Source organism: Opisthocomus hoazin, chromosome 7, assembly GCF_030867145.1.
Source record: "Opisthocomus hoazin isolate bOpiHoa1 chromosome 7, bOpiHoa1.hap1, whole genome shotgun sequence".
NCBI classification, from domain to species: Eukaryota; Metazoa; Chordata; class Aves; order Opisthocomiformes; family Opisthocomidae; genus Opisthocomus; species Opisthocomus hoazin.
Genome location: NC_134420.1, coordinates 7,275,938 through 7,346,868, shown reverse-complemented (window position 1 = coordinate 7,346,868; position 70,931 = coordinate 7,275,938). Strand labels below are relative to the sequence as shown.

Genomic DNA, 70,931 nt, shown 5'->3' with positions numbered 1-70,931 from the left:
TCCCCTTGGGCCCTGTGACATGATGTAGAGCGTAGATTGATCTGCGGACTGCCCTTTTTCATACTGGCTACTGGATGAGTGCCTGAAAGCAGGCAAGATTGGGAATTACACTTGAAATCCAAAATTTGGGTCTTTAGGAGATGCTGTTGTCTGTTTTTTGTAAGCTTTGTTTCATAATTCACATCCCTCCAACTTGAGTGAGGTGAGAACACGGATCTGGGTAATCCATTTTCCAGGATTTTTCTTAAGTGGTCAGAACTGAAGTCATACTCTCCAGAAAGCATCAATACTCTGTAGTGGCTGTTTTGGAGAGGATGTCTTGAGAACTTCTTTCATGTTATTGCTCCTTCATCAATGCTTCTCATTATTCTACCATTCAGATTAAAATACCACTCACCTAATCTATCTTCTGTCTTCTTTAAATGCTGTTGTGTTTCATCCTGGAATTAATGCACAGTGCCACTAAAACTCTCTTAAGATATGTTGTGTTTGACAAATCGACTGTGATATTTGAAAGAAAACGTTCTTGCCATGATGTCAAGCTCTGTAAATAGTTTATAGCAATCACAAATGCAGCGAGATTTAGGAGACTAGATTAAACCTGAGAAGCTGCAGCTGAAACTCATGGAAGTAAAGAGGAGGGTTTCTGGTGACCTGTTAATCTCTGCATCTGCCCCAGCCTACGTGGAAGTTTGGAGTTTGCAGCACGGTGAGTGGCCTGTGTCAGGAATGAATAGCATGTCGTCTTTACGTTGTATTTAGCCTCCTCCACACACAGGAATAAGAGCACAAGTAGCTTGTCCCTTATCTTATGTGTTTGTCCCTTACTTGTCACTGTGTCAGTTGTCAGCACTGCTAGTCTGGCTCATGTTTTAGATGGCCTCTTGACCTTCGACTGTTTAGTTGACATATCTGCAAATATGATGCTTTTGGTAGGGAGTTTCACATACTCAGGATCTGAAACAAAAGAAAAACTTGGGGACTGAATGCAAGGTATTGAAATTACTTTCATTTTTTTCCTTATTCAAAAGTTCTTTTTATATTATATGAAAATTAATGAAAAAATATATTTAACCTTTAGCTCTTTGGAAAACCTGCCCAAGAATCCTGTAATAAAGATTTCATGTGAATAAGCTGATGAACTTGTGTTCTTTTGATCTTTCTTTAGCACCAAACTAATTTCTGGATTTTTATTTGTCTGGGTGGGGATTGGTAATTCCCTTGATTTAGAGGTCAGTGTGTAAGCCTTCAGAGGTCAGTGCATAAGCTTTTTAAGTGTAACCAAATTGTACCTCTGAGGGAGCATGTTCTCATCCAGGTCATAAGGAATGAATTGTTCAGCAGCTGCCGGTTCTTCGTTTACGAACTGGTGCATCTTAGACAAAGATTTTCAATATTTTGTTGTGGATTGCTCAGCCAGATTCTTGTATTTGGTCAAGTTCCTGTAGTTAAGTGAATTCTGTTCTATTTAGCATGACAGTTTCTGGGAGAGCATTTGAAAATAAATACTTTAAATATATTTCTGTTTTGAGGCATGCAACATCCAGGTCTGTTTGGGGTATTGGAGCATTGGCAGTTGTCATTCCAGGGCTATAAAACATATGAAATGTTTTTATGTGGTACTATGTACAGTAACTACTGTGCATTTAGAAGGAAGGATCTCTTTTAATCAAAATTAGATATTATATTCACATGTCCCCAGGTCTCATTGTCACATCTAACTCTTTTGAAATGAAGGAGCATTAATGCCATTGCATGGTGAGGTGGAAAATAGTCGTGTTTTGGAATGATACAGGCCAGATGGGAGACCAGCAACATATATCTGATTTTAAAGAATGATTTAAAAAACAATTTCTTAATGATACCCCTAGGGGATATCTTCCTCCTGGGCATGGTATAATCAAATGTGCCAAAGTTTTTCTGCTGCTTTTCTTGTGTGAAAATTAAAAAGCATAGTATGGATGAACCTCTCTACTGTGTCATGAAACATGGCAAGGATATTTATAACTAAGTTCAATTGCCTGAAAATGCATTTAATTTAAAAAAAATCCCAACATTTTAAGATGAAGTGAAAGAAAATAGCGCAATACATTTCATAAATCTGCATGCTAACTGCAGTTAAAACTTCTGAGGACCTCCTCTGTCACCGTTCCTCACCTCTCCAAATACTAAGACGTAGCAGTTCACGCTATCATTGTGCCAAACATGTGAAAAGTAACAGCTCTGCCAGAAAAGAACTTCAATATATGTGATCTTCTTTTGAAAGCAAAGACTCAATGAAATATGGGGTTTGTTTGTTTGTTTGTTTTTGTTATTCCAGGGTTCTCACCTGTTAGAATTAGCAATTTAGAGAAGGAAAAAAAACACTCAGAAAATACAACGTAAACCGAATCTTTAAATGAGCCAATTTCACTGTTGAGAGGGAGACTCTTGAAATACTTATTCTTGAAAACTGAAAAGGTAAAACCTCACATCCTTGAATCTAGAGACCATTTAAAAAAAAATTTAAGCTAAAGCACTTCTTTCCCCCAAATACTCAGTCCAAAAATACCTCACGGGAGAGCCAGTTAATTGTTACTGCTTCAGGGAACTTTAAGTGAAAACACTGAGGCTGTTCTAATGATATTACTGCTGAAAATATATGGCTGTATTGTCTATATTTTGCATACTAAGTCCCAAGAAAGTTTTGATGGATTTTGAAGAACAAGGTTATTACAACTAACTTCATTGGAATTCTGCTTTTTAACAAGGGTTGTTTGAAATTGTGTTTAGCCAACCAGGAACCATCATAAATTTTAATGAAATTTAATTAAACTCAATTATGTTTGTTGCTTCTTGGTGTATGCAATTTTCCAACAGATAAGATATCTAGATAAATATGTGTATGTATTCTGTATCTATATAGAGATATGCAGATATAGCTGCACATATAATTTAAATTTATGGGAGAGTTCTAGTAAGTGATTAACACATGAAAGTTGCAATATATAATTATTACCGCCCAGGTGAAAACATAATAAATGTCACTGAAAGGTGTTGGATGGGTCTTTCTACGCTGTAGCAACCTCCCCGGTACAGTTTTGCACTGTGATGACAACTCGGTATCGTAGATGTGATACGTACCTGTGCAGTGCATATCTGTGCCCATGCTGCTGACTGCTGTCTCCTTTCCTGAGGACAAAGTTACCTAAAGGCTGAAGTGGTTGCAGAGATCCAAATGGCACCTCAGGTTTCAGCTCCGAGTCGTGTTTCTGGGTGGGCAATCTAGCTGCAAGTCTGTGATGGGAACCAACCAAAGAGTATAGCTGTGTCTTCCTTCTTATACTTTCTGCCTACAAACAAGATAATACGAACTGAAGAAAACCTTTCTCGTAAATAAATAATGTGATGAACTTGCATGCAATTCACAGGCAATTTGCGAAGCGATCAGAGATGGGGAGTGGGATGTAGAAGTAGGACAGAGCACAAACCGCTCTCTCTTTCTGCTGGCTGTTGTGCTGCTTGCCTTCCAGGTTAGGCCAGTGTTTTGCAAGCGGCAGTCCTTAGCTTTTCTGGAGACTAGAACTGGACTAATGTAACGTTTGGAGTTCTGCGTTCCCGAGCCTCCTCCTGTACACCCCAAACCTGGGGATAACACCGATTGTTTGTTCTCTCCCAGCCTGACTATTGATTAAAGGCCATCTTCTACCCTTCCATGTGTTAATCTGCAGTGAAGGGAAAAACAATTTGCACTTGAGTCCAAGTACAGTTTTTTGAATTTATTCATCAGTTGAAAGAATGAATGATTGTACTTTGTGAACCTATTTAAGCCTTGACTTTTTTTTTTTTTAAAAATGCATTATGAAATGTGTCAAGCAGAAAAGTCCATCTAAAGAAAACACAATAAGGAACAACCCTCCCAGGGGGATGAAGACAGTTATCGAGGGCTGTCTTTTGATGCCAACATGATTTTCCAGTGATCATCCACATCAAGCAATAGACCATCTCAACAAGTGCTCGCAAAATACGTTTTTTCCTCCCCTGCCAAGGTGAAAGCTCATGCTATTCACACACCCGGTGGGCTATTACTTGAGAAGATATTTTGCTCCCTTGCGTAATCCCCATCAGTGCGTGTTTCCGTAGCCGAGGCCGTTGTGGGCAGGATGCAGCAAGGCTGAGAGTAAGCGAGTTGCTTGAAGCTTCCCGGCCGCTTCGGGTGGGCAGAGCGATGGCAGGACGACGCACAGCAGCGTAACGAGAGGGACAGGCTGCTAATAAACACACGAAACCCAGTGCAGTGATGTGAAGCTGTAGCAGTCGTTTCACATGTCCTCGCCCTCACACCTAGCTGCAGAAACACCAGGCCTGCCCGAGGTGCCAACACACCAGGTTTATATCTTCAACTGATACCCAAGTGTCTTCCTGCTATATATACACTGGGTGAAACCAGCTAGATTTATTTATAGTTGGTTTCCTTCCTCCCCCCCCCCCCCCCCCCAATTTTTTCTCCTTACTGAAGTTTTACCCTTTCAAGCCTTTCGTGAATCTTGGGTGCAAACAAAAAAATGGCTTAAGAAAGCAAAAGCTTTGCCCTGGAACTCGTGGTGTTACTGGTAAGCATGCTTTGGTGCTGGTGAGATCCTCGGAGCAGGGACAGTCTCGATTTTTGGCAATGCCAATAGTGCTTCTATCATGCTAAACGTAAACCTGGTATGCTAAAGGATCAGCTGCTCTGCTTGGAGCCTAAAGAAATGTTCTTATAATAAATAACTCCTTAGAGAGGTGACAGTGGCCTAAGAAACTCAGAGAGAAATCCAGTTTCTGCTGCTCCATGAAATGTGGGAGCGCTGGCGCTTGCCCACCTCGGTGATGTGAGCTGTACAGAGGCTTATCTGAACTTTCCCCAGTGGAAAAAATGCAGTTCTTTGCTCCTGCTTAATAAAATGTACGATGTGAGATGTTCAACAGCACTATTGCCTTCGCTAAGGAAATAGCGGCACATTCAACTGGTTGGGTTGTGCAGCTGCTGGGCCTGAGCTTCAGAAACGCCAGTGCCCAAGGACTGACCCCATCTCCTCCCGGGACAGGGGCTGCTCCCCAGCCACGCTCGGCACCGTGCCTCCACAGCCGACCTCTAGTTTTAAGCTGTTGACTTCAGCGCGGTGGTTGCGCGCACGCGGATGAAATGCGAGCTCAAATACCTCCATGCAGAAGAGTCCTGGTTTCTTTGGGAGCTCCCAGGGGCACAGTGCTGGAGAGCAGATGCGTGTGTGTGAGTTAGCGTCGCATGGGGCGAGACAGACCAGCACAGACCTGCCCTGTGCCTGTCTGCAGCAGCTCTGCTGCCTGCAAACTGCACCAGGGAAGTTTTATCAGGGCAATGAATGCCCTCCAGTGGCAGAAAATAGCGAAATAGATCAGTTCAGCTGGTTTTCTGTAACTGCTATGGAATTGGTGTATATAGTTCAATTCCAATTTGTAGATGTGTCCACATACAGTGTAGCAGTGCAGTATTAGTGGGCGTCCTTGTCTCTGCTGCACGCTGTTCTAAAAGGCAAGAGCAAAGCTCTAAACCTCGTGTGGTGGGTTGACCCTGGCTGGACATCAGCTGCCCACCGAAGTGGCTCTCTCGCTCCCTCTTCTCAACTGGACAGTGGAGAAAAAAATATCAGTCCCCTGCGGGGTCACAAGCACTGGCAGCAAACCTGCTCCAGCACGGGCTCCTGTCTCCAAGGGTGCACAGGTCCTGCCAGGAGCCTGCTCCAGCGCAGGATTCCCAGGAGGTCACAGCCTCCTCCGGGCATCCCCCTGCTCTGGCGTGGGGCCCTCCCCGGGCTGCAGGTGGGTCTCTGCTCCCCGCCCATGGGCCTCCATGGGCTGCAGGGGCACAGCCTGCCTCACCACGGGCTGCTCCAGGGGCTGCAGGGGAACCTCTGCTCCGGTGCCTGGAGCACCTCCTGTCCCTCCTTCTGCACTGACCGTGGGGTCTGCAGAGCTGCTGCTCTCACACAGTCTCACTCCTCTATCCTACTGCAATATTTTTCCCCCTCCTTCTTAACAATGTTATCCTGGAGGCGCTACCACCGTCACTGATGGGCTCAGCCTTGGCCAGTGGTGGATCCATCTTGGAGCTGGCTGGCACTGGCTCCGTTGGAGGCTTCTGGCAGCTTCTCACAGAAGCCAACCCTGTAGCCCCACCACTGCCAAAGCATTGCCATGCAAACCCAATACACCTCAGCTGAAATCTTTGGCAGTGGTTTCTTTTATACAAGACAACGGACCCCAGGATACTCTTACTAACAAACTCATGTTGGTGAAGGTCACGTAATCGGACTGTCCAGCTTCATGAGCTGCCTGTTGATACAGTTGTGTTTGCTGGAGCATGTAGCAGAAGGGGGGGCATCCAGCACGCTGCAGCCACCAGGTAGAGACGGGGAGAATGGGAAACAGGGGGTCTGAACATGTGAATCTCTTGCGCAGTGAGGTTTTATGCAAGTGGTGGGTTTTCTTCTGTTGTTCTTGTTTGCGTTTTTGCTTTTTAAACAGTGCTGTCACAATGTGTCCAGGCATATTTGTGGGTCAGAGAGATGAAGGTATTTCTTGCTGGTTTACAATGTGAAAGCGTCCTTTAGAGGCTATCAAATGTGCTGCAGCCTATTTCCATATTTGTCATGGAATAATCCTCTCGTAATAGAGATGATGTGGAATGCAAATGTGTTTGATCACTCTACTTTCCAAATTCAGAACAGGTTTATAAACAAACAAGAAACTTTTATAACCATAAACCAAAACCCAAAGAAGGTCTGGAATAGCACCCCAGTCCTGACCCTGCCATGCCTGTTTGCTGAAGTGACTTCCCCAGCCTGCAGATACCTTCTGCTGTCCGCAGGCATGTGCAGCAGGGCCAAACAGTCATGGTTATGTCAAGAAGTCCATAATACTTCAGTGTTTTCTTAGGACAAACAATTATCTGTGGGTTCATTAGAGAAAGCAAACCTATAAGCTATTAGCTCCGTTGTTTCTGTGCCCTGGGTTTATGTGTGGGACCGCATCAATCTGATGACACTGTTGGTGGGGACCTTTTCTTGTTCCACGTTTTAGCTTGTTGTGATAGCCAGGCATCTAGTGCGCAGCCCACTGCTGGTGTGGGCCAATAGCCTGGGAGTGGAAAGCTGGCCTCAAGGACCGAGTCCTGCCCAGCATATTTTCTCTCTGAGTTGCCCCAGAGTTTATCCATCTGGAAATCACATTACCATCAGAATCTTTAAAAACAAAATTAAGTGGTGCTTTTTCTTTTTTTTCCTTGCCATGTGAAGCACAACCCTTACAAATACTCTGGAAATACTGACCTCAGAAAGGGCTGATGCTAATGTGTCTTTTCTCTCTGGTTGCCCTCTGCCGTGCCCGGTCTGGCCCCGTGCTTGATTGCTCTGTGGTGGGAAGGCAGTGGTCTTGATCAAGGCCTTTTCAGTTGTCTTCGATAACTTTACCTTGTTATGTGCAATGCTTACAGTAAGTCTTCACTCAAAACAAAAAGATGATACCCTGAGCTCGAAAGTAATCTTTTTGGGTGATAGAGAGGGTGCCCTTTTGGAAAAGAGATGAAGTTGTGTTGCGTGTGCTATGTGAACAGCGGCACAGGTAGAAGAAGTAATTTGTGCTCTAAACGACCCTGGGTGTTGTCTCTGGAAGTACTGCTTTTCCAGAAAGAATTTTCTGGGTTCATCATCATTTGGTGATGGCCCAGGAAAGAGTGAGATCAGAAACTGATGCAAGCGTTAGTGCAAGGTGCATGACTGTTGTAAACTGAGGCAGGTTTGCCATATAAACTTAGTACGTGTTATTTAGCATTTCACACATCTCCTTAGGTGCCTCTACCAACTACATAGGAGTTTACTATTTAACCATACATCACTCATGAGGATTGCACTTAAAATGTCGTTAGGAAACAGAATAATAGTGTTCATATTATTTACGTTAGTTCTGAAGTGCAGGAAGAGGTCTGCTTTCCTTCCTGACTTTGGCAGAGTATTGATTTTACACTTCTTCAAATATTTTGCTCAGTTCAGCAGGCAAATATAAAAAGATATTTTTTATTTTATTCTAGGAAATGCAATAATCTATTGGATTAAATAAAAGAATTACCAGAGATGTTAATTTAAAAGAACTGGTTATCTTTCTTTTTATTTAAATGACTTAGCAAAGTTGGTAAAGATACTAAAACAAAAGAGTTTTTTTAAGAATTATTTATTATTACTTTTTCTTTTTTTTTCTTTGAGGCTAGTATTATGAACACTTAAAACACATACATAAATGTGTATGAACATACATAGTATTACTATCAATTCAAGAGTAGAAGAGATCCTCTGTTAAAGAAAAACATATTTTTCTGCTTTCTTCAGATTGGTTTCCAAAGGTAATTTTCACCTTGATCCGAATGATATTTGTCTGCTGTTGAAGGCTTTCATGTGAGAAGTCCAAAGATGTTTTTTACAGGATGCTCTGGCGGAGCTGATTTCATGCTTATGCGTTACAGCTGAATGTTAAGTTTTCAGTTTTCAAACGCAAGTTATAACAGCATGTTCATTCTGCACAACTCAAATAATAGAAGTGTCTGAAATGTAATTCCTGTTGACTTTCCTGTTGAAAACTCATGTTCTCAAACTTCATCAGTCAATATTGCCTTGTGTGCATTTGTGCCTATCGACAGCGTGTCGGGCTAAGAGGAAAACGAGCTCATGTTGACACAGTGTTAGTTGGAGGAAAAGGTACATATCTGCTGGGAGAGTCATGTTTAACAAGAGAAGTGGTGTTCAACAGCACCACTGGTTTGAAATCAAGCACCGCAGTTAATTTGTTCAAACAGCAGATCCACAGCCTCGTGTGAAGTCTTGCTGCGCCATCAGCCCTGGGCTGGGTGAAGTAGTAAACGCAGTGAAACCAGGAATCTTTGCCTTGTTTTGTCCCAATAACCCTGTCCAGGGCCTGGCTCCAGTGGAGACATGGTGCAAAGCTTTCAGGTGGTGTCTTCTCCGAGGGTCCCTTTGTTTTTCCTAGGGAGTGCTACCCTGCGGCCTCTGCTCCGTGTGGCCCAAGAGGGAGGATGCAGGCTCTGAGCGTCGGCTGGACCGAGAGCCGAGCACCCTTTGGCTTTAACCCTGCTGAGCCCCAGCTCCCGGAGCTAAGGGCTCCTCCTCTGGCATTGGCCTCCTGGTTGTCCAGGGTTGTCCTCTCATGGATACACCTATTTCTCAGACAGCAATACCAAGTTGCTGCAGCTGCCCCGTCTTCAAACACACCATACGCTTGTGCTCCCTGCAGCCATGATCACTGGGATTAGTCAAGTCTAAGCAAGTTTTAGTGAGCACTTATCTGTATGTCTAGCTAGCTTCAGGGTCGTGCTGGTACGCTGATGCCAAAGGTTGTGTTGACCCAGAAAAGGAACTGGAGTACATCCAAACTCCTCTGCACTCAGCTCACGGGTGTATTCAAATTAATAGGGCAGCTGCAGCAACGCTGAGTTTTGGACATCGGATTTTTCATTTCCAGTTTAATGCCTGTTCTTAACACTGTGATAGCCATCCTTTGCACAATTTTGTGATTTATGATGTTTCCCTTGCCCTTTTCTGAGAGTGGTGTGGCCCTTGGGTCAACATCTGTATGCAAGAGCATGCAGAGGACCTGGAGTGGCGAGAGGAGGACTTGCTGTTTCAGATCTTTTTTTTTGTCCTTAATTTCTTTTTTTTCTTATATTCTGAAACATGGCCTGTGAAGGAAAGGAATACATGAACTCATGCCACTTCTGTGTTCAACTAGCTTTTTTGAGCAGGCACTTCCCCCCCCCCCCCCCCCCCCCAGAAGAAGCAGTGAGGGATATGTTGATGAGCGAGGATGGTTGTACATGGCAGCAGAAAATCTTGGCTCATCCCATTTCTCCTTTCCTAAACAAGAACCTAAAAATACTGCCAAAATCGCTCTCTGCAAAACATAGAATACGGCTCCTTGGCCACGTAAAAGCTGACTGGAGCTATGCCGCTGTTCAAAATACTTTCAGATTTATAGGCCGTGTGCGCTAAATGAAAATACTTGGAAAGAAAAAGGAGGCTTTCAGGGATTATTGATTCTTCACCTTATTCTGGACAAATAAACCGACGGGTAAAAAGAGAATAAAAATGTGTTTACTGAAATCAGACATTCGATCTGATAGGGAGAGGCAGCTGCAGACCCAGACTCGCCCTACGTGCTGTTGAATCTCCAGGAGATCTGGACTGCAGATCAGACCCATTAGTCAGTCCCTAACCCGGGCGAAGCCAGCAGCAGAAGGTGAAAAACATTGGAGAAGACTGTGGCAACGCTTACTAATCCTTAGCCTGCGCTGTGGTGATTTTTTCAAGTTGGGCTCATGTCCCGATCCAATATCGGGGAGGTTTCGATGCCATCCCAGGAGACCAGATTAAGATGCAAACGCAGCCATATGCCATGCAACCTTGTAAACTTTATTTTCGGTGAACTGGGAATTGGAGGTCTGGTGGGGACGGCAGTGGGGGGGGAAGACGAGACAGAAAAAAAAAAAGAGTAAAGTTGGAAAAACCCCAGCGGGCAAGGAAAAGAAGTGCGGGGGGGGGAGATCAGTTACCACCACCACGGATTCGACGATGTCCAGCGATGTCCAGTCGGCTCAGTCTCTGTGCAGGCGTGGAGGCCCCGGCGAGGGCAGAGCCCAGCAGCGAGGCGGCGAGGAGGAGAGCAAGAGGGCGGCGAGGAGGAGAGCAAGAGGGTGGCGAGGAGCATGTGCTGCCCTTTTATAGGGGCATTTGCGCATGCGCAGAGCATGTCTGCATACGTGCAGTTCCTGCCATGCGTGCTGCCCGCTTAGACAAGTCCGTTCTTGCCCATACACGCGCTTCTCTGTGCGCAAGCGCTTTCCTGCAGGTCGTTGTGGCGGTTTCTTTCCAGAGGCCAGCAAGAGATGACAATGGCAATGTTGAGACAAAACCAGATTGTAGCGGTCTTCTACACTCTGCCTGTGCCCCCCGGGGCTGCTCGCAGTGAGCTCGCTCCTCGGCTCCTGCCCGCCGAGCCTGGGACCCCGTGCTGGCAGAGCCACTGTGTTTGTCATGGAAAATGGTCAAGGCTTGGGAAAAGCTGCTTCGATTCCCGGGGGCCACGCAGCGTTCCCTCGCTGAGCCGTGGGTGGGCTCGTGTCTGCGTGCGCTGCGGGTGAGTCTGCGTGCGTAACAACGCTGCTGGTCAGACCTTGTCGGAACAAACAGTGTCCCCAGCTAACAGGGAGGAGGAGGAAAAGGGAGCTTTATTTGTAGAAACAGATGACAGAGAATTTTCAAGCATCACCTGAATTTGATTTAGAACTTCATGCTACCTCTAAAGAAATCAGATCTGAAATAGACTGGAGGGTGACAGGGTGTGGTACTCCGCACGCCGAGTTTAGACAGGCAGCTGCCCGCATCCTGGGGTCCCCGTTTTTTGCCTTGGCTGTTTTCCCAGAGCCTTTGGGCAGGAGAAGCTGGAAGTCATCGGGAAGCGCTGTCAGCAGCTGGGCCAAAGATTTGGTCACTCTACGCCTCCGTCCGAACAAGTTTCTGCAACAGAAGGCGAGAGCAGTGCAGGCAGCACGCCGCGATGCCCAGCCGCAGGGAGCAGCCCAGCTTGGCCGTGCCCCCCGCGCCGTGCCGGGAGCCGGGGGCTCTGGCAGAGCCTCCCTGAGGACGAAGCCTTGGTCTCTCGCCCGCGGGCGCTCGCCGGGTCGGAACACATCGTCAGCCCCCGTGCGAACGCTAACAAGGAGCCAGTGCCGTACGCCGGAGCCAGCCTGCCCTACTGCAAGGTGGGCGGTGGGGCGGCGCAGGGCATTTTGGGGGTCACAGGGGTGGTCGGGTAGGCAGGGGGAAGCTTGGGGGGTTGCACAGGGCAGGTGAGGGCTTCAACAGGGCAGACTGGGGGGTCGTGGGCAATTTGGAGGTTGCACGAGACGGTTTGGGCATCGCTGGGGCGGTTCGGAGTTTGCATGGGTGGGTTTGGGAGTTTTCAGGGTCCCAGGGTGGTATTTTTGGGGCGTAACCCCCCATTTTTGGTTGCAGGGGGAGTTCTGTGTGGAGGCAGTGAGCGAAGGGCTGGTGGTGGCCTTCGTGCGCTGGCTCTGCCGCACTGCCCAGGGCTTCGCCGACGGCCCGGCTGAGCAGGGGGCCCCCGCGGCACCCCCAGCCCTGCTGCTGCTCCTGGCCTGCCTCTGTCTTGACTATGAGGCCACCACCATCACCTACATCCTCACTCTCACTGACGAGCAGTTTCCTCCCCAGCTGAGCCCCTAAAACTGCCCCAGGTGGCCCCAAGATGGCCCTGAGGGGACCCTGAGTGTCCCCAGGATGTCATGAAATGGCTCTGTATCCCTCTGTGTCCCACCGTCCACTCAGGACGCAGTGGTGGGCACTGTGGCGTGCGTGGAGGCATGGGGAGCTCCCTTCTCTCTCTGTCCTCCAAAATGTCCCTGAGCGGAGCCAAAGTGGCCCCAGGAGAGCCTGAATTGCCCCAGGGGACTTCGAATGGCTCCAAGTTCCTCTGTGGCCCTGTGTCCACCCAGGACATGGTGGTGGGGACGATGGTGTTTGTGGAGGTCTGGGGATCTTTCCTTCTGTCTCTACGTGCCCCCAAATGTCCCCGAGGGACCCCAGAATGTCCCCCAGTCCCTCCCTCTGCCCTGCTGTCACCGCATGTCCATCCAGGCTATGACCCGGGGGACGGCAGCACACATGGAGACAGAAGGGTCCTTGCCTGTGCCAGCGTCTCCCAGATGTCCCCAAGGGCACCTCAGCATGTCCCCAGGGGGGTTCTGCATGTCCCCAAGTCCCCCCCAGCTGCCCCAAGGTGACGCCGAGACCGGCACGGTGTGCAGAGGCACGGGCAGCGGCACAGCGGCTGCTCGACCACTACGTGCAGGTCCAGGGCGCCGCGGTGGCGCAGATGCTCAGGAAGAGCGTGGAGACGCGAGACTGGCTGGGCACTGTCGAGCCCCGCAACGTTTGTGCCATCATGAAGTGCGTGGTCAAGGACATCACCGCCATCGACGTCCAGGTACAAGACCAGGAGCCTAGAGAGGCTGGGGGCAAGGGAGGGGCTGAAGTCTGCTGGGAGGGAGGTCCCAGGTGTCTTAAGAGGGTCCCGGAAGGGTCCAGAGGGAATCCCTGAGGTCACCACAAGGTCCTTGAGGACTTTAGAAGTCCCCAGAGGCTTCCTGGGAGAGCTGGGAGTCCCACAGGGTCCAGGGAGGGGAGGGCTGAAGTTCCTGAAGGGTCAAGAGGGGACGCCCAAGGTCCCCGTGTTGAGGATCTCTGGGGGTCCCAGCAGGGTTTGGGAGGGTCACAGAGGATTTGAGGGATCCTGGGTGGGTCTAGGGGGCAGTCCCAGAGGGTGTTTCAGGTGGATTCTGGGACTCCAGCCCTGAGAGGGTGCGGTGCCGCAGGTGGGGCAGCTCTTCGAGGAGGGCGTGCGGCGGGCGCAGAGCAGCGACTCCAGCCGGCGCGTCTTCTCCATCTACAGCAGCTCCCGGGCGCCCGGGTGCTACACCCCCAGCTACACCCCCAGATCAGCCCGGCCACCTTGGCCCCGCGGTATCTTCCCCGTCACACTCTTCGTGTCCCCAGACTGTCCTGATATACCTCCCTGCTGTCTCGACATCCCTTGGCTGTCCCCAGACCGTCCTCGTGTTCCCCTTGACTGTCCCAGTAGCCCCCGATGATCCCCACGTGCATCCCATGGGCCTCTCGTCTCTCCGTGTCCTTCACCGTCCCCGCGGTCCCCGACTGTCCCCACATCCACTGCCCATCCTCGTGTTCCCCTGCCTTTGTGGCCCCAACCAGTCCCAGTATCTCCTGACCGTGCCTGCATCCTCTGACCCTCCCTGTCCCCATCCCCCTGTCTCCTGATGGTCCCTGTGTCCCTGCCCCCACATCCCGTGGCTCCCTCGAATACTGGAGTGTCCCCGTGTCCCTGACTGTCATGTGTCACCATCCCCAGTGCTCCCATGGACACCCACCTGCTCAGCAACATCCAGAAGCTCTTCTCCGAGCGCATCGACATCTTCAGCCCCGTCGAGTTCAACAAGGTGAGGCCACGGGGGCATCCCCATGTCTCTAAGGGTCCCCCCGGTCCCTGTGTCCCCAAGGTCCCTAAACTGCCCACCTTCCTGGCTGTCACGTGTCCCTGGGGTCCAGGGGGTCCCCAGGAGCTGATGAGCAGGACGAGGGAGCGCTGATGGTCCCCTGTCCTATGCGTCAGGACTCGGCAGGGGGTTCCTGCGGCTGATGGCCAGGGCGAGGGTGTCCCCGTGTCCCTATGCTGACTTGTGGCCTCCCTGTGCTCCTGACAGCCAGGCCAGGGGTGTCCCCTATGTCCCACTGTCTCACGTGCCCAGGCTTGGCAGTGGCAGCCAGCACGAGGGTGTCCATCCTGTCACCCATGTGCCCGTGCTGAGGAGGCTTGGGGCCTCCCTGCACTTCAAGAATCCGGGCCAAAGGAGCCCCCATTCCCCTGTGCCGCATGTTCCCAGTGTCCCCATGTGTCAGGGCTCGGGGGATCCCTGGGGACTGGTGACCAGGAGAAGAGAATCCTAGGAGCCGATGGCCTGCAGAGGGGTGTCCCCAGTGTGCCCGCGTCCCCGGGCAGGTGTGGCTCGGGGCCATCCCCGTGCCCCTGTGTCACATGTCCCCGCTGTCCCCGCGTCCCAGGTGTTGGTGCTGACGGGGATCATCAAGATCAGCCTGAAGACGCTGCTGGAGTGCGTGCGGCTGCGGACGCTGGGGCGCTTCGGGCTGCAGCAGGTGCAGGTGGACGGCCATTACCTGCAGCTCTACCTCTGGCGCTTCGCCGCCGCCGAGCGCGTGGTGCAGGGGCTGCTGGACGAGGTGGCCGCCAGCGCTGCCCACTGCTGCCTTGACCCCGTCCCCACGGAGCACAGCGTCGTCGAGCTCATCTGCGAGCGCGGGTAGGGAGGGGGACACGGGGGTGCTGTGCAGGACGTGGCGTCGCGTAGCAGAGGGTGCAGGGACGTGTGTCACCGTGAGGCACAGCCGAGTGGGGACATCTCTGGGAGGGGGACATCTCTTAGCCGCTGTTACGTATATGGGGAGAACCTGCCCCCCATCAGTCCCCTTACAGGATGTCCCGTGTCCCCACACAGAAGTGTGCAGGGTCACCCCCCTGTCCCCACACCCACATGGGGTCACCCCATGTCATCACCCACCACCCCCCAGCCCTGGGATCACCCCCACATTGTCCCCCCACCCCGCTGAGTCCCCTCGGTGTGTGCTGACACCCCGTGTTTTCCCTGTAGCCCCCGTGACACACTGTGTTGTCCCCCCACCTTGGTGACATCCCCTCGTGCCTGGGAGCACCCTGGGCCCCTTTGTCGCATTCGGGGACGATAAATAAAATAGGTGTGAGCTGTGCTTTGTGTCCCTGCTTGTGCCTGGGTGGGGACAGGACCCGAGAGGGACAGACGCCTGGATCCCTGGGGGGCAGTGGGGGGGTGAAGGGGGTCACCTGGGTCCCTTGGCCACCCATGGGGCAGTGGGCAGGGGACAGAGGCAGCCCCTCGCACAAGCACCCTTCTGTAACTGACAGCAATGAAACAGAACCCCCGAGGGTCCCGAGCCACCAAAGTCAGGAGCCACGAGCCTCAGCGGGCACTGAGCAGAGTGCTGGGCGACGCCTGGGGTCGTTCACTCGGTGGCTCGCTGCTTTCCCCTCTGCAGTGGGATGGGGCAGAGACTGGGGAGGGCAAAAGCAAGAAGAACGCGAGGGTGGCGATAACGGCAGTTTAACGAGTGCAGGGAAAGCAGAAGGAAAGCCAGTGATGTGGCGGCAGCCGCCGACCAACGCCCAGCCATCTTGGGGCAGCGGCTGCCTTGGCGAGACCCCCAGTCCCGAGAGCGGAGGCTGCGTGGTGCGGGCCGCGGCTCTTGGCGGGACGAAGAACCCGTAAAAAACGGGATTCGACTTCTTGGGGAGAAACGTGAAAACGCTGCCGAGCTGCAGCTGCCGGCCGGCGATCCTTGCGTGAAGGCGCACGGCAGAGCCTGCCTGGTCTCTGCCCCGCGGAAACGCCGCTCTGGGCTGCGTGTGCCAGGACGAGCTCCCAGAAGTGGCACCACGGAGGTTTGACCTCGCTAACGAGAACCCCAATGGCAAATTGTGCTGACGAGCACCGGGCCCAGCTGTACTGCCCGGGAGAAAGGAGCCCGCGCTGCAGCGGCGGCTGGAAAACAGCGCAGAAATTCCGGCCATTCCGGTGCACAGTCGCGTCATCGCATCCCTCACAGTGACGGAACCATCGCAGTCCCAACAGTGCTCCCAGACGGAACGCAGAAGACAGCAGCGTTCTGCCTGTTGCTGTGCCAACACGGACCCACAGTGACGTCACCGCGCGTCACCACAACAAACCCAGTCGCGTGCCCCGACGCTGGCGGTGGCTCCACAGCCCTCCTGCTCCATCGCTGACCGTCCTCCCCTTCGCCGCCCTCCCCGACCACAAGCTGCCGCTTCCGAAGATCTCGCCCGCGCCCGGCCCCATGGCCACATCCAAGAGAGGTGAAACCCTGCCGCTGCCCCGGGAGGGGGGGTTGGCCCCGCGCCCCTTCCGGGACCCCCTCAGCAGCTCCCCTGCTCTTCCCCAGACTTTGTCGGCACCTCCACCACGGACGAGCCCTGGGTGGGCTCCTGGAGACCCCACCGCCCTCGTGGCTTCATCATGGCACAGTTCACCAGCCCGGGGCCCAAATACACCATCCCTGGGACAACCGGTAAGGCCGGCGCGGTGAGGGACAGGGTGGCACACAGACCCCTGCCTCGGGACCACAGCCCCGAGCCCCCCGCTCGCAGCTCTGTGCGGGCGGGCGCCAGCCGGAGGAAGGCTCGGGCTGTGGGTGGGAAAGCCCCAGGGATGAGCTGCCCGGCTCTGCGGAGCGCAGGGGGCACAGGAGGACACTTGTGTCATGTCTCTGCTACCAACCTGTTGCTCCCACCACATCTTTTCCTTCTGCTCTGCTCTTCCTCTCTGCCTTCTCCTCCTCTTCTTCTCCTCCCCCCTCATCATCTCCTCTTCTACTTCATCTTCTCTTCCTATGCTTCTCCTCCTTTTTCAGCTGCTTCTTCTCCTTCACTTTCTTCTCCTCCGAAATAGCATTAAGGTGTTTCTTTCCCACTGGGGCTGCAGGAAAGCAAAACATCACAGAAGCGATCTTTATGTTTGCTTGGAGTTGGCTCAGCAGCTCTTTCACAGTTTAATACTTCAGAAAAACAGCATTTTGGTGATGTTTGATTAATGGCACAGTGTTGCTGGAAGTCGTTGTACCCTTGTATTTGCCCGCTGGTATTGTTCTTGGAGGAAAAAGTCACACAGGAAAGGAATTTCTTGAGGCCGGCAACTCCACTACAGCGCTTAGAAACCACCTTTACGGGCTTTTCTTCCCAGGTTACCTCTCTCACAACCCCACGAAGGCCAAAGCCCCCGCCTACACTTTCCAAGGGCCCAGGCACCGCATGGCAGAGGACTGCTCGCCGGGTCCCTGCTACTACGTCCCGCCCTCGGTCACCAGGCACGGGAAGCACGTGGGCTCGGCGCAGCACCTGGGCAGGCGGCTGCCCGGTAACAAGATGGATGTCACCCCCGGACCGAGTGAGTAGGGGTCCTCCAGACCCTCTCCCCGGCACGAACCCCCCCCCCCCTACGCTGCCGGGGTGCAGAGCCGTCCGCCCACCCCCGAGAGGGCTGCAGGGGGGTGCCGACAGGCATCAAACAGGGCTGGGCACCTCCTCCTGGGCTTCCCGCTTGGGCTGGGGGAGAGCAGCCCAGCTGCACTGCTTCTCTCCGCTTCTTCTCTGCCCCAGGCGACTACTCCATCGACGCAGCCAAGAAACACATCTACAAAAGCTCCCCGGCGCATTCCATGGCCTTTCGCCAGAAAGTCCGATGCGAGCAGTTCCCAGGTAGGGCGGCTGCACGGGGAGGTGGATGCAGCCGGCAGCCCCGGAGCAGCCGCACAGCTGGGCACAGCGGTCCCCCCGCCAGCTGCTCGGAGCCCCGGGGCGCCGGCTCCGCTCCCCCCTGGGCAGAACGGACGATGCGATGGACGGAGGTGCGGGAGGAGGAGCAGGGCATCCTTCGCGCTCCCGCAGCCGGCTGGGCAGGCTGCCCCGCTCCCCGCGGCACGCTCTGCCCATCCCCACCCCGTTCCCGTTCCCGTTCCCCTCCAGGGCCCAACGCCTACACCCTGCCCCGGATGATGGGGCCCAACACCGCCCACACCCACGCCAGCCCGTGCTACTCGATGCAGGGGAAGAGCAAGCACCACAGCTTTGCCGAAGACCTGGCCAAGGTGAGCCGTGCCTCGCTGCTCTCCCGGCGGCGGGAGGGCTCCGGCGCCCGCTGCAGCCCCTCTTCACGCAGAATCCCGGGTGCCCCGGCTCTCTGCGGGCCCTCCCTTCCCAACAGATGGTTTTGGTGGGGCGAAGCTCGTCGGCGCTATTGAGGATCTAACCCGGGAAATCCGCCCCTCCGCAGGGGAGCCGGAGCTCCTGTGGCTCCAAGCCTCTCCCTGCCATTCCCGGCCATCCCGCATGGGTGCCCAGCGGGAGCCAGTGCCTGCCCGTGACCCCCAGCCCCCTTCCCGCTTCTCTTACAGACGCCAGGTCCTGCCGCCTTCCCCAAGGTGAAGATGGATGGCTACAAAACCCGGGCCCCCGCCTACACCATGGGGATGAGGACCAGCCTCAACACCGACAAGACGGTGAAGCCGGGGCCGGCAGCCTACAGCCTGGGCAGGGTGAGGCGGCCGCTGGGCTCTGCTCCGCTCCGCAGCCCACCAGCCGGGCGCGCCGGGCGGCCTCGAGCCTCTTGGGGAGCCAGGTCCCGCTGCCACGTGTTTCTCCTCTTGCTTTTCCCCGTCCAGGTGACTCTGACCAAGCCACAGGCGCCGGCCCACACTTTCGGGCTGCGGCACTCCTGCTTCACCGCCCCGCTGGTCCTGGACGTCTGACCTGCGTCTGGAGACGCCAAGGAGGAAGGCTCCTCAATGCCTGGGTGGAACGGCAATGACGATGGGCACGTGCGCCAGCACAGGTCGGGAGGGCTCTCGGGAGGCCGTTGTCTCCAGCCCGCGTGGCAGAGGCAGCCGGGAGATCTGCCGGCACCGGCTCGGAAGCGACGGGGACTCTGCCATGCTGAGTAAGAGGTGATGCCCAAAGGATTCGCCCCTGATTTCCAAGGGATGCTCCGGCGGGAAGGCTTGCAGATCTGTGCCTTTCCGACCCGTACGACCGGCCCGCGGTCTGCAGACGAGCTCTGCGGGCTGCGCATCGACGCCTGTTCTCCAGCCGCGTGCCGACGCCCGGCGGGGACGAATGTGGTGTCGACGGGACACGGGCGCTGCGGGGCGAGCGGGAGCCGGAGCGATGCCCGGAGCAGCGGGGCGGCGGCAGAGCCACAGGGTCCTGCTGTCGGCAGCGGGGAGCGGCTGCACTGGGGTGGGATGGACGGGAGCCGCTTCCGACGGCGCCTGGGAGGGAGCACGGACCCTTCTGGAACTTCCGTCCCATCGAGAGCGCTGGGGTGAGGCGCAGGTGTGCTGCCCGCCCAGCTCTCCCTCGGGAATCACCAGGCATCCAGCTCGCTTTCCGGTTTTGCTGTGGTCAGCGCTGACACGGAGCCATCCCTCCTCCCCCCCGTGACTCTTTGTCCCGATCCAATATCGGGGAGGTTTCGATGTAATCCCAGGAGACGAGATTAAGACACAAAAGCAGTCATATGTCGTGCAGCCTTGTAAACTTTATTTTCGGTGAACCGGGAATCGGAGGTCTGGTGGGGACGGCAGTGGGGGGGGGGGAAGACGAGACAGAAAAAAAAAAAAAGGAGTAAAGTCGTAAAAACCCCAGCGGGAGAGGAAAAGAAGTGTGGGGAGGGGGGAGATCAGTTACCACCACCACAGATTTGACGATGTCCAGCGATGTCCAGTCGGCTCAGTCTCTGTGCAGGCGTGGAGGCCCCAGCGAGGGCAGAGCCCAGCATCGAGGCGGCGAGGAGGAGAGCAAGAGGGCGGCGAGGAGGAGAGCAAGAGGGCGAAAATGGGGACTCTATAAAAAGAGGGGTTGCATCTGTTATTGGTGCGAACCGTTGGCGGAGCACTGACTCCCCGGTCGCCCAGCACTGTTTTGCTCTTTTATCGCTTGCTAATAAATTCACTTTGATTAATGAAAAATTGGCTTCTCAATTTGATTTGAGCATGAGCGTCTATAACACCTCTGTGCGCAAGCGCTTTCCTGCAGGTCGTTGTGGCGGTTTCTTTCCAGGGGCCAGCAAGAGATGACAATGGCAATGTCGAGACTAAACCAGTTTGTAGCGGTCTTCTACAGCTCATGACTTGGATACCCCATTTCTAACCTATTTAAGCCAATGCTAGTACACACCAGGTCACCAGTGTCTTCAGTGGCTCTGGGCTTTTGAGTGCCCTGGAGCGGGGACTGGTTCTGAAAGGCACCAAGAGCGGAGCAACGCTGAGATGGATGCCAGAGCTCCCCTGCTTTTAGTGAGACAGCACCTAACATGGGTTTCTTCTCGATATTGGGGAAGTGACATTGGGTGTGGATGGTGCTTTGAATGTCTGCATGGGTGTCTGGTACAGCACTCGAGCCTGTTGGTGTGTGTCGAGCTGCTGGGGAGATCTCCATCTCCCTGGGATGATGCTGGTGCCACCCTACACAGCTCTGGGACGCTGGTGGGCTAGGTGGGATGTGGTGCCACGGGTGCAGGCAAAAGCTGTCCTGGGCATGCAGGGGAACTGAACTGCAGGCATCTCAGGAGCTTTGAAGTCAAACAGCGGGACGGGTGCATGGTGAGTCTGGGCACCCTTCTGTTTAGGCATTGGTGAGGAAGTTGTTAACTGAAGATCTGGAGTGGGATGCTGAAGGTCTCTGGTGGATCCAGCTCTGGATGATAGCTTGCAGTCTGTTCCCTAGTGCGTGTTTCCTGCAATTCTGTATGCACAGGGCCGTGCCACTCCGGGCGCTGGGCTGCAGCCCTTTGGGCACTGCCGCTAGCCGGAGCCAGCAGAGCCCTCGGCAGCGCTCATGAGCCCAGTCTGGGTCTGTGGCTCTGGGACAGGCCCCATGCTGCTTCTCATAGTCGTCTTTCTAACCACTGAACCAGGATTGCTGTGTTAGGTCCTGGGCTGCTTGGTTTTGTGTCTCATTTTCCCAGGGGGAGTACTGTTAAAAATGGAGAGCTTGATGAGGGGAATGTGTGTCCATGATGCAGATTATTCCTGAGGTCCCCAGCAAAGGAAGTATTTCGGTGCAGAGAAAGAGGTGGTGTCGTCCTTGCTTATGGGAATGAGTTGCCCACGTAGACAGGGAAGATTGATTTCTTTGCTGCTCTTATGACTGTTCAGTTTGGAGCCTGGGTGCAGACTTGGGCTTTCTCAGACAGCTGATGCTCAGGTGAGGTTTGACCATGCACCAGAGCATCATGTGCAGATGTTCTGTATTTTGTCACTGGTGCCAGCTCAGCACAGTGCTCTGCCACAGGCAGGTGGGTGAGCCCAAGGCTGTACGAGTACACGTACGGGCACCAAAGCTGCCCTCACTGAAATGAGGATGAGTATAGCTGAAGTATCTCTTCTTCATCTAGCTCACAAAAATCCAGTTGCAAATGAACCGCTTGTTATACGGACAGCAGGATAACATGGGAGAAGTGGCATACGCTTACAGCTCCTCAGCTCCTCTGCTATGAGCTGTGCCAGGTCTGGGAAGATAAATACTCGGAATGGGCACTTGCAGTGATGTTGAAGCAAGGACGTAGCCAGGACAAAGAGCCCAGTGGGAACACGGGATACATGGTGAAGCTGGAAACAAGTCTCGTCCTCACTGAACATGCTGCTTCTGGGTGCCCTCCTGTGTACAGTGTGAAGGAAGGCCACACTTTCTGCTGTTGCTAGCGCTGTATCTGGTTCTCCTGGGGAGTAAGCAGCACCATGCCCAGCCATTACCTTCCTCTCCAGAGCAGGGAGTAAATTGCTGGGGGAGCTCCAAGTGTAGGAATCCAAGGACTGCAAAATGAAGCTTCAGGTTAGGAGCATGGTGCCACACCCACGGGCCCAACCTCCCTATAATTCGTGCTCAAGAATTATCTCAAGGGTAAATCCATATTCCTACCCATGTTCAGGCTGCGAGGGGCATTGTGCAAGCTCGGTGCACACCTGACATAACTACCATACTAGGAGGATAACTTCGCTGCTAATGCAGCAGGTATGACCAAAACCGACCTGAAAAGCTTGGCTCTGCGACAGAAACTGCATCCTTCATGATGGTGTACTTTGGTTGACTCCTTCCAGCTATAGGTTTCTTCAGATATTAATGGCTGTGGTTGCCTGCAGCAGCATAGTGGAGTTTTTCCACCCAAACACTCTAGGTTGCCAAGTCTGTGAGCTTTCCCCGGAGCTGCTAGTTGGAGGTCCTGTCTGATCAGCTGCAGCTAAAACTGAGGAGGCCAAATTACTACAGGGGAAAAAAAACAAAACGGGTACTTGGATCTTGGCACACGGTCCAAGCAGTATGTAATATTAATGTGAGTCTTCTCCACTGGCACTGGTGGCTTTGGTTTCGGCCCCACGCAGAGAAAGTCCAAGGGCACTGGTTGCTGCTGGTTTTTTTGTCTAACGTGCTGGTCCCAGGAGGTCTTTAAACGCCTGCTCTGGTGAAACAAAATACTTTCAGTGCTAGGAGTAGTCCTTCCTAGCAGCCACAACAGGCCACTCCACTGCATTTTTCATTGGAAAAAAAAAAAAGTCAAAGCTACTGAGTGAGTGGCTATAGACTTTTCATTCTTCTTTAGCTACTTTGAGCATTTTACCATGAGGTCATCAATAGCACTTCTTATTCAGGATTTCTACAGTAGGTGCTAGCTAGAGGCTTGTCCTGGGCTAGGCAGCCTGGGTTTCTCTGCAGGGTAAGGGAGCGCTCCTGCTGCAGGGAGAAGCTTCTGGGAGCTGCAGCTTCTTGCCAGTCATCCCCGTCAGCAAGTGACCCCGCAGAGACCTGTTGGTGCTAATTTGATTAAAAATCATAGTGTTATGATTAAACCATTCCATGTCGCTCGTCTGCAGAAGGCAGGATACTGCGAGCACCCGGGGAGCTGCCTGGACAACCCCTCGCCCCTGTGGTGTTCGGCTCTAAGGCTCTGTGGAGGATACATGCGTTGGCAGCCAGGACAAACCATCCCTTCCCCAGTGCATTGGCCATAAATGGAAAAACCTGAAGGGAACGCAACAAATCTCTCCTAATTTTTGCTTGGTGTCTGGCTCCCTGAGAAGTCCTGGGTCTGTCTGCGAGGGTACCGCCAGCAAGCCAGGGGACGGTGAAGGTTTTTCCCTACTCCGTGAACTGCTTTGAACAGTAACGTAGAAAATGTCAGGGAGGATCACCCAGCTGGGAACGTTAGTATTAAGTGGAAAAATTTCAGGGGGCTTTTCGGCTCCTTGGCACCGTAATGTGATAAATCATCAGTAAAGTGCTTTTCCAGCAGACGCGGCTGTACAATGTGCGATGCGTCTGACTGCAAACATCTGTCCGGGCTGCAGCAACAATGTGGTCTGTTTTTCTTATCATATTGGTTTACCTTACTCATCTGATGGAGATGAAATTCCCCTGAACCTTGGCTTCCCCTTGGCTGTTGTGCTTCCCAGCTGAGCACCCTCCATCCCGTACAGCACAGCAGCGGTGGTGAGCAGACCGAGGGCTGCTGTGGCTGGGTCGCTGGTCTGCTGCTGAAAGAGCTGCTGGCTGGGGCTGGCACACGGCTTCCAGCCTTGGGGGGATTTGAACATTAACCCTTAGTTGTGAGAATTTAACTCGGCTTGACTTGAATTGGTTGTGGGTTGCAGTCAAAAGAGGAACGGGCTTTACTGTCGTCTTCTGGCTGGACTAAAGCTATAATCTCAGCAGCCATACTTATTCTCGCTGGACTGTAGTGGACCTCTCACAAGATGTTGATCTCATTACGTTTCCACAAATTTCATCTGAATTCCCATAAAAGCGACAGAACAGTTGATACCCAAGGCCTCAGTTTAAGCACAGGCATAGTCCTGCACACTAGCTTTTGGCCTTCACTTAGTTCCCATACCAAGAAGGTGGCTTTGTGCTTCAGCTTATGTTTGTATCACTGCTGCTATTGGTTGCAAAAGCTGAGTCCAGGGAAAGAAATTCAGCCAGCCAAGTGGAAATCTGCTACACTGGTTTAATCCCGCAGAGTGGGAAAGGAGCTCTTCCCCCAGCAGCTGTAGCCAGAAGTGGACTCTGAAATACGTGGGGTTACCCCTGTGCTGCATCTTCTTACTCATAAGAATTTATCTGACTGAAAAAAAAAAAAAAGTCAGAAGTAAACCCTTAGCTCTGGAGAAGAGTGAAGTGCATTAGAGGAAAGAGTGTTTTGCCCTTTGACACCGGTGGTTCTCTTCACTTTGATAGCTACTCATTATGAAAAAAACAATTAAATTATGCTTTTTAAATTAATAATGATGGAAATAATGGCAATGGATAAAAAGTAAGTAGCACATAAAGTGTATAAATTATAAATAACAACATCCAGAGTTAAAGAATCTGGTGAATTGCATGCCTCTGGGCAAAGGGATGGTGTTGTGAGGGCAGGGGAGTGAAGAAGTCAAGGAGAAGCTGCGAATACAGTGTACAAAACTGCACCAATTTCCTCACAGGGCACGCCTGTAAGAGAACCACCACCACGTGGCACTGGGCAAATGCGACAGGATGAGGAAAGGCTCTTTCTAAATCTTTGCAGTTGCCAAAAAAAAAAATATCACGTGATCTGGGTGCTGCATAGCATTTGTTTTTCTTTGGCAATCTTGCAGGGGATCCAAGAAAATGAGTGGGTAGGGTTTTCCTCCTACCTGCCCTGCTCCAGTGTGTTTACCTGTCAAAGTGAAAATGAAGTTGCAAGGGAGAAGTGTGGGAAAACTTAATCGCAAACATGGACTGGAGACATCAAAGGACTGGAGACAGCTATGGACTGAGGTGGTTAGAAGCCAGAGAGTTGTGTCGTGCTGATTTCCAGACACGCTGTGGGGAGTTCACCAGCTCCTCCGTCACGAGCCGCGTTTCGAAGGTATGCTACCCCAGAGCTCGCTGCAGCAGCCTGCTCCTCGCCTGCTTCCTTTCAAGGGCATTATATGGCCCTTAGCACATTTTCATAACAACATTCCTGTTTGATTGAAGAAAAAAAAGCAGGCCAAGATTTCAGAAATTGAGTATGACATACTCTGAAAATTGCTGTATCTTCTCCATGTCCATTGCTTCTCTGATCTTCGCTGCTTTGAATGCTTCCAAAAATAACTTGAAAGAGATGCATAGCTTGGTGATTGCCAACATGAGCAGTTATTGATCTAAATGACTGCTTGGGAAGAAAGGATGATAGAGAAACCATGCTCTGCTATCCACATGTTTAGACCTCCTGCCTTATTTTGCTTGAGCTAATGGGGAAAGACATGTACCGTGGCAGGGCAACAAAGAAAATCCTCTGCCTGCCGTAAAGTTATTGGGCACTTCTATGTATTAAAAAAAAGTCATTAAAAGTACATAAAACCTTTCACTTTAAATATATTTTGCTAACTAAACCAGCTCATATCCTACAAAACACCCCAAACGCAGCTCCTAATCTTTTGGTCAACCAGACGCCCTTGACACGATGTGGAGCAGCCTTGGGGCCACTCTGCATTGCCATGGCTCTGCTGAAGATCCTTTTAAGTAGCCGGGGAAAACAGTAGCTCATTTGTTGCTCCAGCTGCTTTTCCTGTTCCCCAGCACCACCCTGCCGGAGATGCTGCAGGAGACCGGGAGACATGTCCCAGGAAGAGCAGCACCGCCCTCCTGCCCACACCCGGGTCCAGCAGCAGGGGCGAAAGGGTGGCTGCAAAACACCCTCGCTCCCTTCGCTCAGATCTCATCCCGTGTCCAATAATGAGATTGGTTTCAGCTGGAAACATCCCCATCTACACTTTAAAGTTTGATACCATGGCTATTTTCTAGAGGTGATGTAGCTAGCTCCCTGGCTTCAAAAATTTCCTTTCTAGATCAGATATTGCGTAGAAAAATAAGTTTCACATGAGCAGTTGTGATTTATTTTCATTTTTGTTTTGTTGTGGGCTGTACTTTTTGTTTGGTTGCATTTTTTTGGTTTGTTTTTTTTTTTTTAAAGGGGATTTTAGTGCTCTTTCTGTGTCTCAGTCTTTACCATCTTTTTTGTGCTATGGGACTGGCATAACAGGGTGGGGAGATCTTTTGCTGTAAGTTTAAAAGTGTGTATAAAATATATTTGTTATATTAGCTTTTACCAATAGAGGTTTCAAATTTCCAGCATGAAACTTTCAAAGATGGACTTACCCTAAACTGACAGTTAGCCTTATAATTTTGTAGATTAGAATAAAAACTCATTTGCCTTAGGGAGAATTTGAGACAAGATCGCTAAGTACTTTCTCTGATTTGTGTCAGAGAAAACCAGTACAGAATAAATACATATTTTCCAGGAGTAATGTATTGCACATGTGGTGAAAGGCTGCATTTAATTTGCTGTGAATTTACAGAAGTGTGAATTTTAAGCAGCAGTACGTGGTCTATACTCTGTCAGCTTGTACAAATGACTTAGAAGCTGAAGGTATTTTAGAGTAAGGAAGAATCAGGCACAAAGTGATCATTATTTTAATGAGTATAACTAATTCTCCAACTTTACAGTACAAATGAATACAGCAAATAGACCTCAAAGTACCAACAGAGTCTGAGCCTAATTGCTGAATGTCTTCTTGCATAGAAATACCTGAAGGGCATTAGGGAGCAGCTAGTGCCTGCGTTTCCCACTGCCGCAGAATAAAGTCTGTTGGCTATAATGTTTTTCTCGTCTTCCACCCCACCATCATCAGTGGGAACTCTGCTTAAAAGATGCTGGAGTGATGTGAGCCCGTGCCAGCAGCCACGTCGATTCCAGGCCTTCCTGGCGGAGATGTGCAAGCCGTGCGCCCTGCGGTGCGTTAGACAGGACCTGTATATGAGCGCAGGCTGTTCGGAGCGAGCCTTCTTGACCTTGTCATAGCCAGTCCAGACCAAATGGGAAACGGGACCGCATCTGCCTCAATGCCTGTGGGCAACGTGACTCTGTGTGTGTGTGTATGTGTCAATACAAATAACATTTTAGATATATATGGACATATACATATTTCAACTTGCGAAGCTGGGCGGCTAGTCCGGCTGTCTTCCCACAGTAGGCATTTGGAAATCTTTCTGGACCCGGGTTTGCTGTCCACCCAGCCAGAGGGAGTTGGCACGTGCTGCAGGTAGCTCGGCAGTGGCTAAAGAGGAGCTGTGCTGAAGGGATCTACAGAGATGTGAGCATACTAATATGTCCGAAACACTGCTTGCTTTCAGCAAGCTTTAAAAAGTAGCTGGAAATCTGATGTATAAGAAATATTTATAAAATTGTACATGAAAACAATTCCATGGGATTGGAGCCAACGTCCATTGTTACAAAATGCAATGGGAGGAGAAGGTGGCTGGGACAAAAGAGTGAAGGCATTTGCAAATAAATAAATGGATATGTATTTCTCCTGTTTCTCCACCTGTGCTGTGAGCCCACTAGATGCAGCCAGCTGCTGACCACAGGCTGGACAGTGGAGATGTCATGAACAGCACAAAGGTAACATGGTGTTACAGCTTCTGGACTACAACCAGCTAAGTGGAACGGTGTCCATCAGCACCCTCTGGATACAGCCCGAAGCTTCGTCAGAGTTGTCTTGCAAACACCTATCGCCAGCTAATTTTTCTTGCTGCTGTAAGACGGTAGAGGCTGTTGGGCCAGTAGTCTGTGAAGGCTGTGGTACCCGTGGTGGGCGACCCGCACATGTCAGTACTGCAGGCAGATCAGAAGCTAAACCTATCTGAAAGCTTTGCACTGTCATTCTTTGGTGTGGATTTGGAGATGAAGGGGAAGTAAATCCGTCTTGGGCTTCCTCCATTATTTAGCCTGACCACGTACCACATAGCCATCAGGAGGTCTACTTTGCAGATAGTTAGAGAAATAGCTTCTTTTCCCAGTATGCCTGTAGTAATATGTAAATATGTTTCAAATTAAAATTTGTGATATAGATAGTAGCTGGATCCCTGATGTTGACACAAGTTTTGATTGTGCATGATGTTTGGGTGGGCAGTCTGACCCTTTCCCAGTTAAACGGGGTGTCACACCATAGCTCATGGAGGTGTTCCAGGGATTAGATTTTGTTTGTGCAGGACTTCACATTTCCACTGATGATAAGTATTTTAACATTATTTGTACTCTGTAGTGCATGAAATACTTTGTTGAATATATAGTAGCTTGAACTGTGTTTATATATAATACTAAAGAATTTGTACGCTTCAAACTGCACGCAAGCAGAGTGATTGTGCTGTGGGGAACCTGGAGCCGCAGCATTCCTACGCCTGCCCATCTTCCCTGTCTGTGTGGCCTGCGCCTGCCATCTGCAAAGCTGCACCTTTAAAATAATAATAATGATTTTATTTATTTAACATTGATACCACGTAATTTGGGGAAATGTGGGGGCGTGGGCAGATAAAGTACAAGGAGGTGTGTCTATATAACATACGGCGTGTCTCGGGAATAACGTACGAACTTCAGGGATCTCTTGTGTGAGTTTTTAATAGGGCATGCTTCACTGACAAAAAATCCCAGCAATGCAGAACTAGATCCAGAGAGCCCTGATTAATGTTGGGTTTTTTTTTGTTTTTTCTTTTCCCCACAGCTGTTCAAAGTTATGGATTTAGTTGTATTTTAACTATATATTAAGTATATGGGACAAACCTGAATGGATCCAGGTCTAGTCATATTTACAAATGTTCATAAGTAACAATAATGACTTTATCTTTGTGTGCCAGATGTTATGTGTGAAGCTAGATTTGAGTCCAAAACAGTAATCAGTTCCATAATAGCTTTTAATAAACAGACTTTGAATAAAACCATTTTTAGAAAAGTACAGAATAAAAGCAGGAAATATCTCTTCCATATTAACCATTGGTATCAATCCCAAGACGTCTTTTTTCAAAGTTATAATTGCAATCTTCACTAAATTGTTATATGGAAAATACCACAGTGAAAGCACAGTACTGCTGGTGTCTTGCAGAATATAGGTATAACCTTTCCTCATCTTTGTCCCCTTTTATAGCAAAGGCAAAAAAAACTTTCCTCATGTTTCCAAAACTAATTATTAAAGGAGGCACTGAGAAATCAAATTACCACTAAAAGCCAGTTTTGTTGCGCCATGTCTTAGTGTCAAAACTTTGATAAAAACATTTCACTACTCACTAAAGAGGAATGGATTCGAACCACACTATGCTAGGTCAGGACCAAATCCTAATTTAGTTTTATTTTATTATTCAGCCGAGATATCTGTTGACTGTAAATGATGAGTAGCAGCTATGGAAGTGTTTGCAAGCGGATGTTGAAGTCTCACTTATGTTGGGGGTTTTGTGTCAACATAATTTAATTCTACAGTTATTTAATTCTGTAGTTACAGTTCTATTGTCCTAGCCTACTGGGAAGAGACTAGGATTTATTTGACTTTCAAGGAATAGTTTGGAAATGGAGTTGAACGGAACATATCTAAGAGTGGAGGTGTGGCTATTTTGTCAGGCTCGCAGCATGGTGAGACTGAAGGTAGGACGGTGAAAAATAAACTCAGTGGACATATTGTTGGGTATAAAACCAAGTATTTTTAAATTCTTTCTCTTTCAATTTGGCATCTGAATATAGGGGAAAAAACAGTACTTTGGCTGCAGTAATTTTTACATAGCGTGATCTCTATTCAGAATACAACCTAGAGGAAAATATCCAAGTCTATTGGAGGGATGGTCTTGTATTTGGTGTAACAAAAATGGATTGGAGTCCAGTTGCCACTCCTGTGCCAGGTGTGGAGTCAATGACCACCTCTTGTGCTTTGTGATTTCTAGCTGCCAAGCGGCATCGGCATTCTTCTTCCTGACTTTGCTCAAAAGTCTCTTTGCCCTGCAGATCGTGACTGCATCTGTGCACAGCATCCGATGGGATTTCTGACCCTACCTGCCATCTCTACACTGAGACTTATTTCTATTTCTAATGAAGAGGAAAATTAATATGATGCATTGTCTGGTAGCTTTATGGTTTCTGAGCTTATGGACTTAGAAATGAAGTAAAAGTTCTTTGTGGCTGTGAGAGTCACCTCACGTACAGCGGGATATGGGGAATACAGCATCTGCTGAATGAGATCTTGTATTAAAGTGGGGTTCTACTGAGAAAGGTGTGTATATAAAAAAAACTCCACAGCAGTGGTTGCTTATTTTGATAATGAATTTTAGTTACGATTTACGAAGAATGCCTCTCTGAAAATAGACGAAGGTGCTGTCCTTAACCAATCTTTAGCAAGTAATACTTATAATACTGGGGTGCATTAGGAGGAGTGTGACCAGCAGGTTGAGGGAGGTTCTCCTCCCCCTCTATTCTGCCCTATTGAGGCCCCATCTGGAGTACTGTGTCCAGTTCTGGGCTCCCCACTTCAAGAAAGATGAGGAGCTACTGGAGAGAGTCCAGCGGAGAGCTACGAGGATGATGAGGGGACTGGAACAATCTCTCCTACGAGGAGAGGCTGAGGGAGCTGGGCTTGTTCAGCCTGAAGAAGAGAAGGCTGCGAGGGGACCTAATAAATGCTTATAAATATCTCAAGGGTGGGTGTCAGGAGGATGGGGTCAAACTCTTTTCAGTGGTGCCCAGCGACAGGACAAGGGACAACGGGCACCAACTGAAGCAGAGGAAGTTCCATCTGAACATGAGGAAGAACTTCTTCCCTCTGAGGGTGATGGAGCACTGGAACAGGCTGCCCAGGGAGGTTGTGGAGTCCTTCTCTGGAGATATTCAAGACCCGCCTGGACAAGGTCCACTGCAGCCTGCTGTAGGCGACCCTGCTTCGGCAGGGGGTTGGACTAGATGACCCACAGAGGTCCCTTCCAACCCCGACCATTCTGTGATTCTGTGATAAGCTCCTTTTTGATGCTCCCTTCCGAGCTTTCTAGGCAGAGCAGGTGTATTTGTAGAGGAAAACTAAGGCATTGTGACACCCAGTCACCCCAGGTGATAATCTTTCAAGCCATTTTGCGCACTGATTTTAAAAAGCAAATAAACTGACAGAGGTAGCAATGCATTTTATAGATTCAATGACCAAGGCACAGATAAATCTTAAATTGTTATGAGCAACAGGTTTCTTAGCTTAGGGAACTCAAAAATTCATTATGTTAGTTTCTGAAAGAAAACACGATTTTCACAATTATTATTTTTTTTTTTTCCTGAGGTTAGACAATCTAGGTTTTGCTCATTCTAGTTAGAAGAAAGCTCAGTCCCTGTTGAGGACCCTCTTCCTGAGGAGCCGGAGCCTTGACATGACCACATCCCAGTCTGCATAGGCACCCTCCAGGTGACGAGTCACTTCTGATCCCGACGGGTAGCTTTGGCGACCGTGAAGCACGCGCCAGTTATCAAACGTCACTATGTCTCCTATAAAGAGATTGCACGAAGTTTAACATTTGGTATGTTATAGCTGGTTCCTTCAAACAGACAACATGGAGGTAGATTTATATCAGCAGTTAGGGAGCAATGATTTCAAGAAGCTCAGCTGGAGATATACAGCAACACCACAGTAATTTTAATTTAGCTGGTCATTCTCAACCATAGAGGGCAGGTCCCTTTCGACCTCTGCATCTTTTCTTGTATAACCAGGAGTCAGCAGGCCTTGAGGGGAAAGGTGACTACGGCAAATGCACACGAAGGATAAAAAGGGTGAAAGCCACTGGGATGATTTTTGTTTGATCCGTCTGGTACTATTTGTACTATCCACATCCTGCTTTACAACCCCTGTTACAAGAATTTTATGAGAACAAAGTCAAGCCATTGAAAGTTAGGAAATCACATAAAATGCCATGCTCGCCTTAATTAATTTTTATTCCTTGTGTGGCAGTGTTACGATAAATCTCTAATTAACCTTCTAGTCTTTCTTTCCTTCTTCCCCTCCCCTCTACCACCATTTTGGTGCTTAATTGATGGGATGGATGGTACTAATGTAACGTGAGGTACTTTGTTTTACCATTTATTATGTGATCTTATAAATTATTTTGTTGCATGTTTCCAAAAGAGAGAGATTCATTTGCTCGTAGACATTTTAAAGACACTTAGTACACGAGGCAGTCAGATACACTAATGAATTTACTTTTGTAACATCTCTTGAGAGATGAGGGACTATCCATATCTTTATTTTATAGCTGGGGAATGAAAGAACAGAGAATAAGGCCAAAGTAGTTAAATAGATGCATGGACTGACTTTTAAAAAGTAAAGTGCATTTCTTTAGCATGTTTTATGTTCAAAAAACAGCCCTGTACAACTCTAGCTGAAATTTAGAGCATCCAGCACTTCTGCAAATCTGCCTCCAGATGTCTTGCATAGGCCACCCAGAAAAGCAGCACAGCAGCAGCGGCCTTCGGTAATTCATCCAGCGTTACGCTGGCATTCGGTGTGTAAGCAAAGACGATAACTGAATTCCCCAAGGTGCTGCTCAGCTTCCTTCGGTGTTATGCACTTTATGTATCTGTATCATCTTCTAGATGTTGTGCAACTCCTGCAGCCATTGGGAAGGTGTCCCACTAATATTGTTTTAAAGCCCAAAGCATCAAATGAAGCAGAGGAAAAAAGTATGTGATCATGTATCATTTAACGAACAGACGCTGAAGTGGGATGGCACAGCAGTCTTACACACGGCGTGTCTCAACTGGGCTGCTACCGATATGACAAGTTACGATTTCCTATGTGGGATGGGGTTTTGGTGTAATATAAAGATACATTGGACTGATCAATAGCCAGGCTCTATCCCTCCTGCCTTTTTTTTTTTCTTTATAGTGTAACAATGGCAAAAGAAATCTGAGATGAATGTAAGGAAGCAGTATGAAATAAAACAGGTGACAGAAGGACTGGAATTTCCTCTGAATACCAGTGCTAACAATGCTTAAGTGTTTTGACTGTTAGCAAAAACATGTGAAAAATGATTGCAAGGAGAAGCAACTTACTGACCTGGTTTCAGCTTGTAAGTAAACTTATTTTCAGCACTGTTCAATAAATTATCAAATTCCTTTAGAGCTGCATAAAATGGCCTCACTTTTTCAGCTGGTATGTCAAACACTGTGTCTCTTGTTGCATTATTATAATTGATGCGAACTGCTTGGCCTCTGGAATCCACACTGTAAAACAGAGAAGGAAAGGAAAAGGAATGTATTAAGTTGTTACAGAAACATTTTAACATGGTTAAACAACAGCTGAACTCTCCTGCTGAAATTTCAGTATGTTCCCGTAGTGAAATTCAGATTGTTATTGGGTTGGCTTTTGATAATTAAGATGAACTAGGAAAAGGGATAATCAGGAGAAGGCGTAGACACTTAATTTGCTCAGAAATCTATATTCTATACTCTTGAATTGTAGAATAATAAACTTTTTAAATTCAGAAGCAATTATGAAAACTTGCTTTTGATCTTTTTTATAGTATGAATGCTTCAGATTATGACCTTTCATTGGCACGATACAGATGTACATTGGCTGGAATTTAGTAACGGATCTAGCTGCTACTAACCTGTGTCTGTACCCAGGAGCTGCTCTAATTACCATCACTCCTTGCTAGTGCAAGGAAAACTACACTGTGGTGGTACAAAGCACAGAACAAGTCATACGCTGGCAAAAATTCCAAACAAAGAAAAAAACCCCAAACCCCAAACAATAAGAAGAACAAATAAAAAAACAAAACAAACAAACAAACAAACAAAAACCAAAAACAACCCCCCCAAAAAAAACCCAAACCCCAAATAGCTACAGACCAAGTTAAACCAGTGTTTCCCCACGAGGTGGCAGGAGCAGACCGTCTCCTACCAACATGTAATCTGCCATGCAACAGGGTCTTGATTTTTCGATGTTGTTGGAACTACTCACTCTATAATCCTTTGTTTACATTGCACAGCAAAATCACAGTAGTCAACCCCAACATCTGTATAGTCTACAGTGGTAGACGACAGGATCTGGTACGCCTGAGGGTTTTGTTTCTTCAGCTTGTTGGATACGTGAAATCCATCTACAACTTCACTTTCACCTCCTGCAGGTGCTTGCTTTATACAGTGGAGAAACTGAACCTGGAATGAATTAACATCTCATTATGAGAAGCAGCAGCTTGCATATTTAACAATTCTTTAGTATCAGTTCCCTCATACCTGTGTTTCTGGTTTTTTTTTTTTGTTTTTTTTTTTTTTTTTTTTTTTTGTTTTTCAGCAAAAGACTGAGTTCCCATTACTGCAGCTTCACAGCCCTCTGCCACCACTATCACACAGGCAGAAAATTAAAGTAGCGTGTTCATAAATCCACCCCATTTGGGGTATCTTCTAATGCTTGTAACCTGTGAGTCAACTGCAAAGCTCTGGTCTCGCTTCTTTCCTTTGAGTCCCCCTTTGCGGCAGTCGTATAATTTTAAATGCACTGCAGTCTTATCCCAACAAGGAGGATTAGTTTTCTCTTGCAGACAAAGCTTACTGTGACCTGCCTGCTCACAGAGGGGAGAAGGTGGCTCTGGTAGAAGGCAACAGGCCCAGTGTCTCTATCATAAAGTAGGATTAAGACAGTTTCATTTCTCTTCCCAGTGAAATTGCCAAGGCGTAAGACAGAGCAGAAATCCTAACCTCGGCTCTTGGTTGCACCAGTGTAAATCTGAGCTGCTGACAGAGGCAGTAAAAGTGCCCTTGGCATTAGGCAGCCCAGCATCCCACAAAGTGTGACCGTTCATCTCAGCCCAACTACACAAAATACGTCTGTCATACCAATGGTAACAGTGTTCACTTTTCTGTTCCATGATGGTGAATTATTTCTAGGACTGTTAGGAGAAAAAACAAACACAAAAAAAAAACAGGAGAAGAAAGAGGAGCAGAGAACAGGGTTTGTCCCAGAATCCCCTCATGAGCTGGATCCCACAGACCTTGATAATGGTCACGAAGGGGGAAACTGAAATCTATTAATGAAGCCCTGTTCCATTCTTACTCCTCATTAATGAACAGCATCTAAATTATTTTCATAGGTGATGTTAATGTGAAGTATTTGATGTGCTTACTTGTGGATAACTCACATTGGGTTTTTGTTTAATTATAGAAACAACTGATACAAAGTACTCCACAACGCGAGAAGAGGAAGTTGTAGGTACGAAGCTTGTAGATGCAAACTTTGCCAGGGTTACGCTTCTCTTACCCATTAATCTGGACAGCTAGCCCCTGGAGTTCTGTATTCCTCCTGGTCATAAACACATTGAACTCATGAAACAGCATCCTCACTCTCTGTGGTTGATGCAGTGCTTCTGGAAGGCTGTTCTTTGGGGGTTTTCGGGGTGTTTTTCCTTGCTCTTTCCAGCCCCAGAGTCTTGTAATGCCTGATGATGGCCAATGCTGTTCTATTACTGTTGCTCACATTCACTTGAGGACTGATGTCGGTTTCAAAAACCATGGAGGGAAGCGTGGTCCCTGGTGCCTTGGGCAAGGTCTGCTGATGGCTTGGACACTGAGACTCACATAGTTTTCAGGGCTGGTTTGCACTCCCTGCTGTAAGTGAAATCTTTCTGTTGACACTGACCCTGGCCCATTACTTCTGGGGAGCACCTGACGTCGTGCTGGCTGGGAAGAGCGAGACACCTTGCAGTCCAAAGAGTGTAGTGATGAAGGAGTCTAGGGGAAGATGCCCCTGGACTGGGGGACCTGCTGGAAAAATGTCTTTCTGTGCAGCTCACAAAGCTCAGGCTGCTCAGCTTATCGTGAAGGCAGCTGAGAGCTGATTTAATGGGAGGGCGTAAGTACTTCCACAGTGGTGGGGGTTAACTGCTGGAAGGAAGGTCCAAGGAAAGAGGCATATGCTCCAAACCGACATCTTCAGACCGAGATTAACGCTTCTCTGAAAGGTGTCTTGGCCAGAGAAGCTATTTGGCTCAATACAGGGCAAAGTGGCTAAAAAAGAAAAGCCTGTGGTGTATTGAAAATGAGACGGTATGATCTACTGATGCCTTCTGGCATAAATTTCTAGGAGCCTATGAAAGCACATAGAATCATATATCTTTGTTCCTTTGTACCTGTCCATACTACTTTTCAGTTCTCTGGTGAATTATGTGGATTAGGCTTTGATATGACAGAGACTAGGTGAAAATGTATTTTCTGTGGTTGTTGGACAGCTTTACAAAATGTCCTTTTTTTGTCCAGTTATGAAAGGGCAGATAAGAGTCTAAATTAAATCAAATTATAGAAACCAGAACATAACATCTTAATTATATTTCTCCAAATACGGTCTCCTCCTGAGGACAACAGGCATGTCCTATGATGCCACAACTTGACTACAGCATGTAGACACCTAACTTCTTCAACATAATGAAGGCAGCATTAAAAGCACATACAGGACCTTAATGCTTTCTCATATGGTAATACTGTCAATACTTTGTGAGTTTCCATCTGAAAATTATGGCATACATAATGGGCTTGTTATGCAGAACTTATAATGTATATATTGCATACCCATATGTCTGTAGATTGTTATATGCAGATTAATATGTTGTTATTTTACATTGCTCTTTTAAGTCAGAATTCGGAGTCACTGAACACTAATTATATTTCACACTATAGGAACATTTCCCTTTCCCCTTTTATGTTGTGAAAAAGTCAGTAGATTCACCTTACCCCAGGTGGATGCTGCAGAACAGGATAATCGGTGTGAAAACATAGTTTCCCGGTTGTATAAGCCACGTTGTTAGCATCTGCTTTGTCTTGCACTTGCCAAGTTGGTCTTCATAATGAAAGGGAAAAGAGAAAACACGTTAAAACAGCCAGCCAGCATGCCAGACAGTACACATGAAAACTGTGAAATCACAGTACAAAAGAGTCATTCTGTCTTCGAACATGGAAATATTGTAAAATTACAAGGAAATAATGATCTAGCAGTGTCCTCCCACCCCAGCAAAGAAGGCTTATTTCAGCAGTCCTAGATTCCCGCTAGAAACTTAGGTGCGCCAAGGGGCATCTGCCCCCAGTGTAGTATCCAGAAGAATGATGGCTGTCCCACGGCAGTACTTTGCTGAAGGCAAAGATCAGTTGAAGACAGTAAGCAAGAGGTATTGGCTGGGATAAATCATCATCTTATTACTGAGGCTTCAGAAATAAGAGAGTGGAAATTGGCCCACTTCTTTTCATCAACCTTCCATTTTCCCCTGCCTGCTGGAGAACATGATCGATGAAATATGAAGTTGTTAAAGCCTATGTAACTTTCCCCCAAAATTATTTTTAAATTTTTATGATCTTGGAAAATACAGAGTATCCTTTGCAGGGGTATCTTCCCTGTAACTTGAAGACTTGCTGCTAAAGGAAAATGTCTTGAAGAAAGACCTTGTATCTTCTTCCCTTTCTCTGACGCTTTTTCTGAGAAGTACCCCCATTTATTTTGCTACACAGTTTCTGTCTTGAAATTTGACAAAATTCAAGAAGAAAGTTTACTGACAACTGCAGGGGGAAAAAAAAAAGGTCTTAGTTATATGACAAAGACATGAATACATCACGTTGCAGCACAATCAAAATCTGGTTTGATGCAGGAGAATTTAAGAGCAAGACCCACACTTTTTTTTTTTTTACAGCGTTTACATGATTGAAGACAGTCCTCAGCAGATGCATGTTACAGATCCAGACGTTTGTCTGGAAAAGTGTAACTCGCCATATGCCGTCCATGTAATCACAGGAACACAAGTGATTTGAAAGAAAATATGAAACTCATTTTCCCGTGTGAAATACTGTAGACCAAATATATTGTGTTTCAGATGGTGTGTGTCTAGCATTACTTCTTAATAATAGTTTAAAAAGCAAATAGGCTAAAGGCCATGCAGACCAAAATGATTTATATACAGTATACAAACACTTTTGTTCTAGGAGTGGTATTTAGTATAGAAACTATGCAAAATGCTAAAGCTAAATTTCTGATATTGCCGGGGGGAAAACCCCCTTGAATATTTGCAAATGTGTTTAACTGCCTGGGAGAAATCATTTTTACTATTTAGTACAGCACATATTCATCAGTACATTACTTCAGTACACAAGTATGATAATTTTAACCACGTTTCTGTAGTTGCCAATTTTACATCCAAAAAATAGCCCATTATATCATCCTTGTCATTAGTGTTGAAGGTTCACTGTATCTTTAATTTAGAAGGCTCCAGTGTCACTTGATGGTTCTAAAACAATTTAATACATTTTAATTGTCTCATTTATATGCAATACATACAATTGCTGGAATGGTAGTACTTCACAAAATCATTATAAGGTTTTGCAAAAGCGGTCAGTGCTTTCATGCTGTTACGCTTTGCAAGGGGAGCTGGTCCCCGGGAGCTTTCCTTCCACGCAAGGAGCTTCAGTCAAAGCTCAAGCTACTGACTTGAAGTCAGCGCTGCTAATAGGGAGCTCAGCGCTGAATGTGGAAAAATCAGCCTTACTTTGTCAAAGCCTCAACTGAGTGAAGTATCCACTTGGTCAGGGGGAGAACGCATGAGAAGTAAAGGAAGAAAAGGTGGGTAATGTCAGAGGACTCTCGGCCCTTAGGGAGAGCAAAGCAGGGTGGAATGGTTTAAGATTTAGTAATTAGGGTCAGATTTCAACATCAATTGCTCAGGCTGTTTGACAGAGGAGGAAATTTGGCATCAGGCAGGTGTAGCAATTTCTCGCAGTAAGTGGCAATGTGGGCTCAGTCTCCCTGAGCAGAAAACTAGCCTGTCTGTCACATCCTTAGTCTTGCAAAACCGCTGCACTAGGAACTGAAGCCACACCTGAATCATCTGGTCTTGCGCTTTATTAAAAATCTACGTCTCATTCACAAGAGATCTGGGACCCAGGTCCTTCTCTCACAGCTGAAGCCCTCTGGGAGGTGTGGAAGCTTTGGCTGTTTCAGTGGGAGCACTGGAGCCCTGAAGGAAGCCCTTCATGCCACCCCAAGCCCTGGACAAGGCTTTGGAATAGGAGAGGAGCACAAGGTCTAGGGCGTGAGAAGCTGGAGAAATGAATTGTGGTATGACGGGAGACCTTGCTAATGGAGCTGTGCCTCCGTAACATAAAGAAAAAGGTTAATTTAAAAGTGTGGAACCCCTTGATGTTGTTGTATGGCTGATACAGAGAATGTTTCCACTTTTTACAGGAATGACATTTTAGGTAGCATGTACTGAAGAGACATCTAGACAAGAAAAAAGGCTTTTGTTTTTCCATGTGTCAGGGTTATATTCATTGCTGCTACATTTCAGTTTAAAATTCATGGCCCTGTTCAGGTAATGTTTTATTTGGCAAGCTTGCCAATTCCAAATTTATCCTTTTATTTATAATATTTGGTAGGACTTGTATTTGGCTGCTAGCAAAATAGCAAGGGAATTACCTACAGTTATTATTTTATTACAGTTGTAAAAGCCACCTCAGAATTGGATGCCAGTATGAAATGAACTTCTGGTTTAGAGGTGAAGAGAGGAGCTGTAAAATGCTGCTTTAAGTCTGTTGTTAAGACTGAAAACTCAATGGAGTTTCTGCTACTGCAAGGAATATGTAAGAGCAACAAGACCAGGCACTACAATAACTATAGCTGAAAATGAAACAGGTTAAATTAGGAGAAAAGATACAATAGGAAAAGAAGTCTTTTCTTCTCTGTAATATTTTTAGGCTGGGTTCCAGCTATACATGGTAAAAAAATAAGAAATTTATTCCTCATAAAGCACTTACCCCCCCCAAATATCCAAAAATAAGACAAAACCATTAAAGTCTTTTTCAAGACTTCATGTGATGAATTACCCATTTAACAAACACTGGGTTATTAAGCTGTTTGAATACAATTCTCTATTTTCTGACGTTTAGCATGTTAGCATTTCATACACATCTGCATGAAAACATTTCAAACTAGTTTTTTTACTTAATTTTTAAAAAATACTTTATAGATAATTTCTTAAACGACTACACTAACAATACAAAGTTTATGCATGATCCTGCTTGTATTTTCCAGAATTTTAGGATTTCTTCCCTCTCTCCCCCCCCGCCCCAGCAGAGCGCTTAAGGAAGAAAAATGGTCTAAAGAGTCATTAAAAAAAATAATTACAAAGCAGTAATCATTCACATCCCCAGTATGGCAATGAGAGCAGGTGAATGTTGCTGAGGATGTCAGGCTGCAAGATGTGTGCATGTGCCCAGGGAGGAAGGAGACTTGGTTGATGGCTGTGCAGCAAAATGGAGAGCAACTCTTGAAAAGGTGTAAAGTTTTGCAGCCCAACTTTCTAAATGCAGCCTTTGTGATTAAAGAAACTCCTCTTAAACAGAGATAAAAGATAAACCAACAACTCCTCACAATGCATTGAGAAGTCAATGCTCAGAAGCAGTGTCAGTTTTGCCTACAAACCACACACGTGCAAGCAGATGATACTTGCTTTTGTAAAATATTTCTCATAGGCTTCATCCAACACCAGAAGAGCTGTATGGTGGGGGCAGGCAGTACCCTTCTCATGACTCAAGTAAGCTCTGGGTCAAGGCTCATCAAACTCCTCTCGTACACCTCCTTGGCAGGACAGCTGCGCTGTACAGATCTGGCAGCTTACCTTTGTGTCACCGTGAGTGTTATGTTTGAAAGAGATATGCTTTTTCTGTATAGCCTTAACAAACGCATCCTTACAGTGCACCTCGGAGACAGCCAAACGGTGTCTGATCTCCGAACAGGAGAGACGAAAGCCAAGACGTAAGGAACAGCACACCCGTCCCAAATCAGCTCACTGAGCCTGGCTCTGAGCTCCAGAGCAGGCTGCCTCTGAATCTACAGTTACTGTCTCTCCTTGCAAGTCGGCAACATAAAAAGAAAGTGTGTTCCACAGTTTTGGTTCTCTCTCCTGAAAGTCTTGGCTCTGCTAATATGCACATTGTGTCACACACATCCTCCCCCTTTTCTGACTGTTCCTGTCCTTTAGCACTGGGGCATAGGCTCTTCTTTCAGAGCTGGACACTGGTCTGTATGGAGCTTCTTGACTTCACCCTGTGGCAGAGCTGTTTTATTGTTACCTGAAATCCAGACTAGTCTGCAAAACCAGTCTTTGGATGTCAGGCTCTCTTTGACCTCATGCTCTTCAGATTTTAATGCAATATTGCAAAATCAACCTAATCATACACAGAAACATAATCAGCAACTCTCAAATGACTGAGAGTAAATCTAACCATGGCGGCTCAATTGGGATGATGTAAACCAGACTTCAAGACTTTCAAGTACTACAGCTGTGTTTAAAGAATAAAAAAGAAAAAACCCAAACTCAACTAAATTAAATATTCTAACTAACTGTGGTTTTTTAAAATGCAGAATTAGTAGTAGATTTTGTAAAGAATTGTAAAGAATTTTTATAAATAATTTTGTAGTAGAATTGTAAAGTTTCCTTAACATTGAAACTCTCTTTCTGCAGCCTAATAAGTACATGAATTAGCAAATAGGTTTTGGAAAAGCAAGGAGACTTACAGCCTTTTACCATTCCTTTACTGTGAACCCTAATATATAAGGAAACATAAAAATGAGGTTTAATCAACACCAATAGTCAGTCTGATTTAAACAGTGAACAGAGCTTTAACCACTACTTGCTCAAATGGTGTGGACCAAGGCCACATTTCAACCTCAGTCTTGTATGGAACATTAATAGGCGGGAAGTTCTTTGTGGGATGTATTAAAACATATATCTCAGACTCGGAACTCATCCCGACACATTACTTTTATTGAAACCATCTTCAAAGAGAGTAAACATTAATTGAAGCTGACTTGAAACAAGGTGAAGCATTTAATAATCGTTACCGTTTATAATCATGTTAGGGAAGTCAGTGAGGGGCAAGTCTAACTTTTTTTAACAGGAAAAAAGCCCAGTTTGATGACACAACCGATAAAATGGCATGTCTCCCTAGGTCAGTCTGAATCATGTCAGCTCAACTTAGACAAGGAAATGATATCCTAACAGTTAATGCCCATTTATGCAGTGAGGGACTTCTCAGTCTCTCTCAAGTGTAGCAGAGTTATCACAAGCTTGATGCTGCAGGCAGTGTCAGACAGACAGCTGGCAGTAATTTCAAACAGCAAGGATGATTAAGAGCTGAGGCACAGTACCAGGCAGAATAGTAGATTTTTTTTTTCTTACAATGCTGCCGAGTTCAATGTCAAAAACTTTTGAACACCTTAGTGAAAACCATGTTACAGGGCTCAGCAGATGAATAGGTGAAACAGTGGGCTGACATGTCAAGAATGTTATTCCAGGTTTCAAGATTATTTCCAGTTTTAGGATCTAGGAATTTCTTCAAATCCAGTTGTTCTTCCCTGAAACTTTTAGGAAAGCAACTAAACGCTCTGTTGTAACGTAAGCACTAATCCATGGTATATGTTAAAGAGTTTGTATGGGGGGGGGTTATTGTTGTTCGGGCTTTTTGGTTTTTTTTCTCGTCTCCCGTTGAGGTGTTCTGGAGATAGATCTTTTAGTAGTAAGCTTTATCAAAGAACCAAGATTTTTTGTGGTTATCTGGGGCTTGCTATATTAATTCCTAACTCAAAATGCTTGTGCAGCTGTCTGGATACAAAGAAAACAAATGTTTCATCCTTCAGATACCCTGGAGAGCTGGGAAACACGCTCAGATACGATCAGGGTTGGATACCCCTAAGGATCTCCTCATATCTGTTATTAGGATCACGTCAAAGCAGAGAGAGAAAGCAGTAGTATTTTCATAATGATGCAAGTTTTAAATTGAGACCATAGCACACTGCCAGACATAGAAGTGCATGATATTAGAAATGCTTTTAATGCTAGGAAATGCTTTGTAGCACTGGATGAGGTTTGAGTCGAGCAGGGGGTTCTGCTCCCATTTATTGTAGCAGGATTAACCTGACTGAATTCCTGTTAACTTCAAAAACCACTTTTCCTTCTGGCACAGTCAGCAGAAAGAGGAAACTACACCTTAATGAAATCACACCTTAACAAAAGTACATTATCTTAACTACCCTAGTACATTTATACATCACTCTCTTTAAAGTTTAAGAAGTATTTATCATGGCTGTTGGAACTGAAAAAAGCTTCATAATATTCATGGCATTTTAAAGCAGTTACTCTCTCCATCCCTTCTTTTTGGAAGACAATTAAAAAAAAAAGAATAATGACATTCTCAGAGGCTGTTCTAAATGCTATGAGTTCACCTCAGTTTCTGCCAATTTCTAGAAGATTCTTGAACAAGCTTTCCTGATTTGAAGCGTGGGGAAAAAATTCTGCACAAATAGGTTGGCTTTCAACATAAATGAAACAAAAATGAAGGATGGAAATTGGGTAAGAAGCAACTTCTACACTGCTAAAAATTATTAACATATCACAATGGCTATTTCTCTGCCTCTTAGAAACGGTTCACTAAATCTAAAAGCCAGCAGCATCAATGACATGTTTTTCCACAGCTGATGATGGAACGATAGTTGCAAAATGCAAATCTAACAATAAGTCTTAATAGACATCATAGATTGAAGAAGGGACCTTTTGTTCACCTTCCTCCCCTTCACCTCACAATTAACATCCTGCCTTAATGTATTTTCCCTGATACCACAGTGCTGCTTTTACCAACCTCACCTGCATTGCATACTCCAGCAGGGCTCACATGTGCCTTCCCACAGGAGTGTTAGGGGCAGAAAATCTTTCCTTCTGACTTCCAGTCTTGAGAGAATGTGGTCTTTCTGGCTAAGGTTTTCCCCACTTCTATTTATTTTACCTTTTTTTTTTTTTTTTTAGACAAAGAAGGAGACAATGGTTATTGCCCACACGGTTTGTTTGCTTCTTCTCTGAACTAGAGGCAAATCCGAGTGAAGGAGACCTCTTGCCATAATTTTTATTAGTTTTTATTCTATTATGGGGGAGAAGAGACCTTTTCAGATGGAAAACCCTGAATGTTCTGTTTTTGGTGGCTATTCAGGCACCAAGAAATTGCAATTATGTTTAAATGTTAGTATCTATTTTAGTAATTTTTTTTTTTAAGAATGAGCGCACAGCCAATAGTAGGGTTTTTTTTTTTTAATATACTTTGTAAAAAGTTCTACCAAACAGCTTGGGATGAGGGACATGACAGTATCTTAGCGAATAAAGCTAGAGGAGGTTAAATAGCCAGCAAAGCAAGGATATTAAAAAACCAAACTCACCCATAAAAAGTGAGACGCAGGAACCCAATCCTGTGGCCAAGTTTAACCAACTCTCCCTGCCTAGTAGCAGCTCCCGTTAGTAGCACAATTCCCACTTTCTTTAGGGTGCGCAGCCACTTGTATGCACTTTCATCATTGTACATGATTTCTTCAAAAGGTATTTTGGGAAGTTGCAGGTCTGAGTCCCAGTACTGGAGTTCTGTGAAAGGGAAGAAACAGAGAAACGAGGGCTTAGCTGTTTTAGCATCAAAGCTCAGACATAGTCAAAGTATGAAGTTAATGGGATTTCTATGCATTGGTGAATATGCCCTCAATCCTGCAGTCAGCCACCTGAAACTAGGCTCCTGAGTTCACATGGGTAGCAAGCAATCTTTACGATGAAATCCAACAAAATATTGCAGTTAAAAAATTAAATCAGATGTTGAATAAAAGACCATCATTTTGTTAGCAGAACATCAGAAATGGGTATATTTACTTTTATGTCTGTACTGGTGAGCCACAAGAGTGAAAATGGGAAACTCAGATTGCTACGAAAGTTTGTTGTCTAGGGTAAAATAGCATGGAGCACCCTGAGATCTGCCTCAAAGGTATTATTGTATGGATATATAATAATGAAAAGATTATATTCCTGATGTGCAGGAACAGGAGAAGACACACATCAATATAACAGCTTACAAGCAGAGTAACTACAACAATTGCATAAGTGACCAATCAATTTTCTTTTGTAGATTTGTCTTCATGAAGTCATGTCCCGTTATGTTAAATCCTGCAGGATGGTGTCACTCCTTATCTTTTTCCTCTGCAGATATTTGCGAGCATTTATCTTATCCAGGAAGATGCAAAGGAGAGCCCAAGATGTTAACAAACCCAAGCACTGCCAGAAGGTAAAGAAAATTATCGAAAGATTAAGTGATGAGCAAGAAGTTATGTCATTCCATTCTCAAACAAAATTTATTATAAGAGCATATGACAATAGAAGAGCGTTAGAACTGCTATACCATAATTGGACATTTGCTTGCTGATTAGACCTTGTGATGTAAAAGGTGAACAGCCCCAGCCATTCGTTAGAGGCAGTTACAGACTTCCAAGTGGAATGGAAAGGGCTTTTGAGCCTGGTTTTCCTTCAGACCTTTTGCTGCTCCTCTCTTCTTTCTTTTTGTCCCCTCAAACAAGCAGCAGCTGCATGGCACATCATCCAAAGCTATAAAAGTAGTGAAAATCTATGCAGCTCTAGAATTAAATGCTGCTTAGTCTTATCCTTTTATGTACTTACAGCTGCCAAAATACTGCTAAATATGTATTTTTCTCTAATGGTATATCCATGTGTATCTATCTATCTATATTTTTTTTCATGTGTGACCAATTCTTATTACTATTTTCTAGTATCACAGTTCTGTAATAGTTATTGGCTTTCATTTAATAATGCTTTTTAAAAATCTTGTAACTTATCCTGAAGCGATCACTTTCTGGTTGAGTTGGAGAGTTATCAAATAGGTAAGTCACCTAATACAGAGAAAGGAAATAAAACTAAAATACTTGTTCATAACTAGAAAAAAGACACCCACAATTATTTTCTCTTAACTATATTATTTTCTGAGGAAGAATGTATTCTGGTGTCAGACATCATGGCCTTCTATACATTTGTAAAGATACTCTACAGAAAAGACAAGCACAAACATCCAAAAAAATAAACAAACAAAATAAAGTAATAATTCAATATGATCATGAAATCTAGGCAGATTTTTGATGTTATGAAGGGCTACATGATCCAAATCTCATCTTCTTTCAGAACTTTGGATGGCTCATGGCAAATGATGAAGGAACATGCCCACACTCACCCAAGGGTGAATCAAGTCTCAAGACTCCCCTTAGGAGTTCAGAAATGCGGCCAGGAGAGAGGAGCAGGTAACCTCTTCCCCCAGCCCAGGCCTCACCAGCTCTTGTGACACTTGCCAGAGGTGTTTGGGCTCTGGCCTTCAGGAAAGCAGCCCTTCAGGTCCATGGTGGGACTCACAGAACAGTCAACAGCTGGTCTCCACTTCATGTGGTCCACAACAGCAGAAAGCAGCTAACGGGAGAAGGCCAGTTATTCAGGTCTGAGGACATACATAAATGAAGTAAGTCTTGGGAACCTGCTGTGGGAAAGCCTCTCCAGTTACTCATGTCTGAGGGCATACGTGTCTAGAGTAAGTCTTGGCAGCCTCTCCAGGACGATATTTTCTCAACATTTTCCCTTAAGTGAGCACACAGTCCTTCAACAGAGACATTCACCACTATGGCTTAATGGCCACTCACTGCAGAGCAAGGTAGCCAAACTGGTGGCCTGTTGCACACAAGAAGCAGAAAAAAGTTAAGCAAGATATAAGACTTGCCTTAAACACAGACATAGGTACACTAAGATAATGTAACCAGGGACCATGTGTAGGCATTTGATAGCATGGTATAATTTCTGATAGCAAAGTCAGCAACTGGCACTTTCTGAAATAGCTAAGGAAAAAAAAATACACAGAATAAGTAAGCACAAAGAAGACAACTGCACAAGTGAAATATAGGAAACAAGTAGAAGTAACGTGTGAAAGAGAGAAAAAACCTACACATACTAATAGGTAGAGAAGATGATGGGTGAAGCCAAAGTAACCCCACAGGACAACAGGAAACATGCTGGGGAAAAAACCCATGAAGCAAGTCCTGGCTGCAAAAAAAAAAAACAACTCCAGAGACATTGTGCTGTCACCCATCCTTTCAAAGGAAGAAAAAGAAGAGTAAACCACCAATAAATATTGAGGAAAAAAAAAAAAAGAGAAAAAAGAAGACATTCCATTGCAGAGCTGGCTTCCTTCACAAAAAGTACTCTTCCCCCAACTTTAAAAACATACAAACCATAGCACCAAATCCAAAGCACAACTGCTTACCCCAGCTCTCTGCTGTTTTATACTCATGGCTAATTTAGGACTAATTTAGGTGATTAAGGACTAATCCTTGGCAATGTGTACTGCTAATGAATGTCAATCCAGTAGAGCGTTGTTTTGAAGTTTCAAGCTGTGCTGGTGTCCTTTAAACATATCACCCAATCTGCAACTGCTACGTGTAAAAGTAAAGGTATTTATGGACAGACAATACGCAGAGTTTCAGTTGTACCAGACAGAATAAAACAGAGCTGGAGATCTTTCATCTTTCTGCTCCAAATGTAGCAGCACCCTCATAAAATAAAAACTGATCCCCAAATAAAGCTGAGTGTGCAAAGTGCTACATGGTGGACAGTGATAGAAAAGATCATAAGAAATGTGAAACTATAATTAAGTAGCTTTAATGGTATTTTCTAGTAGTTGGTAATTTTTATTATTACAGTTTGTATTCTTGCATGCATGGTGGTCTAATGCTGTAACTGCTGTACTAACCTCGGTTTCTACCTATGAATGTAGTGGATGTAGGTAGATATAAGTTATCACTTTAAGTTATTAGACAAAATAATTAAACGCAAAGCAAGTCTTGGTCCTCACTGGATAATTGGGATAGCTGTAGGATAAGAGACTCCTAAATAATTCTACTCCAGGCAGCTCGGCCCTGGGAGAGCAGATGCACCAAGCTACACAGATAAAGAGGCACGAAGAGGGCAACAAGACCAGAACAAAACAACCTGGAAGGACACGGTATATGTGATCTTAGAACTGCGTTTGCACAGAAACAAAGGTCAACCAGCGGCCACCATGATGAAGAGTACAAGCCTCCATCTGAAGACACCCGACGACCACCCAGAGGCGCCAACAGACATGCGTGAAAGACATTAACATATGCTAATTAGGTCTTGGAAAATCCGTGAATATGCTACATATTTCTTGGAAATAGAATGAATATGTATTTGTGACTGTATTTATCCTGAAATGAGAGAGTGTTTGGTGCACACATTTGGAGGTCAAACGCAATGCTTGGGACCACTCTGGGGTTACTGGAGGTGAACCAATTAGCCCGTGGGGTTACTTGATGTCAAATGTAATCTTCTTAAGGACATGGAAACTGTTGGAGTGGGTCCAAAGGAGGGCTACAAAAATGATCTGAGGGCTGGAGCACCTCTCCTGTGAGGACAGGCTGAGAGAGTTGGGCTTGTCCAGCCTGGAGAAGACAAGGCTGCGGGGAGACCTGATTGCAGCATTTCAGTACTTAAAGGGAGCCTATAGGAAAGATGGGGACAATCTGTTTAGTAGAGACAGCAGTGACAGGATGAGGGATAATGGTTTTAAACTAAAACAGGGTAGGTTTAGGCTGGATATAAGGAAGAAATTCTTTACAATGAGGGTGGTGAAACACTGGAACGGGTTGCTCAGAGAGGTAGTGGAGGCCCCATCCCTAGAAACACTCAAGACCAGGACAGGGCTCTGAGCAACCTGATCTAGTTAGTGGTGTCCCTGCTCGCTGCAGGGGGGTTGGACTAGATGACCTCTAGGGGTCCCTTCCAACCCAAAACTTTCTATGATTCTATGGTCACTCTGGGGTTACTTGAGGTCAAATCACAGAATCACAAAATCACAGACTGGCAAATGTCATCTTCTATGGTCACTCTGGGGTTACTGGAGGTCAACCAATTAGTCCGTGGGGTTACTTGAGGTCAAACTCCTGCTTTTGGACACATTGTGGTCAACACATTTTTTTATTATTTAAAATTCCATAATGGTTTCTGACAGGGTGTCAGTACAATCTTTCTTGCCTCCCAGTGACTTTATCAGGCACTGGCTTTTTAAACACACCCAGTAATGCTGTGTACGAATTTAGCTGTTTTCACCAGTGCCGTCTACTCTGCCCACTGTAGTTTGTTTTCTGATTCCTTCTTCCTAGGAATGCTGTTATTATTTATACTGATTTTTTAAAGTTATTTAATATTTCTATCCTTTTTAATGCAATAAATAAGGTTTCTTCTCTGCATGGAGCTTTCATCCAACCATTCAAAACTGGCAGCTTTTCCGCTATGAAGTGGAGGATTTGTGATGTCGTCCGTTTGACTGAAGACTTCCACCCACAGCTCCCAGAACTGCATTGTTGAACATGGCCAGCATCGTCCCATGAAAACTATATCTATTTTGGCTAAAAGCAGATGAGCTCTGAGAACGATAATAAATTCTGTGTATACTAGTATGAAGAATAAAAGAGCCAGGTTTAAAATAATTTTCATGAGACCTGTGAATTACGTGAGGCTTTTTCCCTGCTGAAACTGGGTTTTAACTCTTACCAAAAGGCTGCCCCTTCTGAAACCAAGGCCATTTTACTCTAATGGCCAAAGCAAGCTGTATGCCAAGAAAAATGAAGGTTATGGCTCTCTGCGTGGCTGAGTGCCAAGTGGTTTTTTTCTGAGACTGCAACTGGAGATGTCCAGGACTTCATCAGTGGACAACTATGGATTTTTCCCTCCTTCATCTTTGCACAGCAAGACCCTGAGTCTTACCCATATGGCTCCAAAATTGTGTGAGACATATGGAGTATGTTAGAGGAAAATGTTTGACAACTAAAACTTCTGGAAGAACTTTGAGAAGAAGTTTGCTCAATAACCTGAGGGCAGTGGTTTCAGTTTCTGTTGCTCAGGTCCGTGAAGCATTTTTCATCCCAGAGCACAGATGGAAGAGCTCTCAACCACTGGAGCCACCTCGCACCTCTCTGTAGGAGCATTTCACTTGCTTCTAACTTTGGTGGCCGTGGTACCACAAAGTGGCAGCGCGCGACCTCCGATCTCACGACTCTTTTACTGTCAACTGCCGCGGCTCACCTGATTTCAGAAGCAAAACAACCCTGGTGGTTGCAATTCCCCAGGCTCTTTTTCAGCAGCTTTGTGCCTTACATCTTTCAGACTTTTTGTGGGGTATTACGTTAACTTGCAGAACGAGGAAACAAGATGTGATCTGCTCACTCGATGCGAAAACCAGTGATGGTGGCAGATACAAAAGGCCATTTGGACGCATACACCTTCCCTTAAAAGTTATTGTAATGCACAGAAATAGAAGTGGGGGTAATCTCTTTCTCTCCTGTACGAAAGACCTGTTTCAGATTTATACTCCCCGAATACGACACTGTCTGCCTCCTTGCTCCCTTCTCACTAGTTTCCACTTGTTTCACCAGTTTGCCAATTTCTATGCACAAATAAACACACACATACGTTCAAACCAAAGATGTTGCACAGTAATGGGTAAACAAGACAAAGATGCTATTTCTTACAGTTCATTTTGCATGAATTTTGCTTTGATTCTAATCTTCTGAAAAACTCTAAACATTAGTTTTAAGTCAAGCATTCTCTTAAATGTTGAATAAGAGCTCCTCTGCTTACAGTAAAGATGTAATTGGTTTCCCTTGCTTTGATGTCTTTAATCTGAAGCTACTTAGTCTTTAGAGAGGGCACAATAAAACATGAAAAGATTTTATCTATTCCACAGAATAATTGTTTTCTTTAAATCACATCTAGCTTGCTTGGTATTTTAGCTAATATTCAGTTAACTTGTCCAATCATCAATCACAGAGATTACATACTAGAAATGAGAGCATAAAACATTTGAAAAATGCACACGACATCATTTAGAAAACACCTATAGCTCTCTTTATTCTAACATCTCTTCAATAGACAGGACCAATAAAAACTACTGCATGTTCCATGCAGCTTTCAGAATGGGAGCTCTGGGGGATTTTGCCTGGTGATGAGGGACATGCTCCACTGCAGAGAGATGCAAAGGGCCAGCTTTGGGGGTTTTTCACCCCCCCTCTCTCTAGATACAGGTAGTAAGTACAAAATGCAGTGTGGTCATAAAAAATGTGAACCCAGACACTACATAGTTACAACATTTTTCAACAGTTGCAAAGTCTGCAAATTTCCAGCCACTCCTTCCTCTCCCCTTTGGCTAAGGCTAGTTATAGACCGTCCAAGAAACACAGCGCACATACCCAAATATAAGCTATCCACATAGACCATCTTTTATGCTCTATCTGTGTTTCAAAGAAGCTGTAGTAGGATTGACAAGCTGTTGAATTTCACAAGATGTTCATAAAATGAAAAAAGTGCAATCCTTGAGGAGGGATATAATCTCACCTCATTAAATTCCTTTTCGAGACTGCTCCATGGCCTGCGACTCACTGCTCCAGTGTGTTTAACTCCATATACATCCTTTCACACACTTGAAAGATGGGGAAAAAATAAAATATGAATGTTTTCCTTTTTTTCTGTTAAAAGTTATTAAATTAAAATAGATTTAGGTATGCTGTGTGGACTGCCAAGAATATCCTTTGAAAGTCAAATCTAAGCTTCAGTGTTGGTGCAGGTAAATAACCATGTGAAAACTAATGGAATATTTAAGTTTCAGTTTTTCCTTCCTAGTCTTACTTGCCATCTTGCTAATAAAAACTTTCCTGATCTCCCTTACATAAAACAAGGTGTAAAGGAATATTATATTCAAGGAATATACCAACAGAATTTTCCCAATTTTCCCCACTTTGGGAAACAGATGCACCTGGAATTTCACTGCAGCTCCAGGAGCCCCAGATGTCCCTGAGTACATGGACTGTAAAGTCCTCTTGTTCAAACTCCAGTTCCCACTGTGTTTGCTAGAAGTTCCACCTAATACGGGATGCCCCTTCCGCAGCCAGTGGAAATGGGCTGTGGGGTTGGGTTTTGGGGTGGTTTTGGCTTTTGTTGCAAACACCTGCTTTCCCACAGCACTGTAAAACCGTGCATGCTCAGCCTATCTGTCTGGGACTCTCCTTGGTTTCGGTATAACAAATCTGCCAGCCCTCACAGCTAACCTGCGGAGAACACTCCAGGAACCCCAACTCATTTGGCCTTCACCCCAAGAAGGGCCCCTGCCTTGGAGGCTGTCATCTGGCCTCACGTATCCAACTCTATGGAGCCAAGGGAGACAGAAGCTAAATTCATAATGTTTCTGTAAGCAACCTGCAAGAGAAAGCTTTACCCTGCGTAAAAACTGTCAATGATGTGAGTCCTGCTAAGGTACTGGGAATTTATCCCTTCCCAGACTCTGCAGTCTATTCAGGAGTCAACACCACCTATGGACTGAAGAGATGTTTAACCTTTACGGTACCGGTACCATGTGGAAATTGCAAAATTTCAAGGAAATTGGACTGTTCGCTGATACCCTCCAGGCAGCTACGAAAACTGAGAAAGGGTTCAAGTAAAGCAGCTCCTTAGGCTTTTTCTCAGTGTTTAGATACTTTGTATTAAAAAAACCCAAATGAAACAAAGACAGAAAGCAGTAAATACAGTCAAATCTTGCCTGGCAAGTCTATAAACTCTGTCCTCAAAGTTCCCGTTCTCTCCCATGAACTCACTTCCAGTGACAAGTGCAGCCAGCAGCCTCAGTGGTTTGGGTTTGTTTTTATTTTTAAAGGTGCAGGCTGGTAGATGAATGCTTATAAATCCTACCTCATGTTTCAGAGAAGAAAGGCTCCAAGTTCCCAGCCCTTCAGTGGCATCTTGCTGCAGCCAAGAGCTTAGTTTTTGAGCTACTGCAGGAGTAACCTTTCCCCCCTGACATTTGCCAATGTGCTCTGTAATGACACTGCAGTAAATGTGTCAAAAGCTGGAAAAGCATTGTGCACAGCTCCAAGTATTACTAATCTTGGGAAACGTATGGAACGCAGCAGCAGTTGGTATCTGGGAGGAGAAAAAAAAAAATCCAGTGCGGCTTGTAAAGTTATTGCTATTGAAAACATTTCCTCGCTTTATGCCTTTAAATCTTCAATTCAAAACTTTTCATAGTTTGTCTGAGCTCAAATTTTTACCTATTCTTAACAGCATTAAGAAAATCAGTTCACAGATGTACACATGCATTTCTATACTGACGTATCTACCAGGAACATGGAAAAGAAGCAGTTCCTTCTCCTCTCCCTGCACCCCACACTTGGTTTATTTGATGTTTCTAGACCACTAATCATGTACAGTGCTTTCCAGTGGGCACTTCGTAGTCTTTCTCGATGTACTGTGCCCAAAATTGATGCCGGCTATGGAAGCCTTACTCCATCAAATGGAGCAGAAGGACTACATCTCTTCTGCAGGTTAGACTTCTCTTTGGACTCAGTTGAAAGCAATGTTTGCCTTTATCACCAACCAGTCTGCCAGCAAAGGCTCACTTTCAGCCTGTGACCAGCACCAGTTCCAGCCAAGCCGGGTGGTTATTTCCCTACCTTGCACTTGAACAGTTGCTGAGCTGCGTTGTCCTACATGAAACCCTGACACAGTGAGCATGGATGCTGAAGAAATACGAAGGCAACGGACTGCAGAGAGTGGCTTTTACTACTTTGCTGCTAGAGACCGAGTATTACAGAATCACAGAATCACAGAATAGTAGGGGTTGGAAGGGACCTCTGTGGGTCATCTAGTCCAACCCCCCCGCCGAAGCAGGGTCACCTACAGCAGGCTGCACAGGACCTTGTCCAGGCGGGTCTTGAATATCTCCAGAGAAGGAGACTCCACAACCTCCCTGGGCAGCCTGTTCCAGTGCTCCGTCACCCTCAGAGGGAAGAAGTTCCTCCTCATGTTCAGACGGAACTTCCTGTGCCTCAGTTTGTGCCCATTACCCCTTGTCCTGTCACTGGGCACCACTGAAAAGAGCTTGGCCCCATTCTCCTGACACCCACCCTTCAGATATTTGTAGGCATTTATAAGGTCCCCTCGCAGCCTTCTCTTCTTCAGGCTGAACAAGCCCAGTTCCCTCAACCTCTCCTCGTAGTGGAGATGCTCCAGTCCCCTCACCATCCTTGTAGCCCTCCGCTGGACTCTCTCCAGTAGCTCTTCATCTTTCTTGAACTGGGGAGCCCAGAACTGGACACAGTACTCCAGATGAGGCCTCACCAGGGCAGTGTAGAGGGGAAGGAGAACCTCCCTCGTCCTGCTGGCCACACTCTTCTTGATGCACCCCAGGATCCCATTGGCCTTCTTGGCAGCCAGGGCACACTGCTGGCTCATAGTTAACCTGTCGTCCACCAGGACACCCAGGTCCCTCTCCGCAGAGGTGCTCTCCAGCAGGTCCACCCCAAGCCTGTACTGGTGCATGAGGTTGTTCCTCCCCAGGTGCAGGACCCTGCACTTGCCCTTGTTGAACCTCATCAGGTTCCTCTCTGCCCAGCTCTCCAGCCTATCCAGGTCAGATTAGGCTAGATGAAGTAGTCACCCATTAAAACACTTTTTCTTGTTTTTACCATTTGTCCTATTTGTCAAGGTCATTTAGAGTTGTAGCACTGGTCCCTCAGCACACTTCCACTCAAGCCCTAGTTGATGTCACCTGCAAATTTAACGTGGCTATTCCTTTCTATCTTAGTCATTGACTAACAGAAGGAACAGTATTGCACAAAGCACAGACTTTTGCAAAGCCTATCTTGATATATCATTCTGTCTTAATGATAAACCATTACAGGTGCTCTTTGACTGCTTTTTAAAGATGACACATTTCCTTAGCAGATTAATGAAAATTTCATGTGCAACAGGGTCATATACTTTATCCTAAGAATATGAATATGGACACTTCATTTAATATTAAATGTGCCACAGAAAATGACAACAAACAATCAAAGAACAAACTTGCATATTTAAAGCACAAGCCAAGCCACTGTCTTCACTGCACTGCATAAACCTTTCGAAATATTAGAAAGGCAAAATCTCCACAAACAGAAAGAAGCGGGGAAAAAAATTTAGTCTCATGACTAAAATAAAGTGATTCATGGAAATAAAGCCATAAAAAACGGGAGAAACTTGTTGCATTTCAATGTCAGCTCAAGGCTGTATGCATAATAAATGTTTTTACTACTGACAAAGAAGAAATTGGCTGACAATCACACTGGCTTTCTGCAGTTGACTATGGAATGTTTACTCATACCAGGTGCATACAGTAAGTTGCAGAGAGTAGATTATATGGCATCTTCCTCATCATTTTAGCACAGAATTTCCTACAGCCTTTTTAATCTTTATGTTTTATATATTAGTAATTACAGTTTTTTTTCAGAGAGATCTTAGAGCTTAATTTAAATATACTGGCGCCAGTTGTACTCCTTCTAGCAGCTGCAATAGATCTGACGTCTAATTTCTAACATGTCTGATATACACATGAACTGCTTTTAAACGACTCATATTTGTATGAAAAGCAGTGCAGGGCTTTCTGTCCTGACCGGTCCCAGAGATGACCACTGCCAGGTAAGTACAAGAGTAGCAGGAGAGAGACGAGTAATAGGTCTACACTAAAATAAGCAGCATTTACAAAGATTTCCTCCTCCTCACCCCTAGACAAAAATGTTATATGCTGTCCAATATTTACAATTTGACAGATTAGCAGGTCGATAATTCTTTGGAAAGGGCACAGGAAAGCATACATCATAAACCAAAAAAAAGATCCCATGATATGAAGGTATTTAAGTTCTTCCACCTCACAATACTTTTTAAAAGTCTACATGAAAGTCCTAGAAAATTGTGTGCCCCACAGGGCATGTTATTCTCCCATATACCAACAGGAACTTTATTCACATTTTGATCCACAAAACCCCTTCCAGCCCAAAAATCTCTCAAGAACCTGCACTGAATGGGGACTGTACTCTTTCCCAGTATTTCCTGGTGGCAACTGATCCCACTCACGTTCGTCATTATTTTACCATGTCAGCATAGCATGTTTTTTTTTCCCGCTGTGTAACTACAGTTAATATAGTTTCCATTGTGCTATAGTAGAAATCTAAGAACATAAGCTCTCAAATGTGAAAGAGTAAGAAAGATAGGAATGAGCCATCAGTGCCCGGGCAGCCCTAGGTCTCTCTCGCACAGCACAGCTGCAACTGCCAAATTAAAAATCTTAACATTTAGAAACGTAGCTGAACAATTCGTAAGGGATAAAAACAAAGGTCTTGCAGAATTATTTGGTGTCTTTATTGATCATTTACATTATGGTTAATAAAACACCAGCTCTATGCGCTTTTTGAAGTGGGAAGAATGAACTGCTTCTGAGAGAACTAATCAGTCACCGCCTCTTTCAAATTCAGAACAACAACGTGGATGAGGGAAAAAGAGAGGAAAAAAAGAATCCCATTTCTTAATCATACCAGATTAGTCATAAAAAGCCACCTACATTAGAGTTTGTATAAAATGGGAAGATGGCCGTTGCCCCCTTCCTGCAGACAACACGCATACATCAACAAACACTTGGAATTATTCAGCACTTACTATGCAGGCTGGGACAGCACTGGTCAAAACACTCTGTACTGGAGTCATAGACATCACAGATTAACTTATTTGGTCTAAAATTATTTTGTCTACACGGTGTGTTCTAATGTTGTTGAAGGCCAACTGTATTTTTCTATCTTTTACTATGTTTGCTGTGTAATTTGTTAATTATGTACATGGCAGCCTAACTCATGGGGGCAGCTCTTATTAATTATGACTACAAGATAAATTCACATGACCAAACTCTTTTAGTAAAAAACAACTTTTAACTTCTTCCTCTTAAAAGTATCATCTCTCAGGAACTCACAGAGAAACTGAAAGCAGCCCTGATGCTGTTAATGTCCCGATTCAAACTTCAGCGGAGCTAGATCTGTATCCAATATCATATTATCACATTTTAAAGGACCATGATCATCTGAAACCTTTAATTTTAGGTTAAAGCCTTAACCTAACCTAAGGTTAAAAATATTAAACACGCAAGTAGCACTAGGTAACTACCTCTGCTGAATGTTCTCTTCCACCCAGTAGGAAACCATCACTGTGATCTATTTAAATTCCGTACCCCCACCCTGTTGTTGGGGTGCCAGCATCTTGGCAAACAAGCCTCAGCAAATGCCATGCAGTGAGAGGCTGAGTACTGGGAAGCGCCTGGTGTACGCAGTGTCTCCCACAAGCTTCCTCCACCACACACAAAATCTGGGTTACAGGGGGACTGCATGAGCTGGTAAACCACTCCTGTGATGTTTCTTGGGGAGAAGGAAACAAGTAAACAGGAGGGGAAAAAAAGATTATCTTTGAGACATCAGGACTGGAGAAGTAGAAGACGGCTCTTTTGCTGTTCTTTTGGAACTATCTTGTAAGCTGGGCAGAAACGAGCCTCGATGTACACAAACAGCGGACTTTGCATACCGCACGGATAGGATCTGGCACTGCCTTTAACAGGGGAAACTTGACACGTTGCCATAGAGCTATTTATAGTCACTTCCCTCAGGCAGTGAATATCTGACCTACTCTTCTTTTTGGGTTTGACACACGCCTGACATCTAATTTTTTGAATCAGAATTTATGATGAAAAAAACCACCATAAAAGCCTCAGCTGTGATACTGCCAGCAGTGAAGGTTAACCTCTAACTGCAGCAGTCTGGTGAGCTTGCTCTTCCATTTGTTGAACCAGCACGCAGGGCTTGCATTCCATGTCCCCATCTGTAACACTATACTGCTGGGATACGAGTAGCTGCTTAAGGGGGTGTAATCTGCAGCGTGGAGCTCCACCGGCCAGAAGGACGTGAAGTCTAAACTTACACCGACACACAATGAGAAACAGGTCTTAAAACAGCCAGCAAGCAAACTCACGTGCTTTATAACTCCAGCCTTTTTTGCAACTGAAACCTGAGAAAAGCTGGGAGAAGGTATCCATTATCATGAGCCAGATCTTCTCTGGGAACATGAGGAAGAGCAGAACGGCACTACTAAACAAAGCCAAAGTGAAGGCAGGCCCTTATTTAGTGTAACTTTTGTAAGCTTATTTCTTCAAGTCTACCATGGAAAACAGAATCTGCAAAAGAATTACCCAAAAAATAAAACATACCTTTGGTGTATATTTTACCTAGACAGCTTCACTGGACATCAGCAGTAGCAGAGGGGAGAACTGGCCTCCAAAACGAGCACTGTATTTAGATGCTGAGAGTCAGCACTGTGTAAATGTGTGTGTACGAAGACAAATCACAGACAGTTAGGCTTCATAATGGGGGAAAAAACAGCATTACATCTGAAATACTGAAATCTCTGTTATTGATACCTTTGCTAATAAACATAAACAGAGATCAGACCAATTTATCTGGGTATTAATTAAAGCAACATTGAATTCACATTCATTTGCATTCCCCCAAAGGCTACAACACATCTTGCTAGCTTCTACAGCATCTGCCTTTTTTCCAAATAAAAATTCTTACTACATGAGAAACCAAATCTAGTTTCCCTGAATAAGGTTTGCATCTTCACCACATTCATTCTGGGAACACGCCCAACCCTCCAAAATAGTAAACAGTGTAGTTTATTCTTGCCAAAGCTAAAGTGGACAGGAACACTTATACCACTCGGGGACAAAAGTTTTATTCTGAATTATGAAGAGTCTGTTGTATGATCCACTGATATGAAGGGAAACATTACTTGTCGCTTCAGTTTTAAGCCAGATAAAACCGCTGAATCTTAAGAACTGACTTTTGTTTAGGAGAACGGGTGCTAGGAGCATATTTGACCTGTAGAAGCTGAGAAAGATAACTGGCCTCTTCAGCTGTCCTCAAAGTGCCAAACAAAGCTCAGATGCAGGAGACACGATACACATTTTCCCTTTTCTCATCTCTCAGGGATAGAAAACCAACAACCAAACTTTCTTTTCTTTGTTAGAATAAAAAACTTCCAAAAAAAGAAGCATAAACCAATAACGGATTTGCCTTTTGCTGAGCTCTGTGGAAAATCATACCTGGATCTGAGTTTCACACCATTAGCCTGCCTCTAGATTCTTTTTTCTAAAGTAGTATCCCGTTTTAACGGATACAGTCTTAACTCTGAACACAGATCCACAACTTTCTGCAACAGCAGCTCTCACAAGGGCACTGTCAAGAGCAATGGCAGAAATCTTGCAAGTTTTCACGCGTTTCATGCTCACAATCTGAAAGGCTGCCAATGAAATGATGACGTCCATCATGACAAACCCAGTGGGTTTATAATTCTTCACACATAAAGGTGAGTGACTTGTACTGGGTAAAAGTTACACTGCCAGTTGCACAAAATGCTTCATGACCGAAAGACAAACTACTGCAGTAAGCAGGGGACGCAGAGCAAACACAACCTGAACTTCAGCACTAGACACTGCTATGCTATACAGTTACTTTTTGTTAACAAGTAACAAGGTCATAGAAAGGGAATTTTAAAAATTAATTATAACTCCCTTGCAATTCTAAATAATCTTTCTAAAAATGAAAATTTAAATAATTTAAACAGCGCACACACACTTGCATTGTCACACAGACCACTGCTGGTCCACAAGGATCATTTTTGAGACCTACTAAAGCGTACTGCAAAGAAAAGGCTTTGAGGAAAGCAAACACAGCCCAAACAGCTGAACCCCTCTCAGGTCCAGAGGTTAGAAAAGCAAAAGGGTAACCACGGGTTCCTGTTGTGCAGGCACTGAGCACCAAGAGTGGTTGCCACTGCTCCAGCTGGGTAGACTTGGTCTTCACACAGGGACCTCAAACCAGGACATCCAGTGTCCGACCTCTTGCATTTCAAACAAGTATGACAGACATGATTTTAATTCCTACCTGGTAAGAATAAATCTTCTTGCATTTCTGCTCTGGCTTCTTCAGAGAAGCACCGTTTTTTCAACCACTCAGCTTCGTATTCGCTTGCGTGTTCATCAGGCCATGTAATGGAGATCTTTCAATACAAAATGAAAGATAAATTTAGAACAAAATATTTCAAAAAATGTAACCCAGAACAACCAAAAAAATCCTTAGAAAGTACAGAAATTGTAATATTTAGATCAATATCACAGTTAAGCCTTCCCTGGAGCACAATGGCAAACATCACAAGTGATGAAAATCCAACCTGAACATCATCCAAATTCTCATACTTATAAATGGCCATTTTCATGTGAACCTGTGACCTAATTTGCTGTTTTGTTTGTGCTGCTTTCATTGTGGGAGCTCTGCTTAGCAGAAAGAGGAAAATCGCAGAAGCTGGCACATATCACTGGGGAGAGCGCTTCACCACAACTCAGAAGAGAGCAAAAATATCTCCCAAAACACTGACGGCTTCTTCAAAAAGAAAAAGGACAAGGAAGACAGACGAAACAGAAAAGCTAGGAGAGAAATCCGTCTCCTCGTTTTAAAAAGTCTTCCCTCTTTCAAATAAATTTTTAAAAGCTATTTTTTTTAATTCCTGAAAAAAACACAGAAAGAAAGCATATGGCTTTGTTTGTCATGAACCAAAGGAGCTCAGTGTAGCACACACCCTCAGCTGAATTCTCAAGCCTTTTGCACATTGGAAATGAGCTAATAAACCGATATTTTTGTTGTGCATTAAAGTCATCATTTTGCCATTTGTTTTTCTGATTTTCAAGACATTCACTTATAGAATAAAGAGGAAAAAAAATGACGTGTGAAAAGTCTTCCTTCTTTCAAATAAATTTTAAAAAGGTGTTGGTTTTTTTAATTCCTGAAAAAGACACAGAAAGAAAGCCAAGTCATGAACCAAAAGAGCTCAGTGCAGCACACGCCCTGATGTGTGAAGAAGAAACATAGAGCAGAATTTTAAAAAGCACAATCATACTCTAAAATCCGATGCCTAGCTTTCTGTGCTCTCTGCATAACATCCGTAAAGTATAGTTTCATATAAAGGTGAGAAGATCTGAGTTCCCCACATTGCAATTATTCCTAAAAGCTTTGCAAATACATGGTAGGGTTTGCGGATAAACAAACTGTGACTAAAGTGTAACCTGGGACTGCCTCTAATTTACAGATTAACAAGCACTGTTAGGCAAGTTTCACAAGAAGGTGAATGAAGATGTGCTTCAAATACCTTTTTTCTATCTGCCAGAGCGACTTCCTTCACGACGACGTTCACGTCCAGGTCCTCGACGAGCAGCCTGCGTGCCCTGGCCGAGCGCAGGAAGCACTGGGGACACTGGCAGTTGTCCCTCAGCCAGACGCAGGGGTAGCGGCTCTCGCTCCCGTCCTCCCACTCCACGCGGACAAAATGGCCGGCATCCAGAGCTTCCACCTTCTGTATCGCCGGGTCCATGCCGAGCGGTCGAGTGGTCCCGGCGAGCAGGCTCCTGCCCTTCTGCACGGGCGGCAGGCAGCATGCCCTGCCTCCTGGGACTTTGGCCCTCGGCAGGACACTAGCCACCGCCCTCCACATTTTGGGGTCTTTAACAGAATCGTCGGAGGGAGTTCCTAAAATACCATGAAAAGCAGTTTGTCACTGAAGGAGTCAGGGTAGCAGAAAGATCCTTTTAAGACGGAACAGGCTGCCGGGGGAAGTGGTGGAGTCACCGTCTCTGGAGGTGTTCAAAAAACATGTAGATGTGGCACTTCAGGACATGGTTTAGCAGGCATGGTGGTGATGGGTTGACGGTTGGACTTCACGATCTTAGGGTTTTTTTCCAATCTTAATGATTCTATAATTCTATAAGATGATTCCCCCCTCCCTCCCTCCTACCTCAACCTTTAGGAACATTCATTATCTGTTGCTTACACTTTTTGAGGCGCAGAGCCTGTACTCAGACCCATCTCTTCAAAAATCTTTTAGTTTAGCAGGGCTTCAACTTGATTCATTATCTTGGCCGTCTTTTGTTTCTGCAGTCAACCCAATACATATCACACAAACAGTCTCTTTTAAAAAGGCACTTCAAGATGAGTTACACAAACCAAAAGCAAGAGCAAACCATGTTTCAAAGCTAAAGCTTTAAAGTGCGCGTACCTTAATTCCTGCTGTTGCTACTACAGAAAAAGAGAACACAGAATCCATCTCTTACAAACACGACTTCAACTACAGCAACAAAGTTCTGCACGAGCTCCTCTCTCCTTTCACAGCCGGACTGTTTTCTATAGATACACTTTTTTATTTAAAGCTAACTGCACACTGTACTGCAGAAAGATGATGCATCCAAATCTTAAATTAGAAAAGAAGCTCTAGTCTAATGTTTTCCTTATTCAGAAAAACACTTGGCCCCCCCCGAAACAATAAATCATTACGTATACTTTTAATAGAGTGTTTAACCACTCCAAACATTGCGTATTTATTCAGCATCTTTTTTCTGTTGTTTTTGTTTTCAAGATCACAGAGAAAAATATTGATGCCCTGCCAGGACCAAAGTCTCCCCAGTTGTCTTTGCGCAGGAAAAACCTGATTGGTTTCAGTGTTTTGACTCACTAAGACCTACCAGAGTTGTCAGAAGTTTATAAATTTTTTTTTCCTTTGCTACAAGTTAGAACTAGGTTGTACAGGACCCTTGGGTCCCCTTTTGTTTTTCTTTCATTTGATTGAGTACATAAAATCACAATATTGATTTCTGGTTTCTCTGGTTTACACGCAGTAGTCCCACTGGAACCCAGTAATTACCAACCTTCACTTGCAATGCAGTCCAAGCCACAGATAGTTTTGTGCATGCAGACTTAAACCTCTTTTATATCCACATTGAATATCTTACCTTTTATATACATATGTGCACATAAACACACATATCTAACTATATGTATATATGTGCATCTCCATCTTAATCCCAAAGCATTATTCAAGTAACTCAATTTTCCTCCTAAATGTAAAAATATTTACACCACAAGACTGGCTGCAGTCTCCCAAGATTTCTTGGGCAAAGTTTTATTACTTATGACTGCAAAGCTGTGGTATGTTTTAGGGATTTTAACACGTGATAATTGGATACTTATTCTAATCTCCTTGAAACAAAAGACAAGTACTGGAACACAATGAAGGTTTCCAATATAATGAAATTTTGGAGTATCTGGTTTCAAAAAAAAAAAAAGAACATGATCATTTTAACATACTTTAAACTTTTGCTACATCTGTAATGATTTCAGGACAGTTCTCTGTTCAAGGCAGTGGATTACAGAATCACAGAATCACAGAATAGTAGGGGTTGGAAGGGACCTCTGTGGGTCATCTAGTCCAACCCCCCTGCCGAAGCAGGGTCACCTACAGTAGGCTGCACAGGACCTTGTCCAGGCGGGTCTTGAATATCTCCAGAGAAGGAGACTCCACAGCCTCCCTGGGCAGCCTGTTCCAGTGCTCCATCACCCTCAGAGGGAAGAAGTTCCTCCTCATGTTCAGACGGAACTTCCTGTGCCTCAGTTTGTGCCCATTGCCCCTTGTCCTGTCACTGGGCACCACTGAAAAGAGCTTGGCCCCATCCTCCTGACACCCACCCTGCAGATATTTGTAGGCATTTATAAGGTCCCCTTGCAGCCTTCTCTTCTTCAGGCTGAACAAGCCCAGTTCCCTCAACCTCTCCTCGTAGGGGAGATGCTCCAGTCCCCTCACCATCCTTGTAGCCCTCCGCTGGACTCTCTCCAGTAGCTCTTCATCTTTCTTGAACTGGGGAGCCCAGAACTGGACACAGTACTCCAGATGAGGCCTCACCAGGGCAGTGTAGAGGGGAAGGAGAACCTCCCTCGTCCTGCTGGCCACACTCTTCTTGATGCACCCCAGGATTCCACTGGCTTTCTTGGCAGCCAGGGCACACTGCTGGCTCATGGTTAACCTGTCGTCCACCAGGACACCCAGGTCCCTCTCCGCAGAGCTGCTCTCCAGCAGGTCCACCCCAAGCCTGTACTGGTGCATGAGGTTGTTCCTCCCCAGGTGCAGGACCCTGCACTTGCCCTTGTTGAACCTCATCAGGTTCCTCTCTGCCCAGCTTTCCAGCCTATCCAGGTCACGCTGAATGGCAGCACAGCCTTCTGGTGTATCTACCACACCTCCCAGTTTGGTGTCGTCAGCAAACTTGCTGAGGGTACACTCTAACTCTTCATCCAGGTCGTTGATGAAGAAGTTAAACAAGACTGGGCCCAGTACTGACCCCTGAGGGACACCACTAGTTACCAGCCTCCAACTAGACTCAGCGCCGCTGATGACAACCCTCTGAGTTCTGCCATTCAGCCAGTTCTCTATCCACTTCACCGACCACTCATCCAGCCCACACTTCCTCAGCTTCCCTAGGAGGACATCATGGGAGACTGTGTTGAAAGCCTTGCTGAAGTCTAGGTAGACAACATCCACGGCTCTCCCTTCGTCTACCCAGCCAGTCATGTCATCGTAGAAAGCTATCAGATTGGTCAGGCATGATTTCCCCTTGGTGAATCCATGCTGACTACTCCAGTCCTCGGGCACCTCTCCTGTCCTCCAGGACCTCTCAAAGATGATGGAGAGTGGCTCAGCAATGACATCCGCCAGCTCCCTCAGCACTCGTGGGTGCATTCCATCGGGGCCCATGGATTTGTGGACATCCAGATCACTTAAGCGATCCCTCACACAGTCCTCCTCGACCAAGGGAAAGTGGATTACTTGATGGTAATGGGTCAGATCCATAAAGACACTTAAGAAACCAGAATACAGTTCAGGTGGAATTAGGACAATTAAGATGCAGTAGTGCAAGTCACAAAATCATTGCCTAATTGCTTAGGCAGCTCGGAGGCTGTTGATAGTTGCCCCTCTGCATACGAAGTTACTTGAATCCTTAAAATTCTAATACTACCCATATTCAAAGTCAGCATGATGCAGACAGAATTGAGCATCTTCATTCATACCCCTTTATCCAGTTTACCTAAGACTGGTGAACAGAAAACTTGTAAGGGATGATACAGTTGAAGCAAGCTCCAAAAATTCCTGGCATCTAGACGATGCAGAATTGTCCATCACAAAGCACGGCACTCACATCCACTTGACTTTAAGAACACTGCTAGAAAGGGTATGAGTAACATAAACAGTCAGATCCATTTATTCCACTTGTCTTTCAGTGTATAAAGAATTAAATCACAGAGCACTCTTCCCAGAACCAACTACCCAGCTCCTCCGGGGACATGGATAATTTTCTCAATGTACTATATGTAAATAGATACTCCTGTAAGTGCCTGCTTAAGACAAGACCACGAGAAGCAGAATTTGCTTCTGAAGTGTAAGGCCACCAGAAAGCTCCTCTGGCTTACCAGGGTGGGGCAGGGGAAATTCTGACAACTAGAATGTACATAATACACCCACCTAAACAGTTCATTACATAGTTTGTCCATAATGTATTTCATACATTTGTTACATCCATCCATCCATCCAGTAGTTCATGTATTGGTCTCGTACACAATTTTCTCATCTTAAGTGGCTTACCAAGTAATTTAAGTATTATTCACATACTTAGTGTTTAACCTAAGCAAAGGCTCTTCTTCTTTTAACTTTAGCATGGAGGTTATAACTACCTGGACATTGTATATAAACTTCTTATAAATATTCTTCTTCAAAATAGCAAAACAAGGGACAAGAAAAAATATTTAAGCCGTTACTTTCTGACTGTCTCTCAGGGAAGATTCGTCACAAAGTTTAAAGTCCTTCATGAAGCTTGCCAGATTCAAAGGGCTTCTATGCATCCAATTGACCATTCATTCAAGAAATGTGAACTTGCTTCTAAGAGACTTTTCATAACACTAGTGGTAATAGAAAACCATTTCAGAATTTTCTTTTATGGCAAGAAACTGAAGTGAGTTGTTTGTCTTCCTATCATAGATGTTGTTTAACCGGTATTTGGTCACCTGGTAATTGATAACTCAGTCATGCAAAATGCCTTTCGAGCAGAATCTCTTCTAAATCCATGACAGTAAGTTCTGTAAATGCTTTGGAACAAAAGGTCAAACCAAAAAAAAACAGATGCAACCAATCCTGCCAGGTGCAATTTCTAGATTAAAGGAAAAAAAAAAAAGAGTAATAAAACTTCTGGAAGATAGTGAGGTGAGTTACATGTAATTTATATTACAATGGCAAAGCCTGTAAGCCAAATGGGAGTTTTCACCTTTGGTTGGATGTGAGAAGCTTGTACAGCGGGGCTCCTCTCACCTAACTTCAGAGACGTACCACAGCGACCTAGACCTGGACATCATACACTCCATTCCCAATGCTCCTAACTAACAGGCGCACCTGGGTCACAATTCAGCTGACCTTCAGAAACCTGCTTTAGGATGAGACAAACGGAACTCTCATTTTTCTCCACTGTCTACAAAAAGAGCCTCAGCGACTAGCTCCAACCTGGATGTTACACCGTCAGTGTTTACACTCAGCAAGACTACTTTACGTGGCGTTAATTTTATGATTAACTGATGCTTCTGTTTACAGACAACCATTGCTACTCACAAGCCACCAAACACGATACTGCTGGGAGAATTGTAGATGGTGGCAGCCCGAAACTTTACTACTGGACAGAGAAAGCCCACATCACCATCAGTGGTACCCCCCGTTCCATAAGACAGCAGGTTTCGGTGTCATCAGTCTAAAGCACTGTTCTTCACAAAGTAGTGTCTTGAAACACTTCCAGTCCTAACGCCAGAACCTGAAACAGCACTGCATCCCACAGAGAGAGGGGAGGATCTCCTTCACAGGCTGCAGCAACAGCCTGAGATGCATTTAGGGTAGGAAACAATTCCACTGGACACTCTGCAACATTAATAAAAATCATTGTATGTGGCTTTTTTTAATATGCAGATCTACATTGCCTATTGTTACTCTGCCCCAAGACTCCAGACCTATTCAGACCTTTCCTTTATGTCTATTTATTGAAGTCAGTGAACTTGCACCTGCATAACACCACTGCTAATTAGGAGAGAATCAGGCCCTCCAGCTCCAGCATTATTCAGTTTGCTGGTTATGCAAGAGGAAGCTGTGAAAATTATTCTAGCAAAAAGATTTCCCTTGTGGCGAAGTTAAGCATTTCCTCTTAAAATACACCGTAGTGTTTGCAATTTTTTTTATTAGCCTCTTACCGAGAGAAATCTTGTAACAATAAAAAGGCTGTTTATTGTTTTCCCTGAGTTAGTCATATCATGGTGTCACCATTAAAATGAAAACCCAGATGACAACGATTAAAAATATCTGCTACAGCATGCCCTCTAGATGTTTTTCTTCTTAGATACACAAATTAAATAGATCTGCAAGTCTAGTTTTTGTCCCACACACAGCATCACAGCAGAAACTTCTCCCTTCAGTAGGATTCTTTCCAATTTGCATCAGTGGGGTGGCAGAGTATTCTGGGTCAAGTTCTCCACAAAGGCCACCCAGCATGTCTTCACTGGCCTGCTTCAATACAGCATTTCACATCACTCAAGGACCTGTCACGACTTCTACTACCGTGCTGGGACCTCTGTGTCAAGTGGGTGTCAGGCACATCGAGCCCCCTCCTTCTCACCTGCACCTTGCAAGACCTGGACGTTCAGGCTATCCAGCTGCAGGTTGTAGACGCAGCACCCAGCCACTCCAACCCTCCCAGTGACCACCAGCCTCCATGGACAACCCACACCTCCTTGAATGACAAAGGCAGCCCGGTGCTGGCATTCCTCCTTCCTGGAGCAATGGGTGACACAACGCATAGAGCTGGGATGACATGTTCCTCAAACAGCAGCAGCGAGCGCCTAGCTGCCACACGAACAAGGAACCCCTGCCTGATGGCCCTGCCTGTTTGCAGAGCACTGTGAGGAAAGACATCCGTGGACCAGACACATTTGTCTAGAAACTGTGTTATTCCTGATTTCTAATTAGGTGATTTTTCTTTACATTGAGCACATATAGAACATCAAGGTGAGCCTGCAAATAGCAGTGAAGGACTTGGAACATTTCATACTGATATCTTCAGGAAATCCTGCAATTGCACACTTGAAAGTACCTCGCAGAATTATAGAATGGTTTGGGTTGGAAGGGACCTTAAAGATCATCTGGTTCCAACCCCCCTGACATGAGCAGGGACATCTTCCACCAGACCAGGTTGCTCAGAGCTCCATCCAACCTGGCTTTGAACACTGTCAGGGAGGGGGCAGCCACAGCTTCTCTGGGCAACCTGTGCCAGGGCCTCACCACCCTCATGGTGAAGAATTTCTTCCTAATGTCTAACCTAAATCTGCCCTCTTTCAGCGTACAGCCATTCCCCCTTGTCCTGTCACTACACACCCTTGTGAACAGTCCCTCTCCAGCCTTCCTGCAGGCCACTCAGATATTGGCAGGCTGCTCTAAGGTCATCCCGGAGCCTTCTCTTCTCCAGGCTGAACAGCCCCAACTCCCTCAGCCTGTCCTCACAGGAGAGGTACTCCAGCCCCCTGGTCATCCTCGTGGCCCTTCCCACTCCATGACAAAGAAAACATTCTTACCCTCATACAGTAAACATATCTACAAATGGTGTAACTGGGCAAAATGATCATTTCCATCCCCAATCAGTGATTTGCACAACTATAACTACTGGGTTATGCTGCTGTTTTCCCAAAACCTTTATGTTAAGACACGACACTAAATACTAGAAAAATACAATTTTATCTCTCAGAAAAAAATGGAGTCCAAGACTGCTGCTGGTAAGAAAAACAAATCCAAATGCCTGATGCTGACAGTGCTGGGCTATTGCAGAAAACACATCTCTCATTCTAGGAGGCTATTAAAGACGCTTAACGGAATCAGTCACACAACATGGAATGTCTTATTGCGTTCAGTGTAGTTTTTCAGTTCTTGACAGTTGTTCACAGGTTTGACTGTTATTTTGTTATTTTCATTTTTACAATAAAAGTAGGATGCTAATCTCAAATTAATGAAGGCTAAATTACCCTGAAGAGTTCCAGGAGTTTTTATCCCTTTGTCTCCTCAAAATTTTCAGGCAGACACTTACCCCTGTGCTGCTATTTTACACTTGAAGTTGCATTCTGTACTAAACTAGAAGCAGAACTCACTGGTTCACCTAAAGTTAACATGCTCATAACCATGGTTAAAACCAAAGAGCAACTAATAATGCAAACCAGACTCTCTGCATCACAGCTCTCCACCTTTCTTGTCTCTGAACTACTACTACCCACATGAACCTGGAAGACACCATATGTAACTCCGCTCTCAGTTATCAGACCTCAGATTTGCATGGTTTAAAACAAACACTACCAAAAGCTCCTATGAGTCACACCGTCCCACGTGAACATCATCCCAAACTCCTGCATTTTCTGTCCACTTTGTCACTATGCACTTGTAATCCTCAGCAGCATGAGGAGGGTCAGCCTGGATCCTGGCGGGCAATTACGATTTAGGGCGATCCCCGTCACCTGGAGGCTATGCTTTCAGTTTTCCCCAGCTCTCCAGTTAAAAGGTAATGCTCACTATTCTCTTTCTCAAAAATCTATCTCCTTCAGCCTCCTCAAACCTCACCCAGACTCCTCTTTTTGCTGACACCAGCACTATGTTTGTTAGCTTTGCCTACGCAGCTGCTTAAATGTTAATTCCGGTTAACTACTTTCAGACAGCTGAGCGACTTTGGATAATGTATGTTCTCTTTGCAGAAGGTTAAGAAGCTGCAGAGAAATGAAGGGTATAATTAGCGTATCATGACCAAGTTTTAGCCATGCCCTAGAACTGGTCAATGTAACCAGCTCCACGTAGGATGTAGCAGAATTTAACACGGATCCATAAAAACTCACAACCGCGGGCAGAGCCCGAACTGGCCTCAGTGGGAACTGAGGGTTTCTATCTTGTAAGCATCACACAAGTCAAAAAACCGCACAAATTTCTGAAAAAAGAATAACCCTAGACCAAAGACAGTGCGCGTGCCACCTCTGACTGTGAGGTGGAACCTTGCGTATGAGCACCCCAAAAAAACCTCTGCGGGGAGAACACCCGCCTGGTGCTCTCCTCTCCGCTCGCAGCGGAAACAAGCAGCAGCCACGGACCGTAACGGGGACAAACCCTCCGCGTGTTCACCCTGCACGCAACAGTGTACGAAGGCCCAGGGGGATTCCCACGCGGGAGCCGGGCTGCAGTCCCTCACCAGCTTCACAGCCCTCACCAGCCTCACAGCCCTCGCCAGCCTCACGGCCCACGCCAGCCTCACAGCCCACGCCAGCCTCGCAGCCCACGCCAGCCTCACAGCCCACGCCAGCCTCACAGCCCACGCCAGCCTCGCAGCCCACGCCAGCCTCGCAGCCCTCTCCATCAGCGCCGTGCGAGCAAACGGGAGCGGGGGGTGGAGGCGCCGCGCTGAGGCCCTCCCGCGCAGAGCCGCCAAGGACAGGAGGCCCCGCGGCCGCGCTCACGCGTGGGGCCGGGGAGGACGAGACGGCCGCTGCTACCACTCAGCTCCCCGCCGCCATGCCCGGGGCCGCGCTCCGCCCCCCGGCCGGCTCCCCTCACCCGCCTCCCCGGCCCCGGGAGGACCCCGCCGCCCCCGCCCGGTGCGTCCCGGGGGATTCGGATCGTTCGCGCGTTCCTCGGCCTCCCGCGAAACGCACCGGGCTCGGCCGGTGCCTCGGCGCCGCCGCGCTGACCTTGCGCTCGGCGGGGGGATGGATTCTAAACAGGCGTTTGGAGCTGGTTTGAAGAGGAAGGGGTGGAAAAAAGCTATCATTTCATCATTTCCCGTGGCTTCTTCTCCCCGGCGGGTAACAAAATACTTCCCAGCCATTGCAGGCTCCCAGTTTTTGGTGAGGAGAGAGAGACAGGTCTAAGAACCCTGTTAGGACCACGGGACCAAAGCAGAGACCTAGGAAGAAATACGCCATAGGGTGTCCTGGATGTCCTTACTAGGCACTGGGTGTGATGAGCCACAAGCCCTTCCAACAGAAGCAGAGAAGGAAAGAAAAAAGGGGGGGGGGAGAAAAAGGGGGGGG

The 70,931-nt window shown here is 46.1% G+C and overlaps 2 protein-coding genes across 4 annotated transcripts; one reads left to right on the top strand and one right to left on the bottom strand.

Moving 5' to 3' along the window:
• The first annotated feature begins 14,612 nt into the window (after positions 1-14,612).
• Positions 14,613-19,028, top strand: LOC104331812 (ciliary microtubule associated protein 1A-like). Its single transcript, XM_075427117.1, has 8 exons — positions 14,613-14,977; positions 16,406-16,581; positions 16,668-16,793; positions 17,465-17,668; positions 17,881-17,979; positions 18,247-18,368; positions 18,675-18,815; positions 18,942-19,028. Exons 1-8 carry the CDS (start codon positions 14,613-14,615, stop codon positions 19,026-19,028), a joined length of 1,320 nt encoding a protein of 439 aa, XP_075283232.1.
• A 9,979-nt stretch (positions 19,029-29,007) lies between these two features.
• On the bottom strand, positions 29,008-70,637 carry BBOX1 (gamma-butyrobetaine hydroxylase 1). Of its 3 annotated transcripts, XM_075426017.1 has the most exons (9): positions 70,359-70,391; positions 61,798-61,898; positions 61,120-61,496; positions 59,862-59,976; positions 44,355-44,553; positions 36,845-36,950; positions 34,083-34,279; positions 33,177-33,343; positions 29,008-31,612 (listed from the first exon to the last, which is right to left on the bottom strand). In XM_075426017.1, exons 3-9 carry the CDS (start codon positions 61,459-61,461, stop codon positions 31,452-31,454), a joined length of 1,287 nt encoding a protein of 428 aa, XP_075282132.1. In that variant the 5' UTR covers positions 61,462-61,496; positions 61,798-61,898; positions 70,359-70,391; the 3' UTR covers positions 29,008-31,451. The 3 variants fall into 3 exon arrangements, with proteins under 3 accessions (XP_075282132.1, XP_075282131.1, XP_075282133.1); XM_075426016.1 differs by lacking the exons at positions 61,798-61,898; positions 70,359-70,391 and adding an exon at positions 70,554-70,637; XM_075426018.1 differs by lacking the exons at positions 61,798-61,898; positions 70,359-70,391 and adding an exon at positions 70,590-70,626.
• Positions 70,638-70,931: the final 294 nt, after the last annotated feature.

Excerpts from the sequence above, each read along its gene's own strand:
- BBOX1 (XM_075426016.1), bottom strand. The coding sequence starts at position 61,461 with ATGTGGAGGGCGGTGGCTAGTGTCCTGCCGAGGGCCAAAGTCCCAGGA. Across the intron at positions 34,280-36,844 it reads TTCTGCAGCATCCACCTGGG|GTTCAGTTTCTCCACTGTAT; the intron begins GTAAGGTGAATC and ends AATTCATTCCAG. Across the intron at positions 31,613-33,176 it reads TACTTACAAGCTGAAACCAG|GAGACATAGTGACGTTTGAT; the intron begins GTCAGTAAGTTG and ends ATCTCTTTATAG.
- LOC104331812 (XM_075427117.1), top strand. The coding sequence starts at position 14,613 with ATGGCCTGCAGAGGGGTGTCCCCAGTGTGCCCGCGTCCCCGGGCAGGT. Across the intron at positions 14,978-16,405 it reads GAGCTCATCTGCGAGCGCGG|TGACGTCACCGCGCGTCACC; the intron begins GTAGGGAGGGGG and ends ACGGACCCACAG. Across the intron at positions 17,980-18,246 it reads CCGATGCGAGCAGTTCCCAG|GGCCCAACGCCTACACCCTG; the intron begins GTAGGGCGGCTG and ends GTTCCCCTCCAG.